Raw genomic sequence first — 71,747 nt, 5'->3', positions numbered from 1 at the left:
GTCGCGGCTCAGCCCGCAGGAGGAGAACTTGCAGGGTAAGGGCTGGCGGCCGGTTCCAGGGGAGGCCGGGCTTGGGGGCGCCGCGGGCCCTGGCCGTGGCGGTGTCCGGCCTCCCTCTCTCCCTCGGTGCCCGCCGCCCTGCGCGGCCGCGGGCGGCACATCCCTGAGGGGCGGCGCGCCGCTGAGGCGGGCGGTCGGGCCGCCGCCGCCCCGGGCCTGCCTGGAGGCCGGGCGCGGAGGCGAGGCCGGGCGGTGCCTTTGCCGCCGCTGCCGGGGCAGGGGCGCTTCGGGGCGGTCGGGTTTCACCTCGCGGCCCGGCCCCGGCCTCCGTCCGGGCGCTTGGCGGAGGGCGAAGCCGCGGGGCAGCGTCTCGCAGCCGTTAAGGCGCCAGGAGCGCGCCTGCCTCCGTGTGTTTGAACGTCCCCGAGGGCGTACTCCTCGGGCGGCCTGTCCGTCGGCCGGGGCGGGCCGGGGGACGCTCAGCTGCCGGTCCCTGCCCGGAGCGGGCAGGTGAGACCTGACGCGCTGCTCCCCCCGGTACCTCGGCCGGGTACGTGACGGGTTTCTCCTCCGTTAGTCCGTGACCCTACAGCAACCTGGCAGTAATTGGTCATTAAACCGCCTACAGACCTTCCTAATAGCGCTGAGAAATGAAGACTCGGGTGGAAGAACAGGTCAAATTTAAAAAGCCATGGTATCTGGGTTGTGTAGCTGAACTGCCACGTATGGCTAGATTAATGGAGATCCTCATGATGTCTGTGCACTGTGGTAAATATAAATCCTTCCTCATCAAAAGAAACCGTGTGTGGACAGTTTGGGATATGCCTTTGAGAGGAGATGAGGGTCAGTTGCATGTGTCATGCATTTAGCAAAAGCCGGAAGCAAATTTACCTTACAAGTGAAAGATCTGTGAGCAACCACATATTTGTGTTATTTACACGGTGATTTTGGCAATTTAAGGAGACGTTCTCGTCTTTCTGTGGAGGCTTGCATTTTTGTTTCCAGTTTTGAAAGCCATATATTAAGAAATCAAGATTTCCAGAACTGACTTGAGTACCTTTTTTAATGCTAATCTGTACTCCCCAGCATGTATCCTGGGCTGGAATATCATATAAGATCATTCTCTTCAAAGTCCTTCCCCACAACTCAGTCTGTTAAGTTTGCATTGCCATGTTACACATACTTTTATCTGTTTATATTTCCAAATTCATAAAAAATACAGGCTCTTTTAGCTTTAAATAGACTGGGTATTAGGAAAAATTTCTTTACTGAGAGAGTGGTGAGACAGTGGGACAGGCTGCCCGGGGAAGTGGTGGAGTCACCATCCCTGGAGGTGTTCAAGGAACTTGTCGACGTGGCACTGCGGGACATGGTTTAGTGGGCATGGTGGGGTTGGGTTGGTGGTTGGGCTTGATGATCTGACAGGTCTTTTCCAACCTTAATGATTCTGTGATTCTGTGTGATTAAATGATAATATAACAGCACATTCCTAGTGCACTAGCACATCTTATTCTCAAGAGTGTCTGAGAGGAAATGTGTAAAACACGTGTACTGTGATCCTTCTGTTACAATCTTCATCTTCCCCATGTTTTGTCACACATTCAGTGTGCTGTATCCAGTAAGATTTCAGTAGGTAGTGTTAGTTTGCTGTGTGAAGCAGTTATGTTTGCCTGTGGGGCTGATGATTTTTGAAACGTGAGCGTGCCTCAAATAGTATGCATCTTTACAGGAGAAAATAGGTTATGACTATGTACACAAATCACTGCAGTGCAGCCCACAAAGCATGAAGCTGTTTTGCTTTTGTAAGCAGAGGAGCAAAAGCTGAGGTGGGATGTGCTGAGGAGCAAGGACAGGGAGGCTGGCTAGGAGCTAGCTGATACTCTCAAGGCAGCTGGAGCCAGAGCTCCGGGTGGACACTATCTTAATTTAAACTTCAGTGCTTGTGATCATTCTTGGGTAACAACTTGGGCTTTCATAAATTTGGGGGGAAAGAGTAGGGAAAAGTTTGTCCGGGTATAAACACGTACCTGGACACATACCACATAGGGTCACATGGGGGGGGGGGGGGGACGGACGGGGACACACACAAACCAACCAAAACAACAGAAAAGTTGTGAAGTAAAAAGGCTATTCAAAACAATGTTTCTTCAAAACTCAGTAACCCCATGTGTTCCCATTCAAAAGATTTTGTGGTCATCTGGCTTTTCAGAGAGATACTAATGTTACTAATGCAGATTAAGCAGTTTGGCTTTTTGCTGCTTTCATTTCATTTATGAACCTTCAGTCTCTTCACAACTGGAATATCTTCCTTCATGTGATGTTTCTGTTTCACACTAGATCTCTGCATTGGCTTCTCCCCTTCTGCATACCTTTAAAACGGCTCCTTTAGGCCTGCTGTTCTTAACGTGGCTTACCTCTGAAGCTCTGACCCAGCCTCTCTTTTTCTACAGCAGGAATGGTCCAAACACCACTGTCTGTGTTTCTCCCTTTCTGTGCTCATGCCTTAGACTTTCTTTCTGCTGTGCTCACCAGAATTTGGGGAGTTTCACCTGCCCTCTTTCTTCTCTACTTACTGTTACATTTCCTGTAAAGTGCTCTAGCATGGGCACAATACATTTACTTCTACTCTTGTTTACACACATAAACATGTTACACAGGTAAATTCCACTGACACCTAATTTAAATACTATCTGTCCCTTCAGTTGATTTATAAATGAGACAACAGATACAGGTCCTTTTGTGCATTGGTTACTGCTGCCCCAGAAGAGAGTTGTTATCCAGCACACTCTTAAAAAAACAAAGCAACATGTGACTGTCTGTGTTAAATATACTGCGAGTAGCAAACATGTGATCTAGTCATTGCCACATATCCTCTATTGCTTAACAGTAACACCTAAAAACTCTTACTGAAAAAAGGCTAAACAAAACACATTTGTTGGAGTCTTGAGCCTAAAATATTTTCCATAAATTAATAAATGAACTTCGGTAGAGAAAGTCCTTGAGATTATTTTATTTGGCTACCACCTACGTTGAACAATAAAAATTAAACATATCTCAAAATAAAAGATCTTCAGCTGCAGAAGGAGACACAATGTACTGACCAGCTGCTTTGGACTTCTGTGAGACTTTCCAGCTCGCTAACAAAAGCACCCCCGCATTTTGGCATTTCATCATGTTTATTAACAGAGATGTCAATGCTAGTACTCCTGCATGTCATACTGTAATGTCACGCTGGGGAGGATCAACAGTCTCATATTTTACGTGCCTTTTACAAAAGCACTCGGTTTACTCTGGTTCTGTTTTCAATTATGCCAAGCAGGTTCCTGGGTAGAACTCCACTTCAGCAGTAATGGAAATGGCAGTGGAAACACTGTCACTCCGACGAGCCAAGAACAAGTACCAGCCTCTATTTCCATTCACAATGGTGACATGGAGAAAATACTCCTTGATGCTCAACACGAATCTGGAAGAAGCAGTTCAAGAGAAAGTTCACATTGCGACAGGTAAAATGCTTTATTGTAAGCAAAGTCAAGGTTACTATTACACAAAGCCATTTTTATGCCCAGGAGGCGAAGACAAATATGGAAATGCTTACATACCTGTGTGCATATACATGTGCACATGCATACAAACATGCAGAGAAGAAGAGATAGGAAGATTTCGTGTTTAAAAGATTGTTATTTAAATACTAGACTAGTGCTTGGGTAGAAGCCTGTCCTGAAACCAGAAAGAAGTTACAGGGGAGAGGACTCTAGAAGAGTTCTCACATCTCATGAAGATGCCATCTTGCGGTTTTGGTGTATCCTGGTAAGCCCAGCAGCAGCAGCTGAACTTCCCGTGGGTGTGCTGCTGGTATACAGGCAGCAGCCTTGTTCTAGTGAATAAAATACTCTGGAGCCGTGTGTGGCTGTCATTCTAAAGGGTCGGTCCTCATGCAAGCAGTGTCAGTGCGGTTCTTAAGAGCATATAGCGCTACTAATACTGCTGCCTGGAACAGGAATGTCAGAGAAAAGTGATAAAAAGCAACTTGTAATGTTTTTGTAATGATTTGTAATGATTTGATTTGTAATGAGGTACATCAGTTAATAGTTCTTAGGTAATTGCTAAAGAATTGTCTTATATCTGGTTTACAAAACATAACCTATTTCTAGGAGTATAAGGCAACAAAACAACTTACATCTGATGCAAATTGTCAGTCAGTGTTATTAATTCATTTATTTGACTTTGGGCTATGAAGTCTGCAGCCTATTTATTTAAAAAAAAAAGGGAACTGCAGGATGCAAAATAGACAGTAGGATGCAGAACTTCCAAGCCTTACCTGGCTAGTTTGAATTCAAACCAAACCCCACTTCTATTCATCATTTGCTGCCTGTTGTTTTTTAGTAAGTAATACGGGCCAAATTATACAGCCTCACAGGCGTATCTCTGCACTGCTGAAAAACAGCTCCGTGCAACAAGCTTATTGGCAGATTGTTAGAAAATCAAAGATTAATTGAATATGATGGCTGGATTATATCACCCATTGCCAGATTAATCTCTTAAGTTATGGTCAGGGTGCTATAGCTCTTTGGGAGAACTGTGCATATGAGCTTCACTGACTAGCTTTTAGTTCATACCATAAATGATGTAATAAAAAAAATTAATGAGTTCCTTCTTACTTGTGCTTCTCTTCTTATCCAGCCCTCCTCGTTCTCAGACACCTCAGGACAGTCACAGAGCTTTGGAAATAGAGAGTCACAGCAGTGGAGAAAAGAATAGTTTTCAGGTAAAAATCTCATCTTGCTTTGGGAGAAAGAATTTCTTACTGTCATTGTTTGAAAACCAGCGTTAGGAAATAAGAGGTGAAGCTGCTAATGTAGGCACTTAAATAACTTAGAATAATCTTTGTAGAACCGGGCTTTGTGTATTTGTATCTGACTTGCATGGAATTTTTTTTTTGTTAATCTGTAACCTGAGATTTTTCAGGAGGATTTAGGCGCCCTAATCTATTGTCTTTTAAAATGGCTGGGCTCTCAAATGCCTTTTTCCAGCCACAAGTTGAAAAGGCCAACCTTCAGATCCTACAAGTCGCTTTTAGGAAAAAAGATAATCCAGAAGATAACCGCTAGTCTGGAATTCAAGAGGGCTGGAGTCAGCACCTTGCTAAGCCTCCAGTTCTGGTGATCCTGAGACTGTGCTCTATCATGGTTTCTTTTGTCCGGTGAAGTGGGATGATCAGATTTTACATTAAGATGTGTAGGAAACGCATCAGTAGGGTGGGTATATACATGGCTATATAGGTGAATATTGATGTTCTGTGGACAATTTACCATGCAGAAGTTTCCTCTTCCCCTGCTGACTGTCAACTTGGTACATTTCATGCATCCCCCCACAACAAAATTTTATTTAAATGCACTACCGCCAGTGCATTATGAATTTAGAAAGTGAATTTGATGGCAGCAAGAATTTCTAGAGTCACTTACACGTGACAGCCAATAACATACATTTTCAGAGCACTGCCATAGCTTTATGATTCCTTTTTGTTTTAACAGCTAATACTTAGCATTTCTACGTGCAGCTTTGAAAAACTCACTGTTATTTCATTTTGTACATTTGTTTACTTGCAAAGAAAATTAGTAAATGCATTTGAGAAAAGAGTGGGGAAAGAGGATACTGTATATTAACCATGTTTTACCAATATATTGCTTATTGCATGATGACAGGCTAAAATCTTAAGCCTTCACTAGATATTAGCTTTATGATGAAAAAATTTACTTAAAATTTACTTATAAAACATTTTGAGGAGTGATGTATTAGAAGTATTTAAGTAAATTTCTCTGCTCTTCCAATGATTTGCTGTATTATCTTGGGTAAATCACTGTCTCTGCACTGTTTATGTACAAAGAGATACTATTTTCTTATTAAATTGAAGTATATTCCGTGCCTGTGACTAATTTTTACAGGGTTAGCAGTTAGCAATTAGAAATAAAGATTATATTTCACTTGGGTTCTCTGCATGAAAAGAAACAGCAATGTATGATAAACTGGCAAAAGTTAGCAGCACTAGCAGTTACTCATGCTCCAATGTGCAATGTTAATTCTTTAATTCTGGTAAGACCTCAGGACCCTTGCATTGTACTTAAAAAAAAAAAAAAAAAAAAAAAACCACAACAACAAAAAAACCACCAAAAACCACAAACGATTTCTTCCATCACTCCCCTTTTTCAGTTACTATTGTTTATCATCTGTAGCTGAGTGTGTGCTGGGTATCATCATCTTGGGGTCTCCTTGATTTCCTTGGCTGGCTGTATTAGTTAATGGATTATCTTTTTCTACCCAGTGTTATGAAATTTTTAGAACAAAGTCTGTGTGTTCGCTGTTTGTACAGTATTTAACCTTGTGGGGTTGCACCTTCATACAGCTTCTAAACTATATGGCTGTATCCGTAATACATAGATGTAATCAATTCTCAAAATTACATGAAATGTGCTTCGTCCCATTGCCTCTTCCTTTAGCTGAAACTCTCCCCATTATCTCTACAACTCCTACAGGAATCCAGGTGAATGAACTACCACCTTTAGGTTAGCTAAATACATTATTGGAAATTAATTATTTTTATTTTATATTTCCAGAAAACAGTTCGTGTATTTAAAGATCATTATTTAGATATTGAGAACAAATAATCAAAAGATAGAAAATCCTCAGAATTAAAGTTTCCCGGACAATTTTATTTCCATTCTTAAGTGTGTATATGTGCATACACAGCTATTGTAATTCTATGAGCAGACACTATTTTTATCACAAGACCTTGGCTCTAGTTAGTGCACATGTATTAAGCAAGAAACTATATTCTTATTCAGCATTTATGCTGTAATTCACTTGAAAACAAAGCTACTGTTCGGGTTTTTTTCTGCACAGGGGTGTGCCGATAGACCTGGGCTCACTTCACCTGTATTCCCAGTACTGGCCCAAAAGCCAGGTAGCTTTACAAGACTAAAATTTGTTTCGCTTGGTTTGTATTAGCTTGACCAAGGATCTTCAGATAAGTATGACATCCATCCAGTTTTGAACACAGGCAAATAGTTTCTTCTGCCAAACATCAATCAGTCAGATGTGTGAGCTGGAAATATTTTCAGATCCTCTGTGTAAGGATTAAATGCAGGGCTCTGGCATTTTATTTCCAGGGTAGTATTTACTTAAGCAAATATGGGATATGGTCTTTTCCATTCACATCCTGCTCTGAAGACAGATCTCCCCCTCCCCATGTCTTTATCTAGGATCTAAATACTTTGGTAGAAGTGATACGGAGAGTCCACAGTGGGACAAGATGGGAGAAGGTAGCGTCAGAGGTAGTCTAGCATATGGTCTTAGATGCAGAACAGGAGCTTTGTTTTGCAGTACTAACTTCCTGCCTGTCATAGTCCTGAGTGCTGTTTGATAATGGCTCTTTGTTTTAGTCTGAAGAAGATTTTCTTGAAAGGAGGAAAGAAGTAGAAAGGCTCCTGAGGAAGAATGCAGATTGGATATGGGATTGGTCCAGCAGGCCAGAGAACATCCCACCGAAGTGAGTGCTGTCGGTGTTCCTGGGTGAAGCTCGGATGCAGCTTTTAATTCCACAAGTCTGAATGCGTATCTGTTAATGCTGTGACTGTGTTTTCTTCCTCAAAACTAGGGAATTCCTTTTTAAACATCCCAGGCGCACAGCTACTCTCAGCATGAGAAATACCAGTGTAATGAAGAAAGGGGGGATCTTTTCAGCAGAATTTTTGAAGGTTTTCCTTCCATCTCTGCTTCTTTCTCATTTGCTTGCCATTGGACTAGGGTAAGTTTAAACTAAAAAAAAAAAAAGGGGTGTGTGTTTTTTTTACCTGTTTTCTCTGAGGCCTAATTCTGACTCCTGATTCCCTCTTTGTCTAAAAGATGAGCAATACCCTTTTCCCTATAGGAGGGGGACAGGTAGTTATTCAGGAAGTGCTTTCTAGTCATCTGCTTGCAGTACTGCTGAATGTATCAAGTTGTCCTTTTCTGCTTTTCTCACTAGTTAATTATTTTGAAAAATTCTCAAAGGGCAGTGAAATGAGGATTTATATATATGAACTCTAGTTATACTTGTCAAATAGTTGGTTCCATTGGAGACATGACTTTTAGTCTCACAACTAATTGCAAAGGAAAAAGATACTATTTAATATATTTTAAAATTCCACTCACACCTGGGAGGGATGGGGGACACCAAACAAAACAGGACCTAGGGGTTAGATGGTCCTTCTTTAAAAACAGCTACAGGACACAGACTAAAGGGAAGAGATTAAATGCCTTTTAGTCAGGATGAGTTTGCCTGTGCCTAAGCATGGCAGATTCCTTGATATCAGCAAAGAATGCTGGGAATCTAGGCATGGCTGGCCACCCTCCCCTGGGAGCATGCCATGCCAGGTGGGAGGGCTTAGGGGAGAAGCCAGATGAGTTCTGGGCTGATGCCTGTTTTCCAAGGAACCAGCCATTAGCTCTGGCCCTGCTCTTTCTCTGCCCACTCCCTTGCATAAATCCTGAACCTTCTCAAGGCTATGGAAGTTGAGAGTGAGGGACGCAAGAGATGGAGGGGAAGGGGAGGACTGTGCGCAGCTGCAGTAACTGGAAGGAGGGACAGCCCAAATCTTCTGTGGTCCCTGCGGCATGCATCATTTTGGATGGATGAAGGCACAGGTTATCTTCCTGTTCAAAATCAAGATCTCGGCCACATAATATTGTAAAAATGACACAAAACTAATTTAACTCCTTCCAAAATCAAAATGAGTAATTGCACAAGGTAGAATAAAAGCATAATGGAATTTTCCTTTCAAAATAAACACAAGTTTGGTGATGTAAGTACGTACTTTCTTCCTGGTCACTTCCACCACTGCTGCAAAAATTTGCATCATTCCAGTTCCATCGTGAGCGAGTAACAAAGTCACATCTTCAGAAAGAGCTTAATGTAGTATCAGTAAAATAGTTACACTTCAAAATAATAATTTCTTTAAGCTACAAGAAGTACATGGATAGAAGATGCGATGTAGGGCAGCTGTGAAAGCATACCAAGCTGGGAAATAATGACCAAAGAAAAAGTAAGAAGTACGTGAAGATGACTGTAAAATGAGGTTTACAAATTTCAGAGGTTTTTAGCAAATGGAAAAACTTAAGATAAAAAAAGGAAAAAGGTAATAGACCATCTGACTTGGAGACCTGCTGAAGTTCTTGTTAACCCCATACTTACCTCTGACTCTCGCATTCCTGAAACTGAACAGCTTACACAGAATTATGCAGCCTTAGGATTTGGGGAGGCTTGTTAGACAGGGGTATGCACAAAGTCACTAGCAACTGAAAACCGAGTTTCACAGCAGTCACTTGATTTGCCTGCTTAATTATAGCTGGCACTGCTGCTCCTGCTGGAAATTACGTAACTAGTAATCTGATGAGAAAAAAGTGTTCCTTGCATGCTGTACATTCTCTCTGAAATGAAACACAACACTCACTGACCATATGTTGTCGGTCCTCAGGATCTACATTGGAAGACGCCTTACGACCACAGCTTCAAGCAGTACTTTTTAAAGGCACCTGCAAAGAAAACACTCATCTGGCAATAGAGGAGGTGGGCAGCAGAAGCGTCTGAGCTAGCGATGACTACGTGATCAGTGTGTAAATGTTGTGTTCCTAGTTTAGTAAGAATGGGAAGAGAGGTACGAAGGCTAATGCATCATATATAGTCTTCTGGATCTTTTGGATGCATTAACATCTGTTATATTGCTTTGTAGTGAAGTATCTTTGAAAATTAAAAAACTTGATGTTTAAAAACAATCGTATCTTTAATATAGCAACTGTGATTCAGCTAGGTATTCATCTAAACTGCTGTTTCTTTGTACTTCATAGATGGGAATATTTGTCACTGCTGCTGTAATCGTGACAGTAGGGGATTAGCCCAAAACAATGTGTGGCCTTATGTGTCATATATGGGAATTCAGAGAAGCTTTTACCTCGCTGGAGGCAGTTTCTTCCTAACTTAGATTCTCCTTAGCTCTCTCTCACGTTTGTGTGAGGTGTGAAATGTTGAGAGAGGCAGTTGGCTGGAAGAAATGAGCACGAGTGAAATTTCCATCAGTTTTCACTAGTTCACAGTGTGATGCACAACAGCCTGAATTAAAATTTGGACTTTAGTGCCTCATAAACAGCTTCTTTGGCGAAGACATTTATTTAACTCCCAACTCATAGAAGTTCCTTCTGTTGTGTCTACTTGCAGACTATTGCTTCTCAGTCATTTTATCTGTAAAATAATAAACTTGCATCTTATATTTGCCTCATCCTTGTATAGATTTAAAAAAGGGTTGCTTGCTTATTTGTTTTTACTAATGGAATGCCTTTTCATTCAGTGATTTTACCTTATTTAATGAGGAAGAAAACGAATGTTTGCCAAAATACTGTGTTTTTATATATTTAAATAAAAACGTTCCTTGTGGATTCAGAGTTTTCTCATTCCTTTTTCTCTAATTGTTGAAAGGGGCTGACAAGGCTCTTTTTGTCTTTAAACAAGTTTCACACTCTTTACTTGCATAACTGACACGTAAGAAGTTTCTATAGAAAACAACTTCATTGCTTATTCTTCAACTTGAATATGGCTAAGCTGGCAGTGGAAGTTAATCAGTAAACAGAAACTCCTTGCAAATGCGTATTCTACTTTGTACTGTATCATCACTTAAAAATAAATTTACTTTCTACTTCCTTTTTGTCCTTATTTAGCAGCACTGACTTTCTCTGTGCTTGAAATCTGGTTAGTAGGAGCCTTGCAATACCCTGCGGTGTCTGCGTCCTGCCATCACACGACGTCGCTGCTGCTGTGCAGGCTAGCTCGTGTCTTCCATTTTCTGTGGGAGTAAATCACATGAATGTAATCACACACCTCTTACAGGAGGACCAGGATCTGTTTGGGTTTTTCTACTGTATGTCTGTATGTGCAATAAAAAGTGAATTTATAGAAATACTTTAATTTCTGAATAATATTTCCTGTATGTGAAATAGGACACAGGTGTTTTTTTAATCTGACTAGAGTTGGAGTTGAAGCTCAGAGTTCCACCAAAATAGTGTTAAAAACATTGGTATCAGAACTACTGTTAGATCAACTGCTTCTCCCCCTTTGAAAAAGCAAATTTTTTTTTTTATACAGTTGCATCCAAATGTAAATAAAAGATTCCTTACAAATACTGCGAGAATGCCAACAACTTACCCGCCACCTCACACCCACTGTTCCTTGAATTACAGCAGGTGGAGGGGGGTGTTGGCGAGCTCCAGCAGCTGAATGCCTTCGTGTTTTATTTAACCAAGGTCCTCACCGGTTTCCTTTTTCCTGTGTGTTAGGTATCGCTGGTTTTCACTGAAAGGGAGGACACAATGGCTGCATTGGAAGCTCCCCGGGTTCCTGTTCTGTTACGACTGGTATTTTAAGAAGAAAGATTCACAGAGTGTCTTAAAGGAATCTTGGAATGACACAAGTAATGCTCGCAGTGTATTGCAAAATGTAATGGCATGAAGGGATCTACTGCAACTACAGGAACTACAGCGGTTCATTGTTCTTTTCTTCTTTCTCTTTTTAAACACAGAAGCAAAGAAATCCTGTGTAGCCAGGAGCAGAATTACCACCCTGAAAGACCTGCAAAGTAGATGTTTGTTAACGTTCTCGCAGTAGCTGGAAGTCTCCCCCCGGCCCGAGGCTGAGCCTGGATGCTGAAAGCAAAGGTGGGAGCAGAAGCAGCCCCTGTATCGGCACGTTGGCAAACTGAAGCACCCGAACGCCGTCCTACCCGTGTCAACTGCCTTGTGACGCTTTCATGTCCTATGTAACTGTTACCACCAATCAGAGTGGTAAAATGAAAACAACATTCTGTGTAGTTAAACCATGTTATTTGCACATTTACCATTACCAGCACCTTGACAAGTGGCATATCTATTGCCTGGTGCAGCTGCTGAGAAAACATTCCTAATTTACGTAGCTACTTTGACTTGAAATGAGAAGTGTTTTATGTTACGGTGTCCTTTTTTTAATTATTATTCCATCAGCTCCACCATCCCTTGGGATCACGCCAGTGGGTAATACGTGGGTGCATCTGTCAGCCTTTACAGTGTCAGTCTCTTGCAGCGTGGTACCTGGCCCAGCAGCTCAGCACAGCCCAGATAAAACCCTCGCTCGTGCTGAGCGTCCTCCGAAGGCGTTGTGGTCAAAGCGGAGCAAGCCAGTGCAGGCAAAGAGCCCAGACAGGACCGGGGAGAAGGGACAGCAGAAAAGGCCTCTCAGGCTCTCGTCCACTAACAGTCGCAGACGGTCAGCTTTCTTTTCAGATCAGGCACAATGAAAGGCTTTTAGCAGTAGTTACATATTTCATTCTTACTCATTCTTAATTTACATTGATTTTGATTAGCATTACACACATAATTATCTCTGAGGATCTGATCCCATGTCCTAGGTCTTGCAGTGGATGAGTACAGTTTCAACACAACTTTTTCAGGCTGCATGTGCAGGTGCGTGATACTTTTCCTAAAGCTATCAAGCAGAAAGATTTTGCCCATTTTTCATTTATTACAGAAAATTGAAGGTAATAAATGCAGATACTTGTTTTATAGATAGCCTGGACTGTGATTCGCTATTTCATCAAGAACGCAGCAGCAAGGTGTGCGCAGGGATGCTAACGCCCTACTCGGGTACTGGTGCGCTGACTGACACATGTAGCACAGAGCCAGTATCGCTCCCTTTATCCACATCTTTAGGATCATCATTCGGAAAACCTCATATTCCACCCACCACTCACCATAGCTGTACAACATGCCCAAGGTGACGATTACCCATTTCAGAAAAAACAACGTGTGAACACCTGAAAGACTCATCAGACGGGCAACGCCTGTATCAGCGGTTTGTGCTTATAGCAGCCACATCGTAGGCTGCCCCGATCCAAGCTGAACTGCTGTAGACATAAGAATTATTTTTAACACAATCAAAAGAAGCAAAGTTAATTAAAAAAAACACCCAAAACCCCTAGTCATCATGGTGCCATTAAACTAGCAAAATATTTGACATCATTAGCCAATTATTGGTCAAGGTGTTTTTACAGAGCTACATCAGGTTTCTAGGGGCAGATGTTGGCCTTTTGCCTTTGCGTTCTCAGCATTGATTTCTGTAATAGGTGCCTCATACAAATTTCACAGTTACCAATTTTTAAAAAAACAGCTTTAAAGTGCACAGGCTTCTCTAGAGCCATGGAACCAGTGGACAAGTAGTCCAAAAGAAAAATACTGAAAGATACGGCCTAGAACTGCCTTAGCATGCTAGGTATTGACAAAATTTGCACTGAAGACTTTAAGCCCTTCGATCCTCACACTTCACACCAGAGGAAATGGGAAGTTCAGTCAATTTTGCAACAAAACTTACTTTCTTTAAAAAAAAAAGGTGGTCATGGCATGAATAAGTACCATTATTAAGTACAGCACACTTCCCATACAAAGCACTTTATTTCTTTAGAGAGACAAGAATAACTCTTTACAAGAATAACTCTTTACAACTCCTCTAACGAACCTCATTCCCAATTCTGCTTCCAGCGCAGGCCCTGGGGGCTCAGCTCGGGGCTGGGGAGGGTCCCCATGCACCGAGCTGGCGTGACCTGCGGCTGCCTGGGCTCGTGCCACCCCAGCTGCCACCAGCCCTCGTGGCCACAGGAGCTGGGAAAAGGGCAGAGGGGGGATCGCACTGTGGAAAGATGGTTCACTCAAGACAGAGGTTGGGGAGGTGAAATATTTCCTAAGCACACGGATGCTGTAGGGGAGGTGCAGAGCTCCAGCTTGCAGGAGGCAGCCAGCCCTATCCAAAGCTGAGCTTGCCAGGGCCCGTTTTAGTGTTTTATGGTTGGACTTGATGATCTTAAAGGTCTTTTCCAACCTAAATGATTCTATGATAGTGCTTTCAGGCTTCGCAGGCTCATGCCAGTGGCAGCCAGCGCAGGACACGCTGAAGGCTTGTGTACTTCTGCACAAGAAATACAGTCAATGAAATTGTGGCATTAAAAACTTACCAAATATTAAAGGAAAGTAATGAGAGAATTGTTATAGATCCAGGCATTTCCTAAAGCCCCATGCAAATTGTCACCAAAGGCCCTCAAGGCACACAGCAGAAGCCTGTCCTTGCTCCAGAGCAGCAATCAGTTTGTTGCAGTCTTAAAGTGTTTTCTCCACCTGGGTTTAAAGCTTTGCATTTCAGCATGCTTCGCTTTACTAGTGGAAAGTAATCCTCAGCAGCAGAGTCAGAGGCCAAGCTGGTGGCTCTGGGGCACGTGGGATGTGTTGCACATGCTATTTATAACCGCAGAGGACACTGTGAGGATGGCCAGGCTCTGGGTGAGCTCAACGTAGGAGGGCCACTGTCAGGAGTCGGCAAAGGTAAAGAGAGAAGCTGAGCTCTGGGACTGAAGCTTTCGAGGATGCTACAACAGAGGGGAGTGGCTGCAAAGCCAGTTTCTGTTCCTCTGCAGAGTCCCCACACCCTGCAGCTTGCGTGGAGGAGGTTTACGTCCAGGAGCCGCTTCTGAACACCGCCCAGAGTGGCACAGGCTATCAGCCTAGGGAGAGCTCTGTGGCGCAAGAGCCGCCTCCTCCCACAGCATCCCCCAGAGCAGCGTGGACATTCAGCTCTTTCCCTGCTGGAAGCTGACCCGCAGGCAGATGCTTGTCTGCTCAAATGTGCCTGTGAAATTCATACTCATCAAGGCTTAACAAAGCTGCTTAGCACCAGTTTCGTAAGCACCACTGGAGTTTAGATCAAACTTGGTGTGAGGCAGGAAGAGACCTTTGCGTCAAACCTGAGTTAAATGGGACACCAATGGGTGCAGACACCTGCGTGTCCATGTACCGCCCAGCACTCAGCATCCAGGCAGAGCCACACACATGTGTGCTCTGAGTTACAGCTTCGCTCCTCGGAGTGGCTCAGACACAGGTCACCATCGCTTGGACCAAAGAAGAGTCTCAAACAGGCTGTGTCCTCTTAACGATGCTGGTCAGCACGGGGCCCTGTTCTGCCAATTAAAACCGTGGATGCAAAGAACAGGACAACAAAACCCCAACTATTTTATCTACAGCTGATGAACAAATTTGCATCATGCTGAGGAGTCCAATGACTGGCCCTCCCTTTCCCCCTCGCCCCTCCCACGCCAGCTGCAAGGGCAGGGATCCGGCAGCCGCCGTCTCACCACATTTTAATTCCCTAAACGTTCACCTGAAGTACGTGTCATGAATTCGGACGGCTCCTGCAGAGGCTCCTGCTCCTGACCGCAGGCTGTCAGCCCAGCTGGATACCGAGCAGCTACTGGGTTATGAATTGCTGCTCACAAGGCAATGCTGGCTCGTATTCCCCGGTCCCATCTGTGGAGATGGGGGATCGTGCCCCAACCCAAACACCGGCCTCCAGAGAGCTGCTGCCAGCGCTGCTCAAACAGCCAGGAGATGGAAACCCTTCGAGAGAAAAACCCAACCCAGCTGCACTAGGTTTTGTTTGGTGACGCAGGGGTAATCATGGGCATAGGAAAATAATGCTCACCCCCATCTGTAATTCCAGGACAGGGCAGTCGCGTGGGAAAGTCCTTGCACGCCTGCCAGGGAGCCTGGAAGGTGACTTCACTTCTAGATACAGCCTTTGGGCAGGGTACAAAACAAGGACCTTTGGTTAAAAGCTTTCCCCTGGGAAATTAAAAGTACAAATTAAGTGCCTGATCTCTTTGGAAGCACGTTTTATCTCATCAGGTTGGAAAGTGTGTTTCGGCTGTCCATCAGCCAGGTGCAGCACCCCTCACCCCCCGCCCTGCAGGTTGGCCTCCAAAGGAACCCGGCCACCAGCGCTGGGGCAAGGGCTGATCCCTGGATGCCAATTGCAGGTCCTGCTTTTCAGAAACTGCTGTGAGTCAACACTGAAGCCCCCAGCCCTCAGCAGAGTCCCCACGGCTGGATTTATGCACACCCGGACGTTTCTTACATCACCTTACACACGTGTTTTTTCTGGAGCCACTCGGCATTTCCACGAGGAAGTCTGACTCTCTCAGTCGGTGTTTGTGCTCAGCATAAAATGACAATGGAATTCAGAGTTTTATCCTAAATCCTATTCCCACAATTTCCAAACCCATCCCCGAGAGGAAACAGAACTCCGAGAGGGTGGTTCATCTTCTCCCAATACTTTTTCATCACGTAACTGCTGATGACAGGTATCACGGATGCCTACGTTCTGCTCACTAAAGAACAACTACACTGACAATTCAAAAAACATGCACAAGCCTTGTGAAGCAAGGATTATGTAGAAAACTCCCTCTCAGGTTTACCGAAACTCTTAAGATGTGCAACGTGCACTTCAGCCCTAGTTAACTGGGCATCAAGGACTCACCACAGCCAAATAAGTGACTGTTTAAAAGAAGTTTCAAAAAAAATCTTACCTCTAATTCCTAGTACAGACAACATCTGCTCTTCCAGTTATTTCCTCAAAACCAACCGAGGCCTGAAGTGACCTCACCGTTAGGCAGTATTTGCAAACCGGCGGAGCAGTACTCTGTCCGTAGCCTACAGCCTGTCAGAAAGCGCACGCTGGGGTTTTTCACACTTGAAAGCCAAGCGCCGCATCTCTCACGCGATATCCCTGCCACCCCTCTCTCGCTGTACCGACGAGATGTTCCGTCTCCTGAAGTTAACCGCTCGGGGTACTGCGAGTGTGAGTAGCGCAATGCTCTCAAACTGCTCCCAGAAGTCAAGGGTGGTTTTGGGCAAATATCTGAATGAACAGTAACTTTATCAAATTGACAATAAGTTATCTGTGTTTAGATAAAATGAAATGATAAAAATTTCATGAATCATCAAAAACTATTTAATTGAAAGTGGTACAAGCAAATCATGTTTTATATAATAGATTTCATCATATCCTTTTTCTTTTTACTCATATTCCACTTACATTTGCTGAAAAAATAGATCAAAAATAGACAGCACTAATATATCCACTGAGTATGAACAGACAGCTTTCTGAGTTAGAGGTATGACCGTTCAAAAACCAACCATTTAAAATGGAAATACAAACATCTTCAGGTGGGCTCACATGGCCAATTCTCACAAACGGAAGAAAAATTGTCAAAATACACAGAGCAAGTCCAGGTAAACATTTAAAATTTATTAAACTTTTTGGTCAAAATAATTGAACAAGTATGTACAATCCCATTGTATTAGCTCTACTATGTGTTTTAGGAACAAGGTCAAATCTAATGGTTCAGTGACCCAGAAGTTCCATATCTCAAGATTTTCAAATAGTGTCACAACCAATATACAGTATAAGATTTTTTTAATTTAAACTTTATTTGTAGAACCTCAAAGTTAGTTGTACTTACTAGCTTATTGTGAACAAGAGTGGCACTCTATGGACATTAATCGGGAGGGTAAGAACGGAGACATTTTGCTCTTGCCTACGCAGATCCGATTCAGTAATCATAATACACCTTCATTTTAAGAAAAACGGAGTGTAAACCACAGGTCTGGGTTTCCTCTGGGAAGCTCAGGGGATCTCGTTTTTCAGGGAGAATTTCTGATTTGCAGGCACGTTTCACAGAGTGTCACGTCTAGCTACCTGATGCTACTAAAACGTGCTGCAACAGCTTCAGGAACAGCTTCTCACCCCGGCTAGTCTGGGGGGAAAAGAGAAGGTTGATGCATTTCAGGCCTCTTCGGAAATAAAATTAAAGAACAAACAAAAAGTACCTAAGGCTTAAAAAAAATTAGCAAGAACAGAGTTACAACAACCGCAGTTAACACCAGCTTGTGGCCTCAGTGTTTTCCGACATCTCGCTGTTAAAGTCGGAATGTGCTTTAGCATTAAGCTTCGCTGCTGCTTGGCATAATCAAGATAGTTCTAGGTTTTTTGTTTTTGCTGGCTTGAACTGCAATGTGAAATACAATGTATTATGCCAAATATTTAAAATAAACTATATCTTCATGACAAACACTAAAAAGGTTAAAAAACATAATGCACATAAGGTATGTCTCTATCTAACGTTGAGAGGCATCAGAAACTGAATTTTTATCTTCAAAGAAGAAAATTTGTTAAATGTTTTGTTTTCCCTTCTGTGCAAGGTGGTCACTTTCTATTAAGGCTGCGGATGTCATTATACTAACCTCTTCAATCTCCTACTCGGTACACGGAGAGCGTTTTACAAGAAAACCAGTGCAACTTAAACTAAATGACAATCTCATGGAAACTCTAAATTTAGAATTTGAAATACTACACAAAAAAGTTTGTATTAGTCTGCCAAAAATGCAATGTTTTGGGGCAAACATTGTAAAATCTGCCCATCAGAATTATTTCGCACAATCTCAGTACATGCAATAAAAAAATAAAAAGACTGAATACATACCTTCAGCTTTAAAAACACTTTTTATAGTTTGTTATTTTATTAAGTGGTTTACACCAGAAGGTGTGGTTATAGATACAGTTGGTGAGTAAATATTCATGGAAACCTGTCTACGAACCCAACTCAAGACCTACCTAAGTGCTCAAAGGTAAAAACACCTAAGCCTAGATACAGGCCAGAGGAGGAATGTTTACAGGCATTAAGCACAATATATGTTTTGAAAGGCCCAAATATTACAGCAGAAAAAGAGCGCGAGAGATAGAAATTACATTTTTATGACAATTTTTCTTCTTGGGTGTTAAATTTTTGGTCTATAAACTGGAAAGGAAGGCTCAGACTTAAATAAATACATTTGTTTTGAGTATTGGCCTTATTGAGCACTGTCCATCAGTTCTGCCCCTAGAGGGTTTCTCCCAGAAAACTGCGACTGACGCTCCCTACCCCCACCGAAGGCAGAACTACACCGTGACTCAAAACCCAGGCCAGATCCTCTCCTTTATCTAAAGGGAAGTAAGTGCATCAATGTTCTTCACTGGTAGGACAACAAGGCCTTCTCTTTTACAGATAAACAACTGAGCTTAACTATGCAAGACGACGACTCTGTCCTGAAGTAAGTCATCTTTAGTTAATTTTGTCCTGGAATATATACAAATTATTGGTGGCAGCTACAGCAATGATGTTCTCCATGGGATGCCATGCTGTATGAAGAATCTTCTTGTTGAAGTCCAGACTGTCAACGCTTATTTCATCCTTCTTTCTTTTACCACCTGTACACACTTTACGTGGCTTTAAGATGGCACGAGGTTTGCTGCTCTCCCTGGACGCTTCTAGAGTGATATCCCGTCGCGTGTTTCGGTCAAACATTCTAAAGAAATTGTTGTAAGATCCAGTCATGATAGCACTGTTTAAAAGCAGAAGAAAGGCACATCTCATTAGGTTTCCAGAAACAGTATTCAACCCCCATCCTCTCTCTCTTACATACAAGGTGACTGTCAGACCAAGTTCATGGCCAGCATGTGGCATGACACTCCCTTCCAGGTCTTCCCCTGGTCCCCGCCCCTCCTGCCACCAGCACTCAGCAGCAGTCTTATGCTTTGTTCATCTCAACGTGAGCAAAGCAGGTTTTCCTGTTGCTTCTCTATCCCTTTATCCCACGGCAACAGAAGTCACAGTGGAAGCAAAGCCATTATAAACTGCTTCATTTCAGCAGACTATCACAAATGAAAGTGTCTTCCTTGGCACTGTGCACATGTTGACCATGAGAACACCAATGGATTAACTATGAAAAATTATCCTGAACGAACAAAAGAAACCCCTCATGTAAAGGTCTGATGCAGTCCTGCAGAAACAGTTCAGAGTTTCTGTACAGTATCAAACTTGCTTTTGAACAAAGCAGAGAAAAAGCTGCATCTCAAAACGCTTTCATGTGTCTAACTTCCAATGAACAGCTTGTTTGTAGCTCTCACAAAAAATACACTTGAAATTGAGGCTGAATCGTTTGTTATTTTCTGTATTGAACACTTATCTCGACCACTTGAAACTGGAAAAGCCATTTCCCACAATGCAGAAGTCCCACAGATTGTTAAAATTGCAACCACCTCACCCTTGTCCTCTTGTTTGCTGTCTTCATGGCATTAAAAAATTAATGACTAGGAGGAGAATGAGATAATATTACCACAACATATACCACTCAGACTGTGCTAGGGAATGCACTGAGTGAACTATTTTTTCTTTTTCAAAGAGAGGTGAGCATCACAACTTCCATGACAACTTATGTTCCTATAATAAGTTCAAAGGAGATGACCTTGCTTTGACTTCCCTCCGCCGCCGCCCCCCCGCCCAAAAAAAAGATTGACTGGAGTTGCTTGAAAAAAAACCCGTAGAAACAAGGGTCAGTTTCTCTGCATTTTAGCTTAGTGAAAAACGTACACCACTTCTTTTATGCATTTTACATTAGATACTGTAAATATTGCTAGCAATTTTTTCTTGTAAACTGACTGATACAGTATGATTTCTCCCCTGCATTTGGTAGCAGACAAGTCACTATTTTAGGTATTTCAGATATACTCAAATCTTCTACGAAAGAATACAAATCCCCAAGGCAAGCCAACACAAAGCATCCAGATCTGCCATGATCTTATCCATGGTTTCTGAAAGCATTTTAACTGGTAGCTAATATTATACCATAGCTAGTGACAGGAAACATACACCATTTGTGCCAATATCATGGCTTTGCTATCTGATTATAATGCTTCCACAACTTTCAGGCAAGACATATTTCCACTGTTTGCAACAAATATGAGTAATTATCTAATGCAGGTTTATCTTCTTTAGCCTACAGAAAACATGGAAAGAAGATTCAACTTGCAAGACACTGAATGCATGTTCTTATATGCACTTTAAGAATGAAACAGAGTCACATTTTCATGGCTTGAAATGGCCAGTCTTGACTATTTAAAACTTCAAACTTGAACAGTAACTCACATTAGAAGCAAACTGACACACGAAAGTTTAGTCCACTTCTGCAATGGGAGGGTGGAGGATTGAAGAAAGAAGTCCTTTCGCAAAAAAACCCCAAACCAAAACAAAACACCACAAACAAAAAAACCCCCACAAACCCCCAAACCAATCCCAACCAACCAACCCCAATAGATTTGAATGTAACTAATTACATCCTTAAAGTTAAGTACTGCTTACGGCTTTCAAAACTGGAAATCAAATTCCTAATGCTGAGGGAAAACCAAAAACCCAAAAAACCCGAAGCCCCCAACTTACCTATCAGAACCGTTCCAGCAGCACTCAAATTTGTCAAAGATACAGTCATTTTCATAAAGGGAACAAAGCTTGCTTCGAAGATACTCATGAACCTTTTTGGAACATTTAAACTGGTATTAGATATAAAGAAAACGAAGAAAAGGGAAAAGAGGAGATGCTTAAGAAAACTTGAACACCATACTTGATATGTCTCTACAGGCCTGTTTTCCATATTGAGATCCCACACTTTAACAGAAAGGTAGTCTCTTGTCATCATGTATCGACCACTGTGACTGAATTTTACATCAGATATCGATGATATTATTTCTGAAAAAAACGATCTGCTGCTAGGATCTTCAGGTTCTTCAAAAACTGTAGATAAAAGACACAATTACAAATGAAACCAACAGCAAGTTCTGCATCTTCTAACATTTTTTGGTACTTGAAAATTTTAAATCAATATACTAGTTTCTTCTTAAAGAAAGTTGCTGTTAAATACTTTTTAGAAATAATGTCTTTTTTAAACAATGTTACGCTCTTAGGCATCTAGCAATCTGATGACTATCTCCAACATTCTCAGCTGGAGCACAGCATCAGCAAAACTACAATTCACAGGTCTTAGGGATGAATCAGAGAAAAAAAAAGTTAAAAAACAGCACATGAGTGCAGTAAACATTACAACTGATCTACAAATCATGTTGAACAACAGCAGATGAAAACATCAGCATCCCAAACACAGTATCTTAATGCATGACCCATGCATTCTGAGACTACTGTACAACATACTTTTCTTTAGACCTGAAGTTGTACAACACAACCTACTGAAATGAAATATTATCTGCACTTGAAATACAATTTGTATGGTTTTAGAAAGCAGATGAAGAAATGCATTATTTAAATTGAAGAGTCAATCTCTGAAGTCAGCGTTTCATGACACAAGCTACCTAGAACTATTTATTTCATTTTTGAATAGACCCCTTTTAACAGGATGTTATTCAGTGACAAGCTGTTAAAAAATGAAGTGCTTCTAAGTAATTTAATGCAATGCTAAATCAAATAGATGAAGTGGCCTACGATTCTACATTTCCCATTGCACAAATATTTCCTTCCACTAAACAAGAAAACCTTATCTGCACTAAAGATAGCTTACCTGCGAGTATCAGCATGGTAGGTCACCCCACAGGACTAGTAATACTAATAAACCTCAACGATTACAGTAGCGAACAAGAGGCTGCGTGCAAGGCATAGGCAGTTATCCTTACGGCTTCAATAGAAAAGCTTTCCTCACCTACATAAGTTTACGTGGCTCAGCAGACTAAAGAGCATTCACCTTTCACCCCGGAAACTCGCTTCAAACGCAGTGCATATTCTTAAGAATTAATTCTATCCTAGGAGCTGCAAATGGTCACAAAGTAAATGGATTCTGGCAGCATCAGCCCAGTTTCTAATGCACAAAGGTGAATAAACTGCCCTGAACTGGCATTCGATAAGCAGATACCTTTGAGAAGCACCAAGACTGAGTCTGGACAGAAGACAGGTCTCACTGGTGCCAAAAGCACTTGTTCCCATCAGTTTATGATGCATAAATGGGTAAACAGGAGCAGAGTCAGATGGTCAATTGTCTCATGCTACACTTCTGCTTGTTGATGGCCTAGAACAAGACAATTAAAATGTTCCATTCTACAAAACTACCACCCCTTACCTTGTATGCGCTTTACCAATAAGCAGAACTTGGTATGTTTAGTTATAAGCAGAACACCTATACACTCTATCTTGCATGAAAACAAAGTAAGAAACCCATAAACCAAAGACGCATCCTGACTTACATTTTGAATGCCTATCACAGAGGGCTGAAGAACGCATGTCACAGAGTCGAATAGTTCCTTTGCTACTACTGTAGACAAACACGTTACAGTGATGAGGGTGGAATTCGGCAGCAGTAATCACTTCTGTCAGCTCCTCCATGTTAGCAGGCTTAATATCTACAATATCTGGGAAGGTTTTTTTAAAGACATGTAACATTTCACATTCAAATCACTTCTAGCAGATAATTATTAAAAAATGTTAAAAATACAATGTAGAAAACCAGGGCAAGACCTTAATTTCCACTGTGTGCCATCTACATAAAATAAGGGACCCGAGTAGATTTAAAAATAAATATCTAGATTTTTACAAATCAACTTTAACAGATGGTGGAGATAATTTCAGACTCCTCTGAAGCCTCCTTCTTAATGGTTCCTATTGAACACTGAATATACTTAATCTATTTACCTAAAGCTTTAGAAAACTTGCATATGACCTGTTTAATACCCAGTATTTCAGCAACTTTTATTTTACTGCAGATTTGTCAATGTAGGACATACTATTAGTTTTGGATGCACAGGCTTGCAAACAGCGTTTAGCGGGCATGGTGGTGTTGGGTTGACGGTTGGACTTGATGATCTGACAGGTCTTTTCCAACCTGACTGATTCTGTGATTATTTCTGCAGTTAATGATACCATTTGACATGAAAAAAAATTTGAAAGTTGTTTTAAGAGAAGTGTCTCTTAGACGGTTGAGACACCTTAAACTTTGGAAAGAAGTATCTACAGTAACAAAGAATCTACTTTTCAAATCTTTCAACTCTTACTGGAGTTGACTAAACTCAACAAATAAAGGATGCTCTCCAAATTCCTCAATTTCTTTTTAGAAATAAAACTATCTATGATCTGGCAGTTTTACATTGAAAGAATGCTTGCACTCAAGAATGAGTAGGAGCATCCTAAGGCCTGTTCTCACTGTATGAAACCTCCAGATTTTAAAATCCTGTGTTTTAATGCCTAGATTCAAACACTCCAATTAGTAAAATTAAAGTGATTCTCTTAAACATACACAACTGAGATGTGCCCCAATGTTCACAGAGAACCAAAAAAGGATACTAAAACTTCTATCTGTGATTTCTAAATGCCATAGGTTAATTCTTAGGTCATCTGCAGAAAGGTAAGTTTCATGATCACTATTTACTGAAATAGAGTTTATGTGGTAAGTATGTGCATTTGCAAATATCCTTCTGGGACTTGCTTCTACCATTAGGTCCATGGGTTTCAATATTGGCACCTGAAACATGAAAAAGAACAGTCAATTTTGACGTAAAACTGATTCAGAAGGTATTAATCAATTGCACACCACAGATTTTTGTTTTGATTTAGTGACTAAACATTTTTCAAATCCACTGAGCAAGAAAAGCAATAAAATAGCCTATGAATGCTGACTTTGCATACTACCAACACAAAACCTCAGACACTGACTTCTGCAGAAGTGACCGGTCAAATACAGCAGCTTTGTACCTCATCCAACAGGAAACTGGTGTATGTTTATAATGGTATTTGAAGACTATGATAATTCGAAACAAGCGCTTAAAAATGATCCCCATATCTTACAGGGGTGCTTGTAAAATTGGTAAGAACAGTTTGCAAGAAAATCCCCCAATTTGTTCAGTGTCCAGTCAGTACAATTTTAGGAACACATGGATGCCCTATTTCCACAACTAGCTGATCTAAAGGGTGACATGGTTTGTCAGGGTCAAGTAGATTAAGCTTCCCTCTAGCTCCTTCTCACTGACTGGCAAGAGAATAGTTTAAGGTTGCCCAAGGACGTCCTATGCTGTTCCAGTACATACAATTCAAGAGAACACTAACTTATATCATCCAACCAAGAAAAAAAGTTATGACAGTGTCCAAGATAGCCTGTCTTCCTGGAACAAGAAACAAATTAATCCAAGAGCTCTGTAATTGATTTTACCATGTCTGTATCTCACAGTCTGTTTACATCTAACTGTAATGATTAATATTAATTCATTACTTTTTATTAGGCAACTTTCCTATCTCACAACATGAGGGTTCCTAGCCCAGTTGTGAAATCAAAAATGCATTAATGTGAATTATCAGGAATGGTACTTAGAAATGCCATGGTCTCTATGCAAAGGATGCAGATCTGAAGCGCTGCTTCTCCTCCATGTCTACACTTCCTTATAAACAAATGCAGATTATATTTCTGTAACAAAATAGGCAAACAAAGCCCATAAAAGCCCAAGGTACATACACTCTAGATCTCTAAAACCTGATCACTTTAACATACGGAGGTAACTCTAGGCAAGGTTTTTCCCCGTTCTGCCAATCGTTGCTCAGACTTGGTTCATTCCATCATCTCTTCTTGCAAGATGTAGTGCCTGGCAAGGTCTGCAGCTCAGCCCAACCTCCCTTTCCCAGAAAAGCAGCAAATTTAGAGACTAACTTTTAAGAGAGAGGTTCTTGCTTTTTGTTGTTTCCCCCCATTCAGCTTGATGACTCCTAAATATGTTACAGCGTTTAAGAAGGTGCTAACGTACTCCTTCAGTGATACAGCCAGTACCTTGTTGTAGAACCCAAAACTTCATCTGTACCTACTTCCAGCCACTGGGCTAAGGCATTGTATCATAATTCATTTCCTTGGTTTTAGATATTTTCATTAGAATACTCGAACAGATCTTGGCTCCCACACACTGAGTAGAAAGACACTTTCCAGAGGAAGTGGATATCCTTTCTCAGCATGATTATGCCTTAGGCTCACGTATACCTAAAGCTTTAGTTCAACATTCAATTTAAGCAAAAGCAAAAGCAAGGCAAAAAACCCCAACAAAGCCCCACAACTGTATAGTCCCTACAAGCGTCAGGAGTGGCATTAGCTTTGGAAGTAGCGAGAGCCTCAGTTCAATTCCTTTTTATGGTAACACTGGAACAACTTTGAAAAAACAACAAGAAAAATCCCAACCCCACATGATTTCATTTCTTGAGCTCCTGCTTTAAATGATCCCAAGTTTGGAGCGCTAACTCTACCACTACATCACTACGCAAGTGGAAAAATGTCAAGACTATTCAAGTGTACATTAAGTTTTCCAAATGCTCAGAACTTGCCTCTAACAAAACCACCTTCTAATTAACCATACCCAGTGCCCTGTTTAAATTTTTGAGTCTTGTTCTTAGAAAAAAGACCAAGACAAGTTAAATATAAGCAATATTGAGGGGAAAAAAAAGAATTATCAATACAATCAAAGCCAAATTCTTCCTAAATTCACAATGGCACATGCTTTAAGCCCGTTTCACAGAGCAGCACTCCAGGAGGATATAAAGGTTAAGTGGGCACCTTCTACGCCTTAGTAGCGAGTGGCACAGACACTACAGCACTAGCCTCTACTGACTAGTCACGCCCAGGAAGAGGAGTCAGTGTGTTACGGGCCTCTGAAATAACTGTGTTCCCTGCACTTTTCTTCATGTTGCGCTAAGACATTAGACTATTCTAAGAACACAGCAGGATGAGTCCATGCTTTCTATGAACTGAGTACAGAGCAGTGCAGCCCCAACCAGAGATACTCCAAAATGCTGTATTTTCAGGCTTGAACAACATTTTGTTATATTTTATTGCTGTCAGTAAATCAGTATATCTTCTACAATTTGAATACACTGAGGTGGATGAACGCTGTCTCTAACAAAATATTTTAATTTTAAAAGCCAGTATAAATTTTAATCCATTTCAAATATGCTAAGATGTTCCAAGAAAAAAAACCAAAACAACAAACTAGTGGGAAGCTAATAATATAATCTTATAATCATGAAAGTTTGCCTCAAGTTTTCCAGTTTTTAACTTATTTAATAGTTATATATACACAATGAAGTGTCTCCATTTTTTACAAAAGTTTTCAATGACCCTGACCAAAACATCATTTTTAATCTACACATTTCAGTTGACAACTTTGGTAGTACAAAGGCAGAGAAGTACATGCAAAAAGATATTTAAAGTCAAAGAGCAGAAACATACCCGTAGTGCTGTGATTCTGAAAGGATCCCTAAGTCTTCCATCTTCATCTTTTAAATTATAACCTTCAGCTCTTTTATCCCTTTCACTTATTTTCCATAATTTAATAGTTTTATCTAAAACAAAAAATTCACATGCTTGAGAATGAATTAAATTCAAAATAAAATCACTAAATAATGGAGTCAGAGCGGATGTTATTTATCTATCTAGGTTTCTACTGCTTGCAACAGAAAGGACCCTGATGGAATCCTTTAAACAACGTGATACGGAGTACAGCCCTCCCCGCATATACTAGATGTACTTTGCCTTCAGCTATGTTGTTTAGCAGAATTGATACATGAAAAACAAGCAAAAAAAATATACCAGACACATGCACTTGGAGCGTGCGGATGGGAAAATGCATGGAAATATCAGTAAATAGAGAGGGAAAAAAAGATGGATTCCATTTTAACTCCAGTGTAATGTTCAGTTTGAATAAAATACAAGTTTCTGCCTGAACAATAAGGCCCTATGCCTGCCATTCACCAAAATGACCCTTCACAAGGGAAGTTTCACACACCAATTACCAAAATTCACCAATAAGCCCTGTATGACCGTCTAAATTACTTTTAACAAACAAATACTAGGGAAAAAACCCAACAAAACCATGAATTACTTACACTAACTACCGTAAAGAAAACCAAGTTTGACCCAGGTGTCTGCTAAGACACAGCCAAAGGCAGTAAGTGAGAACAGGACTTTCCCCATTATTTTAGGGTTCCATGTCCAAAGGCATGTATTTCCCAGGTCTTACTAGGGGAAGACTTTCCAAGTGCGGAAAGTAAGTATACACCAAGAGTGAGATCCTTAGCTAACTGGAAACAAACCTCTCCTCCCCAAACTACTGCGTATCTTTAAAGCGTTGAAGATGACAGTTTAAAGATTACTTTAAGTTTAGCAAGACTTATATCAAAGCAAGATTATTTTAATTTCAAAGTGCAGCAGACAGAAGTCATTCCCACTTTTAAAATTTCGTAGAGCAGGCAGGATATCATCCCTTACGTAAAGTCATTTAAGTACAAGGCAAAAAGTGATCCAAATGGTTAGGAACAAGCGTATTCCTCTGACAGTAGAGCAAGTTTTTCCATGCGCAGTTCTGCATTTACATTTACAGCTTGCTCCATGATGCATCAAAATGAAGCAGACCTAATACCTAATAACTACTACTAAAATATTGGAAGAAACAAAAAAAACCCAAGTGCATGAAAACTTGTGATTTCCAACTTCTAGTTTTTGCACTGCTTTTATGTACTCTAAGGTACACAGTGAAAATGGTGTAAATACACTCCTCCTAGAGTGACTGTTGTCTTCTAAACAGTTGCTTTTCAAAACACACATGATGTTTTTGTATTGGAAAAGCAAGAGAGTATTGTAACCACAGTGTTTCAATTTCAAATGCTTTTATTAAAAATTCATCTGAGATCAACAAAAATTAGGATGAAGTCAAATTCAGACTTCTGCTACAGTTCAGCAAACTGGGAACCTGTTTATACAAAAACTATAAAGCAGAGTAACAGGGTATGTAAATCGATAGCATTATCAGTATATCCACAGAACGTAGCTCTGTAACTATGCCTATTCTGTTGCTGCTTCATTATTTTTACATTTATAAATCAGTAATTTACAGAGTATTACAATCAAAACATATTTTGCATTTGCATGTAATTAGAGAAGACATTAAACCTCAAAACACTCCAGAAAAAAGGCCCACAAGTGGATCACAGGTGAGATAATATTCAAATGACATAAGAAGTTCTTTGTGCAAAAATAAAGTGTCCTTACCATTTGTAGACAGCAGGAAATGAGCAGCATTCTGTTGTGGTAACCACCTAATTTTATTAATTTTTTCCTCAATTTCTAGACTTTTCAAGTAGTCAAACTCAGGTTCATGACTCTGAAAGGTACTGTAAACATTATATTCTCCCCTAGAATGAGGACGGCTTTTATTCTGCAAGGAAACATAATACTTCTTGAAGCTGATGTCACTTGGTTCATTAGGAATTGTACATACAAACTATGTAGTAGAAATTGTCTATTAGTAAACTTTTTACAACAGATCTTAAGTTTTACATTTTTATTCTATGATACTGTACCTAGTTTACCATTAATACAGTGCACACAGAATTGCTTTGTAAAAATGTATCTTTATATATAAATATGCGTGTACTCATAGAACATAACATAGCAAAGCCCTTTAAAGAGGCATGCTGCCTGCAAAGGAGTTCCTGTGTTTGCCTGGAAAAGTTCTAGGCTATGCTACCTCTCCCAAGCAGTTTCAACAGAATTGGTGCAGAGAAGTTAGCTACGTCCTAAATCCTAAACCACCAATTCCATGTGATTAGTTGCTGCACTTCACCTGATCTCCATTCCCATCCTTTTTCAAAACTCATTCCTCACTCACCACAATATGGACATAATGCAGGGTTTCCAGACTAGGAAATAAATACTAAAGGACGTGTAATTCAGTATGTTTTTTATAAAAACACAGTTGCACAAAGTGATTCTGCTGAAGGGACAGCAAGATCAAGTATTAGCATTAGATCTAGCTCCTCTAGTACTCATTTTAAAACATGCTGTGTCCAGAAGTGGTATCAAGGCTTATAATTAAGCTTTGACAACCTTTTTTATTATAAAAACTTGAAGGCTGGAATTACCACATTTTCATCTAAGCCGTTCTATAGTGCTCATACCATGATGAACCAAGGACTATTACAAATACACTAACAACTTTTCCCCTCACCGAACTAGAAGACCGCTTTGTATTATCCTCATTTTGTAGGTGCGGTAGCAAGGAACAGAGATCAAAGTCACAAGTATCCACAGATTTGCAATATCAGATTTGAGGCAACTAGTTATCAGGCTTTTCAAATAAGTTAAGGTTAGATAGTGATTCATGTTTGGAGAACAGCCCCACTTGTAGAGCTGCAGTGCCCAGGACTTCTGAAAAAACAAACTCCCCAAAACACAAGCAGAAGTCACTCACTTGAGAGGCAGCAAATCACTTGCAAAGGCAGGCAAGAATCAGTGCAGGAAAAGCTTACCCTGCAGACTGACTAGCGGTACATTACCGTGGAACAACCAGTGGCAACTCACATCATTGAAGGCTGCTAGGCCAATGCAAGGCAAAGGCAACCTTTGTTCTGACACCTCCTTACGCTTCCACGCTTGACTTGGAAACTTTGATAAGGTTATTGCAGCTAGGTTTTTTTTTCCTGCAATGTCTCACAAGTATGGAGTTCTAGTTAACTCTGAGACTGTATATTATTTTACTCTCTACTTGTCATTCAACTTTTAAGCATTTTGGACAGGATCCTCTCAACTAACACTATTCAGTATGCTTATCTACATTACTTACCTAGCCACCCGCATTTTGAGCAAGCTGCCTTTTCTGGCACTAGGCAGTGGTCTCACTCTTTACTCACACATTTGGTTCGAAATCAGCTGCTTGGAACCGAAATAATGTCATGTGAGTTCAGGGTATGATGCACAACATTTCAGTCTGCCTTCCCAAATTAAAGTGTATGGGAAATATTACAACTACCCTAAATTGTTATTAACCCAGTTAACCTAGTCTAAAATCCACACCGTTTAAAAATGTTGGTTGTAAGATTTTATTAAGGTTCCAGTATTATATACTTATTTTAGATTTTTTCCTCCACTTCAGAAATTCTGCAGTTTTGCACGACAAGAGAAATGACTCTTACGCCCTACTACAGTTTGCATCTGCTCCCAAGAAGACAGTTGAATATTCCTGTGTGAATAGTCTTTTTTTTTTTTTACACTATAAGGAAATGGCATGACAGCTGGGTTTTGACTTACAGAACAACTGAGCACTAACAGCTGAAAGCCAACCAATAACAGTTCCACTCTAAACCAGCATCAAGAAGGTCAGAGATCCTCAGCAGGTGGACACTTTTGACCTTGATCTCTCTGTGCCTTAGTTAAGTCCATACAGCAGACTAAATGATAAATGATCTATGAGCTGTCTAGGTGTAGTAGTATAACATTTCAGGAGCTTTTTCAGCAATAGTATTTTCATTTCACTACCTCTCAAAATCCTCACAGTAAAACCGATAAGTCACCTTTGGTAAAGTGTTTTATAAATAGTATCCCAGTGAGGATGAAATGCAAAATATTGGACAGCTGTTCATTAATTGAGCATCATTTGAACCACATAACGAAAGAAGTGGGATTCTGCTAAAAAAAACCCACAGCACCTAAAGATTAGTATACTTCATGCACAAACAAGCTGAATTAAAATTCCATGATCAATTTTGGTTATTTCTGATCCAGGAGAAGGCTCAAAACCAAAGGCTCAAATTCTCATCAGCTCTTCAAAGGAAAGGATAAACATGCTCTTCGGTGGCAGGAGAGAGGGTGAGAATTGCCATGTGGAATACTGAATTTTTAAAGAACACAATTCCAGATTTCTCCCAGACATGACAAGGCATGATGATTATTTTCAGCATTTAGTGCACTTTTCCAATACACACCATTTCTCTGGATAGAAAAAGCTCAGTGATGTATCTCCATTGATGAATGGACAGATAACGTAGCATTATCACACAACTAAATACCATTGCAAAGAGCCAGCTGAAAAGCTGTGTAACTGCAGGAGGGAGAGTCTTCCTACCCTCTGAACTGAAAATGCTCAAGTGTTTCTGGAGAAGTCGCTGTTCCCACCATTTTTGATTCATATGATCCTAAAACACATCAGATGCTCAATTCTTCAATTTTTGAACCATCTTATCCTGCTGTCCCTGTATAGCTTAACACGTATCCTTTTCGATAAACTTTTCTTACGTTATCTTCAAGAGCATTACAATTCATCTTAGATCAACCTGACCAAGTATAAAGTTTAGGAGAAAGCCCAAAGGCAATTCTGCGAAATCGTACTGAGCATACTAGGTACATATACAAAGACCTCATTGTATTTTGGGGACTTTTTTTTTTTAAGGGGGGGGGGGGGGGGGGGAACCACCACCAAACTAATCTATCAAGTTCAGCACAAGGCAGATCGTCAGAAATTTGGCTAATTTCAGGTTTTCTGAGAAAACTATCCAATCATTTAAAACTCATGGCATGAAAAGATGAAGTGAGACTATGCAACACAAGACAGTGTAGTAACAGCACTTTTTTCAAGTCACTGACCTCTTGTTCCCTTTGAAATATAACCACTCTGCCACCTTTGTCTCCTGTTGCAAGAAGATCACCAGAGTAATTAAATTCAACTGTTGAAATAATATCAGCTGTAAACAGAACAGAAATAAAATAGCACTGTAATGTGTAAAGCAAATCAAGACATTTCAAGACTTGAACACAAAACAAAATTACAACTTGTATTAATGAAACAACACAACTTCTTGATTTACATCATCCGTATCCAGAAAGTAAGCCATGTTTCAAAGCCTAACAAAATTTTATTTACAACCTAAAACACCTCCTCAATTCTCAGTTTAAGCTTTCGAGGGCCTTCAATCATAGAAGAGAAGGCATATTGTTTTAAGAATCCAAACTGTGTATTCTACCTGTTGACAGTAAATGCTGAAATACGTAACAGAGATATGCCTGCACAGAGCTCCCAAAAGTAAGAATCGTATCAAAAGCGGTTCATCTGTGGTATTCCTTTGGAGCAGCACTGCAGCTTGCACTGATCAAAGTGAGGTTGACACATACCTGCCTTTCCCCAGAGCTGAGTATGCTTATAGTTAGTTCAGGAACCTGAATTGGGCATCCCCGCTCTGCCAATGGAAAAAAAAAAAGGGGAAGAAAGAAAATTCTTCTTCTTCCAGCTGAGCTTCCTGAACCAACTCTGCAGAAGCATCAGCATGTATACAACAAACAAGAGGCAAGGATGATTGCAGCTGAAGGAACAGGAGAGCAAAGGAAAGGATCGCAGGGCCTCCAGTTTAAACTGACTTAAGCACCCTTGGGACTGAACCTTGAAAACAACCAGTATTTATTCACCACTGCACGCCACAATTAATATTTGGAGGTGGCAATAAAGAAATTATTGCCATTAAATAAACTCTAACCAAGGGGCAGAGAGATAAGGGGCTATAAATGTCTATCACAGGGTTTAGGCATATGGTAACAAAGCCAACAAACCACTCGGCATAAAATTGTAAGTAAACATTTATCCATACTGTTGCTTGCTAGCCATGCAAGTATTTCATTATATTATGCAGGTATAAAAATTGTAAGATTTGAAGTACATGATATCATTTTCAGAGTTTGCAATTGGAGACTAGATGAAAACTACTTTCCTGTATTGATTTTGATGTGCTATTTTTTAAATTCCTTTCAATAATCCCTCACTCTTAATGAGGAAGGTGATTAGGAAGTCTAATCAGTTTTCCCAATATATAATTAATATTTCATCTTTTATTAACAGATGCCCTTGAAACAGTTTTTCCCTAGTATATAAAAATAATGATTTACCTTTTTTGCTTAATAAAATTATTAAAAAACAAAACAAACAAAAACTTTCTAGAGATTTATCCCAGCCTTCAAAATCCAATTACTAACCTGCTTCTGGACATGTCTATTTTTATATTCGCCTTTCTTTAAAAGGTTATGAAAAGATTCCATTTCGGTAAAGAACAGGATGATGGCTCATCCCAAATCTTCAGACCCAAAACATTAGAACAAACTGCACACCCTTGCTGCACACACTCCATACTGAAAACAGTCTTTCCTCAGTTGACCTACTCTTAAAAATTAACCATATTGCTAGTTTCTAACTAGTTTCTCTAGCCCGTCTCCCTCTCCATTCACAGTGACCCTCACCTGCCATCGTGCCGCCCAACTACAGCAACCACCACCTCACAAGTTCTCAAGTCATCAACCACACAGCTCTTTGCAAACCTGACCCTTCATTGTTGACCCCCTTCCAAGTACTTAAGCAGCAAACTCTTTTGGCTTTTCACTATGAACACTGTCAGAATAAAAATTAATCCCCCTAGTCTCTTCACACCAATTCCACATTTTGTAGCCAATTTTTGGTACGTGGCCATTTGCCTCCCTAACAGACTACATAGAAAATACACCCAAACAATCCTTCCCCTCTCCAAACGGCTAAAATGAATTTACAACAGTAAGTAGTTACCTACAGAAAATAGCATATGGTATAAAGGTTTCACTAGTACTACATAATCTCTTACTTCAGAAATTGCCTTCGAATTGAGCTTCCAGTAGCACAACAGTCATAAAATCTCAAGATATATATATACACACATCCTTAAATATATATATTTTAATATGTATTTTATACACACATATATGTAAATTAAAAGCCTAGACTATAGAGGGGTACAATGTGTGTTCAATCCAAAAATATAAATAGAAAAGCTACATATTTCACTTACCATAAAGATCCACTTTGTCAAAACTCTACCTACACACTGAGCACAGCAATAACATTGCACTGAACCTCAGTGTAAAAACAAGAAGCAAAACACCTGTGTTTAAACGATGACACAAGATCTGCCAACTTGCGTGTGAATAGGACCTCTGTTCCTCTCTTACTGATACACTAAAACCAGATTATCAATATTAATATCTGCCCTTCCTACACTATAAATAAATGGGATGCAAGAGATGATGGACAAACGGTTCAGATGGCTATAAAGAGACCAGTTTCTAGCTCTCCAATTTCCCAGTGAATCCTGTTCAGACTTTTTACCCCATGCAAGTCAAAAGAATGTTCAGGATACGTTGTATGTAATTTTAACCATTTGTTAAATATATTTTCTATGACAGATAAGAAAAAATTTTTCAACCTGTAACGCTGATACACTATTTCACTTTTCCAAAGCTTGTCACATTTCTGTGACGTAATCTCATACCCTGCTTAGGTCCTCAGACAGGCAAAGAATTATTACATACACAGAAAGTGTATGAGCTGGTCCATGTTAAGCTTTTTGTTAATTTGGAACTTGTTTTCTTGCTTAAGAAAGGAAAAAAGTTAAACAAGACCCTTTCATAACAATCTGTATAACATGTATATGGTAATCGTGGAAATGTTTTAAAGCCAACTCATTGTTCCTGACTGACAATCACGGCGAAAACAAGATGTATGACAATTCAGATTCAATGGCCAAAAAGAAGAAATCTCTGTGTATGTGGCTAATATTGCTGTTGGGCTTTAATACTGATACATGCTAATTATTTTCACCATTACATGTTTGCTTTGTGCCCAATACATGCCTAAGTTGTGTGAATGTATAAATTATAAGCCATTACAAATGGCTGGCTGGCTAAGAGGTTTTGTACTTACAAATACCAAATATCATGATATAAGCAAAGAATTTTGTACTAAAATGAGAAAGCTAGAGAACTTAATTAAGTTCTACTCCAGACTGACAGTAGTGCTAAAATAAAAAAAATTCTTACATCCCATTATCACTCAATAATACACAGGAAAAAAACCCCAGCCATTTCAAGAGACACCAAGGGAAAGTAGTAAACCAAGGACAAAAGAAACAACTAATGAGGTAAGCAATCAGTGGAAGGACTTGATAGAGTAATTTTGTGACATTTTCAGTACTCTACGCAAACATTACGCAGCCCTTGAGTTACAAAGGTTTATCAGTAGCAAAATTAATATGCTACTACCACAAAAATCTGAAAGCCATTCTAGCACAGATCATTTTTACCCTTTGAGACAACAGTAAAGATCCTAGCAGAAATAAATGACTCCTTAACATACGCAATTATTTCACACAAAGTCACAAAAACCACTTTTCCATTTAGTTTCAGAAAGGGAAATTTCTCCCATGTACACTATCAAAGTATTTACTGAATTATTTGCTCAAAATATACTGTGCACCATTTTTGCTTTAACATGCACGTGAAGTCAACATCACTTGTCTGACACAGCTATTATTTGCTAGCAGTGCTATCTAGCCAAACATTATCTTGTTAAGAACCATGGGAACATGCTAAAACACAGACACTACCTAAATTCCATTGTTTTAAACAAAAAGTACAGGGAGAAGAAGGTAAACAACATGCATAAGTAAAATTATCATGCCAGTGGAGAATGCCTCTCTTTCCTAATTGACTACCAACTGGAAAAAGCAGCTTGAAATTTTAAATCAGCACTGAAATAGTATGTCGCCAACATGCCAACACTTATCACCAACATGCTATATGGAAATAGGCAAATGGAGGGGGCACATCAGGACAAAAATACAGACACTTTCTTCAAATATTTTTTAAGTTAAAAAATTTGGAATATGATGAATCAACTTTTTAACAGCACTGTACTTTTTTGATATATAAAAGTATGAATTAAAACCAGTTTTCCCTATAGGCATGTTTAATTGAAGCATATCAATCCCCCAAATAATTCCATCCGGTATCCTCACACTATACTATCTCCATCCGGTATCCTCACACTATACTATCTCAAATCAGGTAAAATAAAAAAAACCCCCAAGACTAGAGGTAAACCACAAAATTAACTCCAAACCAATCATTCTGTGTTCTGCTCAACATAGTTTACCCATTTACATCAGCTCTTTACTTCCAAGACAGCTTAAAACTTTAAAAACAAAGCAAGCCTTTGTAGGTTCTTAATCATCACATTAACTCTGGAATTTTTAAAGCTTTTTTAATTATGTGTCATATCTTTTTCTTATGTGTACAAGCACCAATCTTATTTCCCAGCAGAATATTTCAGCCTTTTCTCCACACTAGCAAAATAACTCACAATGAAACGTACGAAAGGGTGAGGAAAGACAAACTATCATGATATTTGCTCATGTACAGCATCCTAATGCACTCTTCTCATAAACAAAACACCTTTGTGATTATGATTTTCCAGGAATGGAGAGGTTTGTCCAACTTCCCCCCCATTTTGGTTCCAATGTGGCTAGGACTCTCTGTTCTGGAAGTAGCCATGTAAACTTTCCTCCTGTAAACTATGGAGAGCAGCAAGACCTATGGCTTTACAATACGCTATTAGTCTGGCAATATTTCTTTCCAGACACGAAAAATTAATGTTTAAGCTCACTTTTGGAAATAAGTTCTAACTTAGTTACAGTCTACAGATAGAGTAGGACACTCCTAGCTGTTTTCAAAGCTAGTATATTAAAAGGATTGCTGGCAACTAAATTAGAATTCTGTAGAATCTCCAAATTTAAAAGCACTAAGTGCTTACGTGGGTAGTAAACGCCCTCCCAACACATTAGAAGGCTACAAATATCCACCTTTATAATAAGGTAGCGGAAAACATCCTCAGTGACTCAGGAGACTGTCCTGTAAGCCTTGATAGATGTTTCAAAATTCAGTATAAGTGCTCTAAGCCTTTTAACATCACTGCTGAATATTAACCTCCCTATATCACAAAACTCCTGTCATAATTCTGTTTAAGTTCTATAACCTCCAAAGCCTCCTGGGCTAATTATATTGGGGGGCGAAGGGAGACAGGATGACAGAGACCAACATTTGTTAGGATTCTGAGATGACAGCAAGCTTATACCTGCAAACTAATTTAATCCCACAAAGTATTCATACTAGATATTTCTAATTGACACAGATATCAACATCTGGACTCTCTGTTTAGGTAATGGAGAATGCAAAGATATCCAGAACATCTAAATTAGATGCCTAAAATTAGCTACTGTGAACTTTTCCTCTCTAACCTTGCTACTTTGGTTAAAATCTAAAAACTGAAAAAACATAATTGCTTCATAGCTCACCCAGTAAATTAATGAATTTGCAGCTGTAGTCCGTGCTTAGGACTAACACTAACTAGAGGCAAGCAGCATCAACTTCTCATTCTTATAAGCTATTCAAAGACTTTTGTCAAAAGCCCACTCCTCAGACATTTAATAAACTAGGAAGTCAAACAGTCACTGTTTTCGAACGGGGGGCTGCTCCAACTTGTAGGTGCTTTTAACTTAAAATTTTCCAAATCTGTAATGAACATACCACTTCACATTCAGTACACAGACTGACAAAAAAAAATGCATGTTAGCAGACCGGTCTCCTGTCCCTCCCTTTGAAAAATATTTTTAATACACAGCAACTTTTTCCATGATCTGACCTAGAGATCCAAAGAATGAACTGCTTTAAGGACTATGAATCTCTGAAGAGGTTCACGCTTTGAGAGGAAATGACTGGATCTGGACCAAAGCCAGATGGCTGGCATGAACTGCAAGGGAGACTGCCAGTAGAAACTAAACATAGAACATTTCTGTGCCTGTAATCAAGATCAAAGGTGACACACCTTTCCCTCCGACACACACTGTTACTCTACAGAGCATTTTATCCTACAGCTGGAGAAAGCTGTGGGAGACATTGTATGGTCTCCTACAGTTGATGGGAATGAAGCAGAGAGCATAGAATGGGGCAAGTGCAGGTTACGTGCTCCTAAATCAGCTTGGAAATCAGAAGTTGGGATCATCCTGTGACATTGCGCTGAACTGTAAGACATGACATCAGAACAAACAGAACTCTCTTTTGCAACAGACAATGACAACATCCCATGCTGAGGTACGACTGATGAAAAACATGGTCAGTTGGGGCCCATACAGAGAACAGCAAGGAACCATCGTTTCAGAGCAACTAAGTTAAGACTCAAATAGAGCCAAACAAAAAAAATATAAAAGGAGCAAGTAATATTAGAAAAAGAAAAAAGAGAGACCCATTAGAGGGAACAGATTATCAGAGAATGGAGAAATTTAGAGGCTAACACCTGCTAAACAGTAAATAATAGGAAAAAAATGTTAAGCTCAAATATGATTTTGTTTTTTAAAACAAGTTACAGACACAGGGCCTTAGAACTCCTTGTTACTTGATTTACAATAATTGAAAGAGAACACTCCCCAAACATCACCAGTGGTATCTATTTGCATTAAAAGGCTTCTGGGGTGGGGAGGGAGGAATCAATTGGTGTAAATTTTGACAGTTCTTCAACTTTGATCGCTACAGTTATCACACCAGGCGACAGCAGAGAGCTGCTGGCAGGCACTCTGCTTCTAACCAGACCTACCCTCATCCTCTATGTGTTGGGGCAGGCAAGCACTATCACAATTTCAGTTTCTGCAGCTTTCTGACTTCAGCACTGATTTCCAGTCTTCAACATCTCCCTTCTCTCTCCTCATTTCTGTACCTTTCCCTGGTTTGCTTCCAGGTAAATGCAAATTCTCCATTCTATAGCTGCCAGAACAGTCAAGGAAAAAGATTGGTATTACTCTGCAATGAGGACTGACTAAGATTGGTATTGCTGTTATTGCTCCTAAAATATTGTTTCTTAATTTAAGAGTTGATAGAAATCAGACTTCGATCTCTGAATTGTACTGAAAGTTAAGCTGAACTTTAGAGCTATCAATAGTCACTTGACAACATACATATACATAGAAGTTACTCAAAATCACCTGTTTTTCAGAATATACCACTTTATATACTCAATTTTTAGATATCCACTTTTATGATTTATTTGAAGAGTTAACACAGAAGCGAGATGTATCAGAAGTCAGGAGAATAAACCAAAGGTGGTAGTTTTGCTCAGACCAAATTTCTTCCAGCTTAAACTGCTAAGCACTCTGCCAACCTAAAGTATCCATCAGGTCTAAAAATTTTTTATGCCCCATTACTCAAACTGCTTGCAAAGTGTCTTGAATTGCCTTTAAGTACCTGGTAGAGTTTAAATTAGTCCGAAATAACTCTGCTTTTTGAACTAATTTAAATCCTTGAACAGATTTAAGGTCAACCAAGGGCATCAACAGGGCACCTGAGCTGCTTCAACAGAAGCGCAGCGGCTTGGCCAGTGCAGTACAGCTCAAGAAGCAGCAGAAGCTGGTTGAAGTCAATGCTGCCGCTGACAAGCCATGGCAAACTGCAAACAAGCATTTCTCTCGAAAAGACTGCCAGCTCCTGTGTGACCCAGGCCCTGTGTGGTGCTAAGCCACTTGGCTTCTCTTGAGGAGCGACTGCACAGGCCATTCTGTTTGGAGTGCTGTAATGCTGCTAGAAAAGAAGCAACATAAGGTGTCAAACTGTTCCCAAGACCTGTTCCAAAGGCCAGGCTGCCCAGCAAACTCCCCCAAACCAAACACTTGTTCAGCTGATTTAACAGTCACCTAAGAGTTTGCATCTCAAAAGACAATTAGTGCAATTCCCTCATTTATTTAAATTTGCATTTTCTTTTCAATGAAACCAGATCATAATTTGATGCTGGAAGTCCTTTGAATCATATTAAAAAGTCTTCACTGAGTTTAAAGTGCATGTAGTTGTCTAGATGTGTCAGTACAAAGAAAGGATAAAGCAGCAGCAAGAAAAGAGAGTAGTAAAGCCAAAGTTCAGTAAGACAGAAATAAACTTTACCTTTATGCTTGCCAAGGCTTGCTGTGCCTTTTCTTACAAGCAATGAGAACTTGTGGAGTCTATTTATAGTATTCAGGACATAATCCAGTATTCTGTATGCAAATCTATTGCCTCAGTATATTTTTTTTTAACCTCTGGAATAGTAATTCCAATAACCTTTCTCCTACTGCAAGTATATTTAATTAATTTGTTATTCTGTTAGTTTTTTCTAAGTAGTTAATTGTCATGCTTTTCATTGTACTTTTATTAAGAGTTAACAGAAGTCTTAACATGACAGGTAAAGAAAATTTTTCATCCAGTTACAGCTTTCACACCTGCCTCTTTTTTTAAAAAAATTAAATAAAGTGGGTTTTGTCATTTTTGATTAAGCTTTCCCCCCAGATGTTAAAATACTCAACAAATGGCACAGTAATAAGAGCATGCATAGGAACAGTATCAAAGATTTTCTGGGTCACTAGGTAATACAACATGCTGTCATCACAGCCTACCATTCTGCAGAGAAATGGCCGTGGCTCTCGCTGTTCACAGATTAACAGTGTAGATGTAAAGACTTGTGCTAATTTCTCTATTCCCACAGCTCAAAATGTTTTATTTTGCATTCCCACCTTACAACTCTCCGATTGATACTCACTGCTTACGCAAACTCTTTATTGTTCATTCATAAGCTATGCATTCTTGCAGCTTCACATTTTAATCAAAAAATCATCCAGCTACACACAGCAATTTGTTTTCTCTTGTAGCCTAGTAGTTGCTTAGTCTTTTAAAGGATTTTCTTACCTGTTCTTTAATATTCCACTTGCCATCTTTCACTGGTATTGAGAATTTTTTTCCCCTTAATGCCCATAAACCTCAACCTCTGTAGTTTTCTGACAAGATTGTCCTAACTTTCTTTTACATATCTGAGTCTGGAAAAAGATGCTAGATAGAAAAGCTATGGGTGAACTTCAACAGCGAAATAAAGCATTTATGAACCTCTTCTGACTGCCTTTAAGGTCTCCACCTAGGCTATAAATTTCCTAGTTTCCTTTAGAAAAAAAAGATATAGTTTTCATAATTCTCAGAATGCTAAACATTTTTGTACTTATATTCATACTCTTCCTCCTGGCCCTGCAGTTCCATTTACCCCATCATGTGCATACGCCAGAAAAAAAAAAAGAATAAAAATTTGATACCATGGTAAAGATTACAGATTTAAGTTCACTATAAGTATGTTAGCTGGCAGGACAGATTCTCTTCTCCACAGAAGACCGAGAAGACATCACTTGACATGACCACTTTTATGAAGCCTGAAGATCAACTGGAGTTTTGGTTTGTTTTTTTTTTTTTAAAAAAGCTATTCACTTGTAAATCTGGGCTTCTCACTATAAGAAGTCATACTCTAAAGATTATGAGAGAGAGAAAAACTTCCAGAAGTTCACAACACCTTGTCTTAAGAGTCTCCAGAGTTACTTATACATGAATACACAGTAAGATAGTGCAATTTACCTTCCAGTGGCATAACACTCCATTTTTTTTTGTTCTCTAACAGAACTGGAATTCAAAGGAACACTTATTATTAAATACTACTGGCTGAGAACAAACGTTTTAGGGAATAGTGTGTTGTGGAATAAAGGGTGAAGACAAATTCTTGGTCCATGGGTTGTATGAAGACTCAAGATTAAAGTGGTCTACCTGAAACATTGAGACTACTTTCTCCGACAGGAGACCACTATATAACACGTGCTCAGGTCAAAACTGTTTGCAAAATATTATTTCTGCCCACATTTAAAAAATGCCAAAACATTTCCCAAAGTCACCACTACGTCATCATATGTATCACGCAGAACACCATATACAGCACACACAAAGCAGGGAAGATCAAGGCAACTTTAAAAATCTTTGGTCCCTGCAAGAAATGGTGGCTCTTCAGAATATTCACAGCAGTCCTCTGGGGAGTAGAGATTGGTAAAACTGTCAAAGGATCAAGGCAAAAGCCTACTACTACATTATCACCATAAACCAGGGATAAGTGTTTTAAATGTGATTGTTTAAAGTGATAAATGTTTTAGGGAGGGCAAAAGAGCAGGCATCTAAAGTCCTGTCTATGGTAAAACACTTTTTCAAGAAAAAAACAAACCAACCAAAACATAGCTTAAAAGCTCACCTTCTGCCCCATTCCAGTACTAAGTGACACCTTCAGCGATAACCAATTATTTATGAAGAAAGGGAACAATACAATACATATGGCTTAATAATGGAGTCATTATTACCATATTTACCAGTTCTTATGGGGAAAAAAAAAAATCTTAAAGAGAGCAACCAATTCTGTCACTCCTGCCACACAATTTTAACCAGATGTCCAATAGCTGTGCCTATTTGGGAATATTTTTTTTTTAAAAGTCTGAAATCATGCCAGAATTTGCTTTAAAAACAGTGAGAACAGGCCAATTAAATTCCTGAACAACACATGAGAACATTTTTAAACCACTGATCTGTAAAGGTGATTTAACACTAAGAGTGTTTTTAAATCTCTTTTATTTGGACTTGAGAACAATTACAGGATTATAGTCCAATATATTTTTATTAGATCATTGTTTTCTTCTCTACTTGTGTTCTGCATTCTGACAAACTTCTGAGGTAGCTTTAGGTAGCACTGTAACAAACTTAAAAAGAAAAAGTAAAGAATTTGTTGAACTGATGATAACAAGGTATCTTTTAGTTTATCAGTGCTGTCAATACCAACTACTAGTTGGAGAATAAAAAAACCAACAGTATTTTTCTTTGATCTTTAAATGGAGATACAAAAGTCCTTAAGAAGTAGAAAATCCAAGACAAGTTAAGTCAATGACAACTTTTTTTGAAGAACAAAAGATTTGTTCATGTGAAATACCTTACAACGGTTCATCCTCAAGTTAATGAGCGGGAGCTTCCAAGGAGCTCCTGTCTACTATAAATGCTGGACATGGTGCCCTTTCATGTGCAAAACTAGGCTTTACACTCAGCTGCTTCAAAAAAGGTTTCAAATGTAACACTTAAACCAGTTCAAGACTTAAGCTGATGAAGCTCCAAAAGGAAAGCAGTTCCTGTTTCATTTAGTGGAGTAACCATGCTCTCAGAGGTGCTTCTATCGGAAACAGGAAGATATATCTAACCAGTGCCAAATTAAAACAGCATTTACAGAGGGAACAGTTCCTCATAATCCAAAACCCCAGACTGACTGCATTGAAAAACCTAAAGAAATCCCCACGTCAATAATGGGAAACCCATGATCTCTGCAGCACACAGGTTCACATTCTGACAAGGATGAGCCATTCTTCCCAGTATTTCCAACTCGTCACTAGCACAAGTCAGTTGGGCACTATGAATCTTCCTACTACACATATATAAAAATATATTCTGTTAATTACATCCAGAAGTGGTCATGGATTACATGCAGAACATCTGGCCCAAGGGAATTTGGGCATATCTGTACATTATTTAATAACCTGTTTCATATTTTGCTTGCCAAAAAAGCCCAAAACAGAACTTTCTGAACACGCAAAACAAATTAAACACTGAAATCACAAAACTGATTAGGTCTCAGGCAGCATTATTAAAAAAAAAAAAAAAAGAAAAGCCTGTATTTAGAAAGCTACTTTCTACCAAAAAAGGTAATCCAAGAATAACAAGTTTCACAGGCAATCAGTATGATTTAGTAATCGCATGGTTTTACACTAACAACAAAATTACAACACAATTTTAAATTAACTTTTTTTTAAAAAAATTAAGTGTGTTGCCATCCTCAATATCAATTCTCTCATTCAATATCTGTTTTATCCTCCAATCCTCCTCCTTGAATCCAATTAAACTTTTCTGCTTTACAAAACTATGTATTTCAATAACTGGTATATTTTCCTCATTTTTTTTGAAATGGCCAGATTGGTCATATAAACACTGCTCTTCTATTTAAAGAGAGCATTGTAGAGATTTCTAAAGATTACTCACTGAAAAAAGTGAATACACAGAAAAGACAAAGTGATTTTCTATATTAATGACCTAGTTAGAAAAAATCCTGGGAATGGAGATAGCAGTTGCAAATCCAAGTATAGCAATTTGTCATAGCCATGTTAATATTTCTGTTAAAGTAATACACGTCAGAAACAACTATTGAATATAAAATGTATTCTAGAATTGCAATTCAAAAAGAAGCGACTTTTTGGTTAAGTTGCCTGACTATAAGGTTTTGTAATTTCAACCACTGAATGAACCATCTGGAAGAAATGCAGACTTTTTTGCTAAATGTTAATACATTTGACAGCTACTTTATGCTGTCATTTTCAGATTTCCTCTACAGAGCTTATTTTTCACAAGCCAGAAACAAGAAAATAAAGTTCACAGAAATAGCAAGTTTTCACTACCACAAAAACTCACATGAAGTTCACAGGAGTTTTACATAATATTTGCAGTATTTGTAATCTTTCAAGGCAACAGTGGGCCACCAAATAGGTTTAGATGTGCAGTTTGGTAAAAGATGTTTTAAAAAGTTGTAATGAGTAAATATTCCCATAACTGGGGCCAAAAATCTAGCAATGCAGTTGCACTCTTACTGCCTACAGCTGAATCAAATTCAGGCCATTATTAGCAAATAAATTGTATATTTTCTTTATTTAATTCCAATTTCAAGGCAAAAAGTAACGGGGAGGGGGGAAGCCCACAAACCAAAATAAAGACAATGAGTCACAAAAACTGTAAGTAGTTCTTGTGTTCCAGTAGGAAAATGAAACTCTAGTACCAATTCTGCAAAACCAGGTGCTGAATGATTACTTATATTAATTGCCCTATGATGAAAATTAAATTCATCACATGTAGTAGCATAACACACAACCTGCAGTCCTCATTCCAGGAAAAGTCATGTTAATAACGTACATCTGGGAAAATCCAGGGTAAAAGTGTTGAGCATTATCATCACTATTTCCCCTTACCACTCCTAGTTACTCAAAGCAGAGAGCTTTCCTCTCTCTCACCAAAGAGCTCTGCCTTCGTGATGTGTCTCATCAGTAATATAGTTCCTCTTTCAACAGTCCTGTTACACACTTAAATAATTAACTCGGTTTAAGACATATTGGTGTTTCAAAAACAAGAAGCTTTCCAGCTCTACACAAATTCATGTTGCTCAGTAATTGATGGGCAAGTAAGGTGTTCATAGAAGTATATTTCTGCAACACAGAGAACTGACTTTTAATCACATAGATGATAGTTCCTAAGAAAAGAGGACCATTTGGGAAACTCTTAAAAAGCTACTTAGGTACATTTTCACAAGAATTCTGAAAACTTCAGAACAATAGTACAAGTTACAAAATATATTTAGGGGAAAAAAAAAAGGCAGAAAACAACAACTGAGTCCAGTACTAGTTTCTTCAGCAGTTTTCAAGTCTACTCCTCCCATAGCTATTATTTTAAATGAAATGCCAAACAAGTGGCATGAAAATGAAAACATTGTCAGCATAATTTCCCTGTAGTAGACAGTAAGAAAAAATATTTACTGCATCCAGTAAAAAAAAAAAAATCCAAAATCCAAGAAGACCACACACTGGCACTGCAAGTTATTTCAGTTATTACAGTAAATACAGCTATTTCAGTTAATGCAGTAAACATCAAATAAACAGCACAGAATTATGTTTCGCACACATACTTCACACCCTCTTTTCTAAACAGTATTGCCAGCCCGAATAGTCAACACAGAAAATTTAGGAAAAAAAGAACTTTCTCAAAGTCAATCAACACTTCACATCGTTTCCACATACTACAGAGAAACACTTTTTCCAATTAAAACATTTCTTATTTTCTACTCATTCCAAAACATGCTGTGCTTAGAAAGTTTCAGGGAAATGTACAGCTGTGCCCACTTTCCCTACTTAAATATCCCTATTTATAGCTTCCAAACGTTAACAAGTAGGAGTAAAATCTCTTCACAGGTGCAGAAAGCCTTTAAACTCTACTTTTTAAATTAAGCACAAATGACAGACCTGCACGCTCTCTCTGTTGCTCTCTTTGCGTCACAGTGAAACTTGACAAGCCTGACAGACCCCATTTATGTGTGTGTGTCCCTCCCCCCCCCCGTGTTTTATCACTGTCATTACCTTTTTCTCCCTAGAGATTAGAATTAAAGAACAGCAGGAAGCCACCGTGTCTTCTCTATTATGCTCTCCCCCCAAAAAGCACATCGCACTGGAAGCCCAGGCGCTAGCTTAGTCATTGCAACACACGCCCCATCCTCCGAGCCTGGGGCACGGACTGGGAAGATGCTGCAGCTCAGCCATTCCCAGCCTCGGCTCCTTCAGCGCGGGCGTGACACAGATGTTGAGGGAGGAAAAAAGGGTGTTGGTGGCCGTGGCTCCGGCGGAGCGAGAGCCAGGGGACGGGAGCCACCGGCGCCTCCGGCTCCGGGAGCCTGTGGCACAGCAGAGGCTGCGCGACCGCGGGCCGCCGCGCCTCGGCCCGGCCCTCCCCTTACCTTCCGCCACGTCCTCGTCGATAGCCCCCTTCACCTGGGAGAAGCACCACTGGAAGTCGTTGCTGCCGCCGCCGCCGCCGCCTCCACCTCCTGCCACCCCTGAAGAGGGAAGAGAGAGCGCTGAAGGGAGGGGCGCCCGCCCGGCCCGGCGCCCCGCCGAGCCCGCGCCGACCCCTCGGCCCCCGCTGCCCCCGAGCCCGGCCCAGCCCCTTCCCCAGCGGGGCCCGCTCCGCCGCCGCACGGCCCGGCCCAGGTCAGGCCACACCGCCTCGGCCCCCCGCCGCGGCTCGGCCCGGCGCCCCGCGGGGCAGCCCCGCTCCCCGCAGCGCCCCCCCGCCGGCGGGGCGCTGCCTCCCGCCACCCGGATCCGCGCGGCGCGGTGCGGCCCGGCCTGCCGCGCCGGCTCCCGCGGCGCCCTCCGCCCGGCGGGCGGGACGGAGCCGGAGCTGTAAGCCGGAGCGCAGCCGGCCCGCGGCCTGCGCGGCCTCACCTGCCATGTCGCACGGTGCCGGTGGGACGGGGGCGGGCGGCCGCGGGAGGAGGCGCCGGCCGGGAGCGGGTCGCAGCCACCGCACCGAGCTGCCACCGCGGGAGGTTTCGGGGTTTCAAAATGGCGCCCATTGCCGGTCGGCCTGATCCGGTGACGTCATCGCCGCGGCCCTCCTCAGGGAGGGGGCGAGCGCGGGTGGCGGGGCCGGGCCGGGCCCGGGGAGCGGCGGCCCCCGGCTCGGGGGAGGCCCCCGCGATGGGGCGTGCCGGCGGGCTCGGCGCTCGTAGGGGAGGCGGCGGCGGCGGTCCGCGCGGCGGAGGCGCTCGGCGGCGGGCAGTGAGGGAGCGGGGAGCTCCAAACTCACCGTTACAAACGCACCTTTACCTGAAGGGGCGCGGCGCCGGGACTGCCACAGCGGCCTCGATCCCGGCTGCGGGCCGCTGTGGAAATAACCGTGTCGATATGCCGTCTGATTTGGTTTTACTCCCCCCCGCCGCCCCGGATGTTTAATTGTGATGTTTCCTAAAAACATGAACGTGCTTTTTTCTTGTTTGGTCTTTCAGCGAGTGCCAGACCCGGGGGCAGTTGGAGGGCCACCACGCAGGGCCTGGCGCTGGGTGAGGAGAGGGGGGCGGCCTGGCCGCCCTGGGGGGCTGCGGAAGGCCTTGCCGGGCAGCGGGGCTTGAACGAGGGGTCAGGGCTTCCTGGGAGCAGTTTGGGGACCCGAAGCGAGGGACAGTGCTGTTCAGGCAGGCAGCCCGGGGGGTCTGTCCCCTGTCTGGGTTTTTGAAGCCCAGGTGGTGATGGAGCTGTGGTGGTGTCAGGAAATACAGCTGGAGTCTGGTAAATAGAGTATAATTGCGTGCACCTGCTGCCTTGGAGCACTCGCGCTCTGGTGTTGGGGTGGCGTGCCTTCCCGACGGCTCTGTCTGCAGTGCTGCGAAGGTGCACGCTCCTGTCTTGTAAGCTGTGAATGTTACTGATGCTCTGTTTAGTTTTGGCCTCTTGTGCTGATTGGTTTTGTTCTAAATCAGCATAGATCTGAAAGCTGTGAAGATGCAGTTTTTGCCCCGGAATCCCAAAGAGCAGAAAGAAATCAAAATTAATTTTGTGTTTTTCCAAAACTCCTGTGTTGATGTATTTTTAACCCGTAAGTCCCTCAGAAGGTGGTGTAACGTAAACTTTAAAGCCCTTATTGCTTCTAGGAAAGTGCTAAGTGCTTAGAAAGGTAACAGGTCTATGTTGTCATGTCTTAAATTTTAGGTATGTTCCTAAACACGTTGGCTGTGGGAAATACAAGCAAAGTCTTTGATGAACAAAGACGTGGTTTGTTGTGATCTTGAATGCAAATGACAAAAGAAGTCTATCCTCTTACTTATGGAGTAAGACCCTTGTTAGTGATAAATAACACTAAATAAAGTGCTCTGCAATGAATCTTCATCCCTTATTGAGCTGTAGATGCCTCGGGATCTTTCTGCAGAAGGATTTAAGTCTGACACTTGCCTGTGTTCAGTACGGTTCCTCTCAGAGACGGTTTCTGCTCTGGGCTTGCAGCCTCTTCCTGATACCTTGGATATAGAAATGCATTTGACTTAAGTTTTCTTTAGTTAATTTCTTGGTATGATGTCTGTGTCCATTTATGAAGTCATTACTTGATTTGCGTTGTTTATTCTGTATGCAGTGTATTATGTATTCAAGAATTTAAATGAAATTATTTTCAGCTTAGTCTTTTGGATGTGTCTCCTTTGTACGTATAGGAAAGTAATCTTTTAAGGCAAGTGGGTATTAAGTTGCATTTTATTTGTTATCTAGTCTCTGCTTTTCAGAGAGAACTTACGGAGCAAGTTCTGGGCTTAGCAAAACTCCTACTTGTCTGTTGAAAGTTGTCTATTTTATTTTTTTATTGACTTGCACATTCAGCCCATAGTGATTAGCCAGCTATATCCATATATAAAATTGATGTTATACGTGTGTCATAATTTTATGGATACCTGAAACTTCTGTATTGAAAAATGAAGAGTATTTCACTATGGAAATCCAAACGGTATTAATTTTATTTTTAAAGGAACTCAGTCTTGATGTTTTTATTTTTGAAAGGTTTTTTTATTGCTTTGTACTAGTGACAGAAACATTTAAATAAAAAAATTAAATTTATGCATTCTATGAGCAGAATAGGTATAGCTCAACTGCAGACTAGGCCTTGTGCCTTGAAATCTTATTTCAGCTTGAAGTAAAGACTGGCTTTGTTCCGTTGCTGAACTGAGAGGGGAGGTTTTATGTCACTCTGTTGGCCTGAGTCTGCTTAAATCTTGATGACAGCTACTAGTCATGAATCAGGTCTATGACCTGAGCTTCTAGGAATTTTTGAACAAGAAACATCAATTTAAAAGTTAAGTAAAAAATCAGCAGAAACTCAGTATTCTTACCAGCTTTTTTGCATGTGTCGTGTTGCCATGGTGGTGAGCTGTATGTGTAATGGTAAAATTTTAAAAAGAAATAAAACTGTTGGATATCTCTTGTGTCTATGTTTTGGATATCTTCAGCCATCTAGGGAGTGACTGTGGGGAAGGTGGAGGACAGCCGCTGCTCAGTGGTTTACAGCCAAAGTCAGTGGATGCAAGCTGCAGCAAGGGAAATTCAGATGAGATGTAAGGAAGGGGCTCTTCACAGGAGGGTGGTCTAACGCTGGAACCAGCGGCCCAGAGGTGGGGGAAGTCCCATCCCTGGCAAAAGTCTTGGCTCGACTGGCCAAGGCTCTGAGCAGCCTGATCTACCTTTGAAAAGTGACCCTGCTTTAAGCAGGGGTTTGGGCCACATGACCTCCAGAGGTCCCTCCCAACCAAAATGGCTGGAGTCTATGATACACATTCAGTCTTAATTCTTACCTTAGTATTTTTGTATCTGGGGGGGTGTCTTTTCACTATTCTGTGCACTAATACGCTTTTGGAGTGAACTAGATGCCTTTACATGCCATAAGCTCATGTAAATGAATATCTATAATCTGAGAGAGAAGTCAAATGTTGACACAGGTAACTTGTTTTGAGGATATTCTGCTAATTGGAAAACTGAAGTTAAAATAGCTATTAATTAAGTGAGTCTCTTGAAATGGGTGCATGCATTTATTCATTTTCTAATATATGTGATTTTATGAGCAGGATGTTTTTTAAAGTGTTGTTATAGTCTTGTGAAGTGCTTTTTTTTTAAAAAAAAGTTAAATTCATATGCAGAGCGCACCTGTTATCATTGATTATATTGAATAGGTTAATCAAGATGAAGGAGCTAGTTAATTTTTAGAAGCTTTCTAAAGTTTGGAGCTCAAATTCAGAAGAATGTGTTGATAGAAGAAGATTCAGCCCACTGTGATCTGTTGGGTGTTTTGCAGTTTATAAACCTGTTTGCAGTTGTCTGACACTTGTGTGGGACTTTCTTAAAATGTTACTCTGCTCACTTGTTTCTACCTGGAATTTTGTGTTCGTCACTTGTATCGGATTGCTGCGAAAATTCTCCTTCCCTCAGCTGTCTGTGCGTTGGGGAGCCTGGGTGGAGAGACTGTTGCACAAGCAGTGGGATAGGGGTGGGTATAATACTTCCGTATAATTCTCAGAATTAAAGCACGGAGTGTTTGTGGTGCTTCCAGCATAGTGGTTTAGTGTCGTGTATTTAGGAGTTGCGCTTGGAAGAAAGTGACGTTTTGCTCTTGCCACACTTAGCAAGAAAAGCTACCCACAGCGATGTTTCCAAATGTTCTCTCAAAATAGTATCTTGCCCAGCCAGCTGCTTCGTGCCCCCTGACATATGCTGTGTGAAATGTTGTTGCCAACTCATGAGCAGTTGTTTGTCATCGTATTTCCCATTATCTGTTTATGATTAAACAAAGCCCTGAATGGTGCTGGTGGTTTGGTAGCAGTCTTTCACTACTGTTGCTTTGAAAACAAAGCATGCTGAAAGTGTATTTACATTTTCAAAAAACATAGTGCAAGCCATAGAAATAGCATTTATCATAGAGTGAAATACGAGTGGTTGGCATACAGAATCAGATTTCACTAATAGATAAATATCACATGCTAATTGACATAAAAACATCTGATTATTCTTAGGTGAGAAGAGCAACAGATTTTTTCCCACGGAATTTTTGTCAGTCTTCCAAACTTCAGAGAAAATCTGCGGTTTAGAAGTTGGTACGGTAAGTTATTAGCCTTGTATTTAGTCTTATTACTTGTATTTTTTTTACACTGTGTTTATCAATATGGTATATAAACATACTCTGGATTTCAGTCCTTAACCTTAGATTCATCTCTGTTTAACTAGAGCGGTTTGCTGCCCTTGTTGTCTTTGCTCCCCACCCCCTTGTAGGTGAATGCCTGCTCTCAGACCTGTCCCAAAGTTGTGAGCTACAGAACCTGCTCGCTCTGGAATATTGTCATTTAGACTCTCTCTTTTTCTGCACCAAAGAGTCCTTGTATCCAAGCCCCTCAGTAAAGTAAGTCCCTTTCTTCATGTCCAGCCTAATGTCCTAAAACTTGCAGTTCAGCTTTTCTCTCAGCTTCCTGCTCTCCTGAAACGGCAGTCCTTCAGGCAGCACCATCGCCTTCCTCGCTGCCACCAGACTGTACGTCCCGTGCAGAAATCCCTGTGACGCATTTCAGCTGCCTCTGCCAGCCTGGCCCCAGCTGATCCACGGCACCAGCGAGGCGAGCTCTTCTAGGAAGAAGCAGCACAACCTTTTTTCCAAGCGCTAGTTTGGCTGCTGCTGCAGATTTCATTTGTGTGTTACGGATAGCTTCTGTATGAGGGAATGGAAGGGATGATGGCATATATTTTGCTCTCTGTTTACAGCTGTAAAGACAAAGTGTGCCCTAGTTAGTCACAATTTCTTGTCCTGCTTACCTTCCAGTAGTATTGTCAGGCATTTCACATGGTTGTTTAGAAAGGAAAGAATGTGAGGAGAAGGAAAGAACTGCAGAGACCTTTGCTGCAGCTGACAGTCATGATGAATATACCTTTGGAATGTCAGCTTTAGATGCTGAAAGCAGTAATTTTTTTCCCCAAAATAGAAACAAAAGAAACTCTTTGATAGCTGAATCACCCCCTGACTGAAGAAAATGTCTGTTCCATTGTGTTTTTCATGCTGTGATCCAGTAATTGCTCTCTGGCATTATAAGGAAAGATCTTGAGCTAAACAAAAACTTAAGGCAGCTTCGTAGCACTCTGTGAACACTTATAAAACACTTCTTTACTAATGTCAAAAATGTTGCTACTGGGAGAGGATCTTGGGAATGGTTGCTTCGTATGCCTGGTTAAGGAGCCACAAGAGTTTTCTACTAAATTGCATTGGCGTGGATTTGAAAGTGGTTTTACTCAGGACCAAGCCAGGGATTACATCTCGTTTTGTGTAGTAACTTGCTGTTCCATAAAACAGTAGTTGGTAGTAGCTAACATCAAGTTTGGAGATTACTTCCTAGTTTGGCCTTTATGGCCCAGTCTATGTAGATTGGGAAAATTATGAGTGACTTTACCTTTGCCTTTCCTGCCCTTTTGTCCTCTTGGGTACCCTTTAGCATATTGCAGTCAGCTTTGCCATCCTGGCAGACAGGCAGTAATTTTGATCAATGCTATAGCCTTCGTATTTTGGCTTGTAATTTCAGTCCATGTTGACTCACGGTTGGTAGTTGGCTTCTTTATTTAATTTTATTCTGTGTTTGCTGTAGCACTACACCACCACCAGCATGCCCTAGTCTCTCTTTCCAGCATGTTTATCCTCCTGCATTGAAGCCTTCTGCTGTTTGCCTTCATTCCGCAGTCTCCGGTTATGCCTAGGCAGCTGAAACCATTGTCTGAAAGCTGAACGACCCAGTTTCTCCAGGTATCACTGTCAGCGGGTATCAAAACTCTGCCTGTTGCCCTGATCACTCCTGTACAGGTTACTGGGGCCCTTCAGAGAATGCTATCGTAGAAGCCATGTTTTTCAGCTCTTTTCTTCCAAAATGAAGTCCTTCCTCTAGATCCTCTTTCCTGCCTCCTGCCCATAGTACCTTTACAGAAGTAATGTGGTTGATGGTAATGGGTAGCAGTTGCTTTCGATTCTTCTTGAAGGTGGATTACTTCTTCAGTGGTGGATCGTTGGACATTTAGCAAAATACTCTTACAACAATTCCATGTGGTTTTGCATCTGTTTGTACTCTTTCTTCTAGTTGATTTGGCTCATACAAATGATTTTAAAGCACAGAGGACGTGAAGTATGGCTGTGGACATGCTCTGTTTGATCAGAGCTGTCCTTAATTTTTAGTTCTAAGATGAGTTCAGATAGTATTATTTGGTTTGAATGGAATTGCTCATCCCTCTGCTTCTGTCGGATTAAAGTAGAAATTATCTTGATTTCACAAGTCGGGGAAGACGGATGTCAGACACAGAAGTGAATTAGTCATGTCTGTGATAGCAAGATTTCTGTTCTGTGACACTTTGCTAAATGTCAAAGTCGCATTCCCACCCAGCTGCAGCTGCTCCATTCTGTGCAACTTCAATTAAAACTTCAGAATAATTCCAAACATTTTTGGGTTTGTCCAGCCTCACCCAGATTTTAATTGCAACTTGTGCATTTTCCACTGGAGAAGAAAAGTTATAAACCTGTCACAACCAAGTTATGAGTCACTTCTTTAGCTAGGTGTGGCTGCAGATACTCCACTCCTTTGACTTTAAGAAGTCAGTTGTTACCCACATTTTAACAGTATGGCAAATTAAGCAAGGTATAGGACTTACTCAGCTCTAAAGTATTTCTGCCTGCATAAAACTAATGTGGATGCTTGAGGGGGCATGAAAAGAAAAAGAAACACTTTTCTTTGAAATGAAAATATTTGAATTCTACTGTAAACACTCAAGTTAGGAAAACACCTCTTTATTTGAACACTGGAACAGGCTGCAAAGAGAAGCACTTAAGACCTGTGTGTGGTGATCTACATTACTGCAGGAAATGGCACTTTTTATCTTGATGCAGCTTTTCTATTTTGAGATAAAGAAGGCTTGAATGAAGACTATGTTTTTTCCCCCTTGTACCATGCTGATTGCAGTGTATGATTTCAGGCAAAAGACCAAAGGGCCGTATGGACCAAATTCATGCCTTAAAAATAAAAAAGATTAACAAGCCCTTCTGTGTTCGTTGTTAGCTACTGCAGGAAGTGCATGTTGTAGCAGCAGTGCTATAATAAACCCTTGGGGTGGTCTGCTCGTGAGGCTTTGATTTGGGAAAAGTGTTATGCGAAACTCTCAAACAACATGGTTTGTTTTTTTTTTTAAGAGAGATGGGAGTAAATGAAATGTTGAAACCTTTTCACAGCCAGACAAGTATACTGCCTACTATTTGTCCAGCAGGGTGATGCTAAGTTTGATTGGCTTCCAGGTTAATCATCCTCTTAAATTGTTTGACTTTTCAGTAAGAATTAAAAGTATATTGGAAATAGCATGAGAGTATTTAAGCTATAGTGAAATAATGGAGAAAACTCAGTGTTGAAATAAGTAGCACTAACATATGCTAGAGTTAAGTCAGTTGGAAGACTCAAAAAGAGTGCTTGAGATGTCGGTGGATATTGGTAACGGAATATGTGTTTTACTACAGGCTTGATATGGTGCAATTTTAAAGGATTTTACAATTCTTCTATCTTAAATCTGTCTGTCCTGTGCACCCTTTAGCTTTAATGGTGTGTGAAGAGGAGTAAATTCCAAACCAGTGAAAGTTGCCATGTGTATTTTGGGTAGTTTTATTGACCATTATGCCACTTCAGGAATGTAAGTAGAGACAAGGATGTTCCTGCTGGAAAGGCAGGCTGAGTGCGACAATGCACAGCTCAGTGCAATGCCAAGAGCTGTTGCATTAAGAGTGCTTTTGTGCTCCAGCCTGGGGAAAACAGTGGGCAAGCCTCGTGCCCCACAGAGGGCTGCTGTCCCCGTGCTTGAGCTGCTTCAACACCAGCTGAAGTTATCAATGCTCTCCACTGATGCCAGGGAGGCTCGGGTCACATCTGTGTACACTCGTGTAACCCTCAGAAGTCCCCATTATTCCAAATACATGTGCCAGTGATGCACCAGTTTGCTATGAACTTCACACACATGTTGCAGGTCTTCCAGAATGTTAAACATAGGTTTCCAGCAAAAAAGAGAAAAGGAATGTTATTGCTTATGATAGTTACAGTTTGCCCTGTAAAACGTGGCAGGAAATAGACTTGCAGGCTTTTAAAAGGGTCCTGGGCTCTAACCATTGCGAGACAGCCATGAATGTATTCCCGGGGTGTTGTAGCGATGTCACCGTGGTGCAGGCACGTGCAAGGCCAGACATCAGAAAAGGAGCAGCAGTCAGAAAACTTAGCCTAGCTCGAGAGACTAGCAGCTCATTACAAGTTCCTAGCTGCACACAGAAGCCCTTAAATGTTCATCTGCCAGAACACATAATGTCACAGATGATCTAAGCAAAATTGGGGAGCTATCACCATAGTAGAGATTGTTATGTGTTGGCTACTTGTATTATTGGCTAAACGATTCTGCTCAAATTGGTCAGCTAAAGAAAGGGCTGTTAGCTTCTATCCTCCAGTGCTGAGTGAAGTTGTAGCTGTGTCCTTGGCAGAGCTGTCAAATATGAGCTTGCACTGGGAAGGGAGAAAGGGCAAACAACGGTCTGAAGAAACGGAACACAGGTATTTGCTAAACATTTGTTTCAATTATTTGAACTACCCTGTATTCTTACCAAAAGCTTATAGAGTGTTTAAAGCAGCTTCCCGATTGAGGATTACTGACTGATATGGAATATCCTAGTTGTATAAGAATACAAGTTTTATTAGTAGTGCAAGTTGTCTCTACTTTCAAACTGTTTTTTTAAGTCAAAATTCCAAAATGAAGCCATTTGCATTGATGCAAATGCCCAGAGAGCCCAGAGAGTTGTAGTGAATGGGGTGAAATCCAGCTGGCGGCCGGTCACAAGCGGAGACCCCCAGGGCTCAGTTTTGGGACTGGTCTTGTTTAATGTCTTTATTGATGATCTGGATGAGGGGATAGAGTGCACCCTCAGCAAGTTTGCAGACGACACCAAGTTGGGAGGGAGTGTTGATCTGCTTGAGGGTAGGAAGGCTCTGCAGAGGGATCTGGACAGGCTGGATCGATGGGCTGAGGCCAACCGGATGAAGTTCAATAAGGCCAAGTGCCGGGTTCTACACTTCGGCCACAACAACCCCAGGCAACGCTACAGGCTTGGGGATGAGTGGCTGGAAAGTTCCCCCGCAGAAAAGGACCTGGGGGTGTTGATCAACAGCCGGCTGAATATGAGCCAGCAGTGTGCCCAGGTGGCCAAGAAGGCCAACGGCATCCTGGCTTGTATCAGAAATGGTGTGGGCAGTGGGAGTAGGGAGGGGATCGTGCCTCTGTACTCGGCTCTGGTGAGGCCGCATCTCGAATACTGTGTTCAGTTTTGGGCCCCTCACTACAAGAAAGACATTGAGGTGCTGGAGCGTGTCCAGAGAAGGGCGACGGAGCTGGTGAGGGGTCTGGAGCATAAGTCTGATGCGGAGCGGCTGAGGGAGCTGGGGTTGTTTAGCCTGGAGAAGAGGAGGCTGAGGGGAGACCTTATCGCTCTCTACAACTGCCTGAAAGGGGGTTGTGGTGAGGTGGGTGCTGGTCTCTTCTCCCAAGTGACTAGTGACAGGACTAGAGGAAATGGCCTCAAGTTGCGCCAGGGGAGGTTCAGGCTAGATATTAGGAAAAAGTTCTTTACTGAGAGAGTAGTGAAGCATTGGGACAGGCTGCCCAGGGAAGTGGTGGAGTCACCCTCCCTGGAGGTATTCAAGGAGCGTGTGGATGTGGCATTGTGGGATGTAGCTTGATGGACATGGTGCTGTGTGGTGTTTGGTGGGTTGTGGCTTGTTGTTGTTGTGTGGCGTGGGTTTTGTGGGTTTTTTTTGTGGGTTTTTTTTGTTTGTTTGTTTGTTTTTTTTTTTTTTCCCCAGGTTGGACTCGATGATCTTACAGGTCTTTTCCAACCGTACTGATTCTATGATTCTGTGATTCTGTGATTCATCTACATTTCAATGTCATAAAAATTGCCAACAAAGGCATACCCATTAAAAAAATAAGTATTAAGGTTCTTGTTTTGTTGTATTACAGGCATTGGTTGGTTACCTGGGAAGATGTCTTCTTGGAGGTTTGCTGTGATAGGAGTCGCTAGGTACAAGTTCAGCTGTCTTTGCTGGTTTGCTTCTGGTGTCACCCAGATGGACAATTTTATCTGGATATTCAGCATATTCCAGTGTTGCAGTACATATATGGTTAATGTTTTTAATCTTTACTGCTTTTTGTACAGCATTGCCAAGGTTTAACCTTTCTTCTTTAACCGCATGCCAATATTTTTGTCAAAACTCTCCTCTTCTCATGTCGGGGCTCTTGGAGCCTTCCCCTTGGTGGTCGCCTGTCCACAGCCCTGCTGCTGATGCTGACTCTTAGTGACAGAGCACAAGCCCATTCACAGGTTCTCCTGCATTCAGCACATCAAAAATGGGCATCATACTTCTCATTTTACAAATCTTCTGTATTAAATCCTTTTGTTATCTTAGGCATGTAGTAAATATTAATTCTTGAAGCATCCCAGGAAAATCCAAAATCCCTCTTGAGGGCTCCAGCCCAGCGAATGGCCACAGGGGAGCAAGGCAGCCCAGGGCCCTTGGGCCTTCAGCCTCCCCAGACTGGGAGGATGGGAGAAGCAGTGATAAGCAGCCGGTGACATTATCACAATTATAAGGTCATGTAAAACCATCTTTCCATGGAGAGCTTGAAAACACTGCCCTGAGCAATGTTGCTGAGTGATGTCTGTCAATCCAGTATAGTTTGGAGTTGGTCTTTGCTTTTCCTCCATCCTATATGAACATCTCAATTACTTGTCTTGCATAAGTACTAGGTCCTCATCCCAAATTCAGCATCAGGTTTCAGGCATTCTGACAGAAACTGAAGGAGAGGTGTTTTTCCTCTCATCAAAGCAAAGTTGTTCTCCAGTGATTCTCAAGATGTGGGAAGCGGTGAGGAGGTTTGGGCTTGCTAATAAGCCACTACACCAAAGTCTCTTTATGGCAGACTTTCTTTATAAGAAGTTGAGCTGCTTAAAATTCGGAGAAGAAAAACTTACTTTGAAGTATGAAGCCACAAAATGAATTCCAGAATAGGTGCTGACTTAGGGAAGAAGGTGCTTGTATGGCTGGCTTGCAGAAACAGTCACGGCAACAAGATAGGTTTCTGTAGTGCTAGTCCTCCTGCCTGAGAAATCAAAAGTAAATTACTGTTCCTGCCAGAGAGGCAAACTGATGGGGTTGAAAAAGCCGCCATCTCCCACCTTGGCTGTTGAAGGCTTGTTGCTTCTGAGGAACTGGATGAGTTTGGTGTCTCTTTCTGAAGCTACCTGCCTGGAAATGACTTAGCAGCTTCTGTGAACGTGGTTGTATCTCCTGTCTCTATGTTCCTCTCCAGCCTGTGGCCTGTTTGTTAAGTGTCAGCAGAAGTGTGCTGAGATGTGGAGATGGCAGAGCCAGGGAGCAAAATACCTGTGAGTTCATCAGCAGTTTGAAGTAGTCCGAGAGATTGCCAGGCGACAAGTATGGATGAGACAGCGGAGAAAATCCGGGCACACCAAGATGTTCAGAATTAGGCAAATACCTGAAATGACCGGGGTGAGAGCTAAGAGGGCCAGGCTGTCGGACGGGAAGGAGGATATTGTGTGATGGCTAATTATTGCTGTTGAGGGCCGAGATGATCTAGAGTTCCTGCTTGTCTGCTCAGCGTCACGACCTTGCCCGTATGCCTTACCTATTCCGCTGCAGGCACTTTGCTTTCACCCTGGCTCTTTCAATTACCAGGTTATGGAGATTTACGTTTGTCCTTGTCTTGAGAATTTAGGCTATGGTAACTATATTCAAACTGCCGTGTAAACTGACAGTAACATGGATAGATGCTGCATCCTGACACTTTTGTGCAATCAGACAGAAAATGAAGCTGGCTGCTGGGAATTAGGATGTAATGCTAATAGATTCCTCCTCATTCAGAGCATTGTTTGGGTAGTTCGTATCAATTTAACACTGTTTAGGCTAAATAAATGATGGACGGGGTGTTCTCGAATCTTATCTTTCACTACACAGTGGCAAGAACATTGTCAGTGGGAATGATGTGTCATTCACAGGTTGTATGTTTACACTGATAAGGGAAATTTGGCTAACCACTGTAGTGTAGAAAGCTAGCACGAGGTATTATCTGCAGTTGTGACCATATAGTTTTAAATATTGATTGAAGTTACAAGGATTGTGTTTTGATTTCTTTTGAACTAGTTAGTAGTCTGCAATTAAAAACTCATACAAATATGCTGTTATCCATCCAGCAAATTTAAAACTCATGCAGTGTTTAAAAAACCTTTTTTTTTTTCTTTGAAGTACTATACTTTATTTTTGATACACCTGTTACTGACTTTGACCATTTGGCTGTGATCTCTTGGATTCCTTTAGCAGTGGTAGGACATTTGGTAAAGCCAAGCTTCCTGCACCCAAGCAGCTCCTCCTGTCTTCTCTGGAACCAAACGTTAGGGTAATTCTAAACATTAAATAAAGTTCCTGTGCGAAGTTTAGCCCTTAGGCTATCGGATGTTCAAATATACATGGTTTTCCTAAAGTACCATCTTTTAATGTGGTGCAAATGTATATTTTTTTATCTGGCATAATTGATACTGTTGGTTCTAAACTGTTGCATGTGATTAGCTCTTTTAGTACAGGAAGAAAATGGTTTTTCATGTTTCCTATTCTGCTTATCTACTTTATAGTTGTAAGTACAGAATACTTAAAATGTTAATATTGTTTTCCGTGTGCAGTAGTGCTCTCTGCTGTCTTAGAGTTACAACTGCAACAGGGAAATTTCATCTGCTGTAGTTGATCCTTTGCTACTGGCCCTTGAGGCTCAAGTTTTTTTGGGTACTCTATCGAGTACTCCTCTGAGATACTGGCCATTAGTAAGTTTAACTTATTCAAACGAACAAAGTAAATGTTTTGCATTCAGAATAGTTCCTGGCTTGTAACCATGTCTCTCTGCAAGTGGCGGGATGGTGTTTCTTCTGCCTTAGAGCTGTGTGCGAGGCCAAGCCGGGCTCCGAGGGACCCGTGGCCACTGGGGTCACCCAGCACCTGGGTGGGAGTCCCAGGGCAGGGGGAGCATCTGGGACAGCACGGGTTTGACCAAGATCTGGATGATGCCAGCTTTAATTTCCTTATAAATAAAAAATTAGGAGTAAGTAAGCATATTCCTTAGTCTTTGAGGTAGTTTGTGGATGTTATAGAAACATAATTTTAATTGCTAAAGCACCAGCATTTTATGTACTGAAATCATTCAGTGTTCACAGCAAGCTCAGCTTGTAGGTAAAGACAGTTGTGTTGTCCTTGCAAGGTGGAAGGTTTTCAAGGACTAAAGTTTACTTCTGAAGTTATTCCTGTGGTTGGGGGGGCAGGGAGCATGGCCTATAATGGAGTATAATGGGGTATAATGGGGTTTTCCCTGACAAACCCGTGCCTGGGAGCAGCAGCAGTCGTGCCTGGGGGCTGGGGACTCTGTGTGTGGAAATTTCTCCTTTACTCCATTCCTTCCCCTGAAGCCGTGGAAGTTACACAGGCATTCAGAACAGAGTGGTCTCTATTCTGGCACGAGGTCCTCTTGGGTTACAATAAGCTTTTATTTCTGGACACTAAGGTTTGTCTGCGCTGCTGGCAGTAAAGCACAGAAGGTCTTTGCAAAGTGGTATCCTAATAACTTGCAGTTAAAATTTTTTGCTTTTTGCTTTCTTTACACCTCCAGCTAAATGCTGGACACTGTTCTTGGAATGAGACATTGTGCCATTCCCAAATAAGGTGTTGCTTGACAGTAATTAATCTGTTTGTTTCAGTTTTTGTAGAATTAATTATTTTCAGTGCATTTGTTGTTAAAAGATCCAGAGGGAAACAAGCAGTGGTTTAGGTTTTACTGTATTTTTGAATTATTTTGAGCTACTTCCGCATCACGTCTGTGATCTTGACAATGTCTTTGAGTTCTGACCATTATCTTCCAAACTTGTGAAAGCTCAAGATCTCCCCCCGCCCCAAAACCCAGCAGTGATCTTTGAGACTTCACCTTGCTAAGTGGTGACTTACACCTTGAGCACCCTCTGTGGGTGCCCAGGCAGGGTGCCTCGTGCTGTGCTGTACTGTTCTGCAGGGCTGTTTCTCCTCAATGGTCATGTTTTTGATGAAGGGTCATCCCTGCGGCATTATTAAAGCCTGTGACTTGTCCTTTAGGTTTCTTTTTGTCGGTTGTTGTTTTTTTGTTTGTTTTCTTTATTTTGGTGGGGTTTTTTTTCCTCTCTTCTGAAACTAAGGAGTGGTACTAGAACGTATATATCCTACAATTTGTGAATTCTTGGCATGCAATGCCTTTCTGTTTGTGGAAAGAGAAAATGTTTGAGATGGGAAACACTTTCAAGCAGTTTTTAATTTTTACAGTTTTTCTCAACCTTATGGTACTTAAAATATAAGTAACAAATATATAGCCTTCTACAAATGAGGGGAAAAGTAAATATAATGGCTTTCATTGAAATGGCTATATTTGCTTTTCTATGGCTTTCCATCAAAACTGTAAATTAATCTTGATTCTTCCCTCTGCAATACGTACCCACTTGGTGGCACTATTGTTCCTTATTATACCAGACTTTTACTAACTGCATTTTCTAATAAAAACTATTTAAACTTTTGGGGTCTCTTAGAAACAGTTTCTCCACATGAATGAAAATAGGAACAAGTAGGATTTTTTTTTTTTTTTTAATGACTACAATATTGTAGAGATTTATCATAATGGACCGGCTTCTCTAGGTCATGGTTTTTCATCTTTCTTTAAAGTGAAAAATGTGTAAAACACAGGGAAATGTCTCTGAACCCATTTTCAAGTATTCACACACTCTGAGTCAATGGGTAGAATACTAATAAAGGAAAAGTGTTTTGTATGGAAATGCTCCATCACAAGTTAAAGGTTAAGGATTCATTTTTATACTCCATAAGAATGAATGCATAATTGCTATCTGCTAATTCAGGAAAACAAGTGATGGATTAATAACTACGAGACCAAAGGCATGACAGAGAAGACAGATGGCGTGGTTGGTTTAAAAAAAAAATTAAAAAATTCCCTAGAACATCTACCATTCATATTCCTTTTTTCCTTCTCGACACTTCTCATGTTTCCTTTTTTCCTTCTCGACACTTTTCATGTTTCCTTTTTACATTGTGTGTACTGAATGAGGGCGGCTCATCACCACAGAATAACCATATATTCTGCAGCATAAATCAGTTATAGCTGGCAGCTCCAGCAGCAGCTTGCAGGTGATGGTGCCTCGATTGCCCCAGTTCATGTTGGAAGTTGTACTGTACGACACGATTTAGGCGAACCTGATAGTGAAAACCCTTGTATGGCATTAGCCATTGGCACAACATGAGTTTGGACAGCAGATTGGAAAGTTACTGATCTTCAAACTGTAATTCATGATATTTTTGAGTAATGATATTCAGCCAGTTGTGAAGACGTTTTCTTTTACAGAGACATTAAAATTAAGATTACCATAATATACTGAAATGCTGTCTTGAGAAGTTGCATTTCAAAGCATAAGCCTTCCCAATGTAGATATGAAATTAAAGCAATAATAAAAGTACTGAGAGTCATTACATTGATAACATTATCTCTCTCTGACATCTCTACCTCAAATCATCTATGTTTTTATCTTCTGGCTCGTAATATGGAAGAAATGCTTCTGGCTTTTGCTGTAGAGGGGAGTGAAGTCCCAACCAAGGTCCAGGTTTGACCCTTTGGTGGAGCAGAGAATTGCATCAGGTTGGTCCGACTCCTGGTGTCTGTGCCCTGCTGCCGGAGGTTGGCCTCTGCATCCCTCCTCCTCCTCCTCGCCCGGTAGCTGTACTGCGTAATGAACCCAAAAGGGTGTTTGTGGCCAGTCACCTACTGCAGAAGCACTTTTCGTTCCTTACCCTGTTCACCAGTTTTCACCATACATATCTTCCACCTCATGTGCTCAGAGGAGGGGAGAGGAGCTCATCCTTTATTTTTTCTGCTCTTGATCTGCACCCGTCTACGCAGGCACTGGCATTAAGCCGTCATCCAAAATGCTTCGCTAGCTGTTCTGCTGACCCTTGTGGAGATGGCTTATTTTCACACTGGTGTCAGAATGGCAATTATCATTGGGTTGAGAATAGGTCTGTTCAGGAAATCCCCTCTTTCTGCTTTAAATATTCTTTAAATTCCATGAAAAATAAAGTTAAATAAGTTTTTAATTAAACCTGGAAAACTCATATACACCACCCTGTCCCCATCCTCAATTGTATTTATCGAAACGTAGCTTTCACTGGAAAAACCCTTTTTTTTTAATTATAATTTTGTGAGAAACCATTATTTTAATATTTGCCAGAAATAATTTCAGGGAGTCTATAAATCTGGACCACTGTCTTTTCTCTAATCCTACAGTGCATTAGATGGTGCAGCTGATATAGGGTTTGGGGAAAAAGAAATCTCAATGGTTGCTGTTAGATTTCTGGAGTATTTCCAGAGTAATGGAAATACACTTGCTGTTGCTATATGCAATAATTCAGTATTTTAATTCTTCAGAGCTTTTTTTTTAAAGTGAAAACTGAATTATTGTCCTTCTTTAGCAATGCAAGCTCCCTTCATGTTGGCTCCTCTGTGTTGCCACGATGCCCAAGGGCGCAGGTGACTCTTGCTGGCTTTACGCTTTGTCTTTCCAGGCCCTCCACGGTTGCAAAGGCTTGGGAAGATACGGTAAATCCTCTGGGTAGCCCTCGAATGCCGCTGTAAGCGGGCCCAGTGTGCGGCAGAGCAGGAGCCCAGCCTGGACTGGTCGGGTGTCTGCTGCACCTTTGTGTCTGGGAGGGGGTTGGCTGGGTGGTCTTAGGAATTCCCAGCATAATTTCCTCTTGTAGGGCAATCTCTTCCTAAATTAGATATATTGATGAGTTAAAGCATTATTTAAAGGTACTTTAAAATGTTACATCTAGCAACTGGTTTCATGGCTAATACACCATGGTGTATTGTGAAATGGTTTTGTCACAAAGAGTGTGTCTTCCTGCCACAATTTCTTTTCTCTCTCTTGTTTAATGCCTAGAAAAGGTGCAGGTGTTTAAACCTTTGGGGAGGAATATGTGCTTGGTTCGCATTTCGGTTAGTTGTTGGGTGCGTGAAGGGAAAGCGTGGCAGTTTTTAGCAAAGATGGGCATGTTGATGAATTGGACTTGAAAATCGGCTGATGGAGACAAGTGAGGATTTTCCTTTTGGGCTGGAGAGACCCTGGTAACTCCGGTGATGTGCTGCCCTTCCCTCAGCGTGGTACAGTAGCAATTTTACTAGTTGCATTTGTTCAGAATAGGTGGCCAACAGCACGGCTACACGGTGTCCCTTGCACACTGGCAGCCTCTGCGGTGGCACAGGACACTGTTCGTGGGCTGCCCTTGCAAGTAGAGGGTTTTGCAGAGTTTTTCACTCGCCTTCCTCCTCTGCGGCTTTTCCGTGTGAGACTTGGTAGGGTAGGACACTGGCTGTGAGCTATTATGAACAAAGGTTTTATAGCCCAGTCTCCTGGGTTACTAAGCCACTGAGACTTAAAATCCTTCACAAACAATGCTTTCGTTAAATATATCTGAGTATGAAATCAGTTAAAATAGGTAATACTTTATGAATAATCATGGCAGCAGGCATCCTCCAATACTTAATGATTCTCTCTCAAGGGAGCAGAACAGAATATGCACCAATTAACACTTATGTATATTTTTTTGGACCTCCAGCATTAAATTTTTGCCACTCCTCAGTGAGGCCAACTCTGTCTTTGCAGTTCATTATAGTCTCCTGTATACAAGAGGAGAGTTTGCAAGGAAGATGCCTTTGCCTGGAAGTTTGCGTGGAGTTTGCAAGGAAGAATTCTTTCGTTTGCAAGGGAGAGGCAAACAGTGGAAGGCAAGAAGCCAAGCCCTGCATGCCTTGGCATAGTCTGTGTCCAGAGACGGCTCTCAGAGCAGGGAAGGAGTTTCTCTCAGTCACTTTGTGTAAGGAAGGGATCTAGAGAGAGCACGTAGAGCCCAAGGTAAGTAAGCGTTGGGCCCTGGCTTTAGTCAGGCACTCGGCTCAGAGCCAGCTAAGGCTTCTGCAGCACCCAGTGCTCCATGGCATGCTCGGAGCCTCGGAGTCGCTCTGCTGCTAACGCTGCATCCCATTGCCCACATCAGCTGTCCTGTACTGGTAGTTCAATGCGAGCTTTCTGTGAACGATTTGTATATCTCCTCAGAAAGGCATCTCTTACATTAGCCCCTAGGTTACTTCCCTGCCCCGTGGGGCAGAACACCCTCGCTTTTCTTTGAGTCGAATGATTTTCAGCAACAAAGAATTGGGCAACTATAGTTGGAAAAAGAGTTAATCCATTGCTTTTCATGTCTGTTCTGTTGATGCATCTTTCTTGCCTAAACTCTGATTATAATACAGTAACTGGATGAATCCCACAGTGTTTTGTGTCCTGTATGAATTATTTTGTCTCATTTTGAGTCTTGCTAGCACAGTGTCCCACAACAGAGGTTTATGAAAGCAGAGATACTTTATTATCTGCATGCTGCAAAGAACCAAATTGTGCTCCCAATGATATTGGTTTAAGTGATCATCACTGCATTTAATCTTAGGTTTAAAGTGTCATAGCTATGATCAGAGCGTGTTCCTGTGCTTGGCTGTGGAGGTTAATACAGAAGATACTGGTTTGCTGCAGAATGACCATCAGGTCAGTGAAATGGCGTTGTTTTGCTGCTTTAGTAGCCAATTTTCAATGATATTTTTGAAAAGCTCAAAATATTGGAAATGAAGTGAAGACAACAACAATTTTGGAGCTATTTCTGCAAGATACAGATTTGCTGCTGTTACAGTTGGTTAGGTGATATATACATACATTGATGAACAATGCTGTTAACAAACTGACCTTTGTCAGGCAGTTAATTAAAAATAACAGTAGCATTAACTGAGAGACATCCATTTGCTTTTACTGTAGGGAAGATCCAGTCCAAGATTAATTGTACGTAAAAAGGGGAGGACTCAGTAAATTGCAAACTTTTAATAAATTGATGCACAAAGAAATCAGTGGCCATCAGACTTACAAATGAGCCTGTATGGCCATACAGTAGTTGAATTACTTGTGAAGGGCAGTGGAGACAACATACACGCTGTGTGATCTGACTAGGCAAACTGAGATTAGATGATAACCAAATTAACACAAAATGCCTCAGAATAAGAACCCCAAATAGCATTATGAAGTTAAAGAACTGGAAAATTAATCAAGACCAAGAAAAAAAGTAATATTATGAGGGAGAAAAAAAAGGGGGTGCTGGTACAAAAGGTGAGCAAAAGTCTTGTGGAATGGTATGGAATATTAAGTGAGCTGGCCAGTATCATCCTGAAGCATTTTGTGAAGGTAAAAACTGCTTTGTGAATGCCTACACCTGTAAGGAAAACTGCTGAGAAGTGTTGTAATGAACTTGCCCTGATCAAAGTGGCACCAGTCCGGAGGCTTGGGACTGCCACGTCCACCTTCGGGCTGTTGAACTGCACACCTGCATGGTGGCTTCTGGAAAAGGTGCTGGGAAGTGACTTTTCCATAACGTTATGTGCAGGCCAGATCCGAGCCAAGTTAATGTGATTCTCCCCTTTGATTTTAAGAAGTAAAAGATAGAAACCAAACTTCCAGCAGCCCTACTGTCTCCATTCAGAAACGTGAGGACTGAGATTACATGAGCTGCTAAACAAGATGATACGGGCTAAGCGCAAATTACTCTGGGGCTGAGCCTTCACCTAGAGGGGTTACACTGCTAAGCAAATTTGGATTTCTTTCATGGGAAGATGTTAAAATGGGGATGGGGGAAGAGCAAAGGCAGACCTGTGATGGTCTGGAACAGGGCCATTGGCTGCCGGAGCAGGCAGGGACCCGGCGGGTGCCTGGGTCAGCACCGCGCGCTCCGGCACTCCTTGCTTTGGAGGGGTTGGGTCTGAGTGGTTGAGCATAAAGTGGTTGAAGTCTTGGGTGGCAGGAGACGAAAGAGGGAAGGGGATGACTCAGTTCCCAGTGGCAGTGCTGAAGTTCTTGCCGTCGTTGGAGGAGGGGACACACCGGGCAGCTGCCGGCTGGCCAGGGCCATCTTATGCTTGGGTGGTCATTCGGTGCGTGAGGCAGGGCTCTGTACCACCCACCCCATCAAAGGGAAAATCAGCTTGGACCTCTGTTAAAAACCCCAAATTCAGATGACCCCATTCAGAAATTATATTTCTAAATTAGATTCCTCTGTTCTCTTACCAAGAAAAAACCCCAAACCAATCCACCCCAAGCCCTTGAATGTTTTCTCTGAGAGGAACAGAGAAAATCCTAGATCCAACAGTGGCATTGCTTGATTTTAAATGAGAGAAGTATTTTCCAATGCACAAGCAATTGTAAAATGATGTTTGTGGAAGAATTTCAGTGGAGTGTTGAAGAATATAGGAGGTCTTAAGGGGACTAAGACTGCAAAAGTTATTTTATGGCACACTGGAGAGCTTTAGCTTAGCCTGGATAGCAACTGATAATTATCTGTGCGAGGAATATTCCCACCGTGGGGGTGGTTTCCTTGCGTGGTCTGGTTCCCACATCTTTCCAGGGAGCTAGAGGCAGGCTGAAGCACGTGGACTCTGGGATTGCCCAGGCTGATCTTGTTAACGTACTGTAAATAGAATTTTTTTAATAAACTCATGTCTTGCCTTTACAATTTATAATTGAATTTTATGATCAATACGTGTCTGCAGGCAGTAGGCCAGCACGCCTGGCAATGCACGGTTGCTTTATGTGAGGAGGTTTTGTTTTCCTTAGGCTAGCTCTTGCAGTGCTGAGCAATCAGAGGTCTTTGGCTGTGATCAAGACCGGGAACGTTTATTTTACTGCTTGCAACAAAGTGGGTGCTCGTAGCTCTCCAGGTGCTGCCATCGCATTGGCAGCTGTGGCAGAGTGCAGCGGCCGGCTCGGCATGGGGCACAGCTGGTGTTCCGGCTGCAAGGTCTAACTGCGGGGTCCAGTGCTCTGCACCAGCACAGGGACCAGCAGCATCACTTGAACTGCGAGGAATAATCATAACAAGAAATGACAGCAAGCTTGGGTTCTCCTTCAGTGTTAGGTCTTCGATGTGTTGTACGAGCTTTTCCTAATTCCCCGTCCCGCTGGTGAGATGAGCTGGTGCGTGCAGCCCTGCTTTCCCAGGGGAGGACAGGCAGCGGAGGACGTTTAGGTGAGTTGCCCAAGGACAGGATAGGTGGCAGAGCAGCGGGCAGTCACTGATTTCTTCTCTTGGAGCCCGTTACTGGAGAACATCTTGCTCTGTATGTCTGCATAGGTAGCTGGTAGGCAGCCCAATGTTAATCTTACTTAAACAGCATCAGTTTAGTGTTTTTCTTCCACGCTGGCTGGACTAAATTGGGTACTTGCTCCCATAATTAACTATTGAATGGGAAGTGTCTGATCTGCAGAGATACAGAGGACTTGTTGCTCCTGGAGAAACTGAGTGATGAGTTTAGCACTGGGCTTATTCTTAATAGAGACAGGCCATGCGCTGGTGATTGACCCTTCAACACTAAATATTGACCTTATGAATCAATTTTCTGTGAGCATCTCGTCCCAATGTGTTTGTGTAGCCAAAATCCAGGTGCTGTAGAGCCTTCCTGGCACGGGAAGAGATCTGTTCCTGGGAAAATCCATTGGCGTTACAAATGCAAGTAATAGATCTAATCGCAGGAATAGCTCGGCAGCTGCATGCCGATATTCCCTCTCCTGGTTTGCCATCTCCCTTTAAATGACTCCTTCATTTCTTCTAGGACCTCAGTGTACTGCTGCCTAAAATCATGTGCCTGCGCGAGCTGGAGCGTTCAGTGAGCAGGGCTGGCGGGGCGTTTGCTCAAGGGGAAGTTTGCTTCTTGCTGGGAAAAAAACGAGCAGTCAGCGTAAGTTCAGCTGTAAAGAGCACTGGGCTAATTTGCAGATGTGACGGTTGCGCAGGGCTCCGCGGGGTCCTGGCTGAATGTGAGGGTCTGAGGGGCGATTTACCCCGCTGTGGCTGCCGCGGGGTGGTTCTCCCATGGTTCGGTGCTTCCCTGCCCCTGGCTCAGCAACCCTTCCGAGGGAAAAGCCTTCGATGAAGAAGTTTTCCCTGTGCTTCCTGCAGTCCTGTAATAACGCAAGGTCAGGCACGGCATCTCCGGGTTTCAGAAAATACCCTGTAAACCTGGAAGTGCAGTTTATTACATTTGGGGAGAACAAGTTACTAATGAATTGAATGTAGCAAGGCAATAAAGTGGATGTTCCCATGATGTGTGAAGCCCCGGTTTGTTTGCCTCTTGCAGTGCCAGGGCAGCTGACGGGCATCCCTGGCTCCGGGTGTTGGTAGCCACAGGCGCCAGGCAACAGAGGGCAGTGCTCCAGCGCGGATGGAAACCAGCATCCTGCCTTCCCCCTCCAGGTTCACGATCAAAAATGTATTTGTCAGATTTTTAATAAAAGAACAAAGACGGTTTTCAATTTGTTAACTGCTTGATGATCTCGGGTAGATTGCCATTTAAAAAGCTCTGCTCCAGTTAAAGCAACTGCCAGGAAGCTCGTATGTGTTTAATATTTGTTCATCACGCTGCAAAAAGCAATAAGAAGAACAATCCAATCGAGGAAAAAACATTTCCTTAAATTATTTTTTTAATTAGTAACTTACAAAAATTTCTTATTAAAAAGTAAGCATTTAAAACTCAACAAACTGGTTTTAGCTTTTTAGAATGAAAGGATCAAGGAGTGACAAGTCTCTCCCATGCATATGTAATGAAATATTAATTGGATAAAAGCTTTAATATAGATTTTTAAAACAGCTTTTTTCCTTCCAGTTTAATATATTAGAACTGGAAACTGTTCTCATCTGCCTCAGTAAGGGCAGATGAAAACCTGACTTTCTGCCACTGTGGCCGTTTTCTACTGATTCTTCAGTCTTTATTTATAGGAGGAATTAAGAAAGAATTAGGAACTGAACAGAAGAGGAAATGCAAAAGACAATTCAGAGGAGAGAGTGAGAGGTTGGGTGTGATAAAGCGGAGGTATCAGACGAAGAGAATGAACTTGAGAAGACTTCGTACCTACGTTCTAGGCAGAAAAATGCATAAATTCACTCCTGCCTTTTTTTAGCACAGAAACACATGAGAATCAGCCTTTTGGTTCATGTACATGTACAGTTTTAACACTGGCTTTACCACTTAAGCTCTTCTTTATCACTTAAGGTCATAAAGCATTAAGCAGTACTGGCGATGAGTTAGCAAATCCCAGAGAGGCATACTGTATCAGTATTTTCTTAAAGGTGTGGAACCTAATTGGAAAGAAACATTGATTCTAATAGAAGAGTTTTCTGGAAGGGATCTGTACTGGAAGAATAACAGCAGCAGAGCTTGCGGGGAGAGCTGCTGCTGCAGCCAGACCAGGGGTTTGTATGGTGTCTGGCGTACCGGCAACCCAACACAGAGCCTACGTTTGTGCTGTATCATAACTAATCGTTAATTAGTCTGCCTCTGAGATGGATATGAAGATAAAATAGAGCAATTAGACTTTCCCAGCAATCAAAAAAAAAAAAAAGAAAGATGAGGAACTCCAGCTGTGGGTTTTGTTATCTGTTGCATATAGTCTTAAACAAATTGTCAGATACCGATGCCCTGAAAGCAGAACTGAAGGGGTCATGGATGCTCTGTGTGTTTTGGTGTACGGTCAGACTTCAGAAAAAAGGGATCTCTCAGAAAGGGTTGGCTTTTTTTTTTCCTTGCTTGCTTCTTTCTCTCTGATGCTCTTTTCTGTCTTTGTGTTTAAGATACAGTTAATGCAGTGCGCAGGTGGGGATTTGAAGGGAAGGTGTTACAGCTGGGGAGCTGTCATTCAACTAATGAGACTTTTGCCTGCTTTCACAGAATCACAGAATCACAGAATCACAGAATCAGTACGGTTGGAAAAGACCTGTAAGATCATCGAGTCCAACCTGGGGGGGGGGGGGGGGGGGGGGGGAAAGAAGAGAAAAAAAAAAAAAAAAAAAAAACCACACAACACAACCACAAAACCCACGCCACACAACAACAATAACAAGCCACAACCCACCCAACACCACACAGCACCATGTCCATCAAGCTACATCCCACAATGCCACATCCACACGCTCCTTGAATACCTCCAGGGAGGGTGACTCTACCACCTCCCTGGGCAGCCTATTCCAGTGTTTCACCACTCTCTCAGTGAAGAACTTTTTCCTAATATCTAGCCTG

At 41.4% G+C, this 71,747-nt stretch overlaps 2 protein-coding genes across 3 annotated transcripts in view; one reads left to right on the top strand and one right to left on the bottom strand.

Moving 5' to 3' along the window:
* Positions 1–10,468, top strand: part of BNIP3 (BCL2 interacting protein 3) — a 10,512-nt gene extending 44 nt beyond the window's left edge. The window contains exons 1-7 of one of the 2 annotated variants that reach the window (XM_059821236.1): positions 1–35; positions 3,320–3,361; positions 3,392–3,503; positions 4,681–4,765; positions 7,437–7,543; positions 7,652–7,801; positions 9,510–10,468. The exon at positions 1–35 is cut by the window's left edge and continues 44 nt beyond it. In XM_059821236.1, coding sequence (XP_059677219.1) covers positions 1–35; positions 3,320–3,361; positions 3,392–3,503; positions 4,681–4,765; positions 7,437–7,543; positions 7,652–7,801; positions 9,510–9,561 — 583 coding nt within the window. In that variant the 3' untranslated portion in view covers positions 9,562–10,468. Of the gene's footprint in view, positions 36–3,319; positions 3,504–4,680; positions 4,766–7,436; positions 7,544–7,651; positions 7,802–9,509 lie in introns of both variants that reach the window. The other variant, XM_059821234.1, reaches the window with a different exon arrangement.
* A 6,690-nt stretch (positions 10,469–17,158) lies between these two features.
* Positions 17,159–47,337, bottom strand: PPP2R2D (protein phosphatase 2 regulatory subunit Bdelta). Its single transcript, XM_059821383.1, has 10 exons — positions 47,331–47,337; positions 46,841–46,939; positions 32,185–32,282; positions 28,816–28,981; positions 26,998–27,110; positions 24,084–24,261; positions 22,991–23,155; positions 21,367–21,536; positions 21,186–21,277; positions 17,159–19,311 (listed from the first exon to the last, which is right to left on the bottom strand). The coding sequence occupies exons 1-10, from the start codon at positions 47,335–47,337 to the stop codon at positions 19,032–19,034; spliced, it is 1,368 nt and encodes a 455-aa protein (XP_059677366.1). The 3' UTR covers positions 17,159–19,031.
* Between the last annotated feature and the right edge of the window lie 24,410 nt (positions 47,338–71,747).

This window comes from Gavia stellata, chromosome 9 (assembly GCF_030936135.1).
Source record: "Gavia stellata isolate bGavSte3 chromosome 9, bGavSte3.hap2, whole genome shotgun sequence".
In the NCBI taxonomy this organism is placed as follows: Eukaryota; Metazoa; Chordata; class Aves; order Gaviiformes; family Gaviidae; genus Gavia; species Gavia stellata.
The sequence above is the reverse complement of the archived record's forward strand: the minus strand, read 5'-3'. Positions and strand labels throughout refer to the sequence as shown.

What these genes read in the sequence shown, in the direction of transcription:
- PPP2R2D (XM_059821383.1), bottom strand. An exon ending in CGACGAGGACGTGGCGGAAG is followed by an intron (nt 32,283 to 46,840) that starts GTAAGGGGAGGG and finishes TTCTGTTTACAG; the next exon opens with CTGATATTATTTCAACAGTT. An exon ending in TTTCCTGCTGTCTACAAATG is followed by an intron (nt 27,111 to 28,815) that starts GTAAGGACACTT and finishes TTTTTGTTTTAG; the next exon opens with ATAAAACTATTAAATTATGG.